General features: G+C 42.4%; 1 protein-coding gene across 2 annotated transcripts; it reads left to right on the plus strand.

The window, feature by feature from the left end:
* Window positions 1-1,224: 1,224 nt before the first annotated feature.
* TMEM161B (transmembrane protein 161B) lies at window positions 1,225-41,765 on the plus strand. Of its 2 annotated transcripts, none has more exons than XM_060235728.1 (12): window positions 1,225-1,445; window positions 11,905-12,008; window positions 13,833-13,916; window positions 15,835-15,932; window positions 16,605-16,761; window positions 25,350-25,501; window positions 25,978-26,038; window positions 29,877-30,017; window positions 32,162-32,275; window positions 33,669-33,843; window positions 34,765-34,861; window positions 40,576-41,765. In XM_060235728.1, the coding sequence occupies exons 1-12, from the start codon at window positions 1,443-1,445 to the stop codon at window positions 40,851-40,853; spliced, it is 1,464 nt and encodes a 487-aa protein (XP_060091711.1). In that variant the 5' UTR covers window positions 1,225-1,442; the 3' UTR covers window positions 40,854-41,765. The 2 variants fall into 2 exon arrangements, with proteins under 2 accessions (XP_060091711.1, XP_060091712.1); XM_060235729.1 differs by lacking the exon at window positions 1,225-1,445 and adding an exon at window positions 15,332-15,376 and having other exon boundaries at window positions 11,917-12,008.
* The last annotated feature ends 30,324 nt before the right edge of the window (window positions 41,766-72,089 follow it).

Genomic DNA, 72,089 nt, shown 5'->3' on the forward strand with positions numbered 1-72,089 from the left:
AAAACCAAAGTTTTTGGTCCCTGGCGCTGCCACGAAGCCGTGGAGCCATGATTTCTGTGGTGCAAACTCTGCCCATGGACATGATATAAGAAAAGATGGTGAGGCTGGGGGAATCCAAACCAAAAATAATGTGGATCCAAGAGGATTCGTGGTTCAAAACCAAGTTTTTGGTCCCTGGAGCTGTCATGAAGCTGTGGATCCATGATTTCTGTGGTGCAAACTCTGCCTATGGACATGATATGTGACTGGATGGAGGGCTTGGGGGGATCCAAAGCAAAAATCATGTGGATCCATGAGGATCTGTGGTCCAAAACCAAGTTTTTGGTCCCTGGCGCTGCCATGAAGTCGTGGAGCCATGATTTCTGTGGTGCAAAATCTGCCCATGCACATGATATGTGATTGGCTGGTGATCTTGTGTTGGCCCAAAGCAAAAAGCATGAGGATTCATGCGGATCTGTGGTTTGGAAACAATTTTTTTCAGTGATGTGGTGCCACAAAGTCATGGAGGCATGATTTTTCTGGTGCTGCCTATAGTCTAAGAGAGGATCTACAACATGATGTTGGTTTGATTTCATTTCACCATAAAAATCATATGAATTCATGAGGATCTGTGCTTTGGAACCCTCTTTTGCACTGCTGAGGCACCACGAATTCATGGAGGTATGATTTTTGTAGTCCTGCCTATACTCTAAGACAGGATCTACAGAATAATACTGGTTTTATTTCATTTCAATGTAAAAATCATATGAATTCATGAAGATCCGTGTAGATCCGACTTTTACCCAGACCCGATTTCTTCTTGTCCTGTTAACCTTTTTAGGTCATTTTGAGAGGCCTTCCGACTATTACACACTGTAAGGAACGTAACAGCTATATGTCCTTATCTCATCCCTGACACTTCGTGGAGGATCACAAGGACGACTATGAACTGACCTCCAGCATCACGTGACAACGTCCCCTCCATTGGTGCTGCCCGTGCGCGGAACTCCTCGAATTCCCGGCTGTTCAAATCGTGCCTGTTACGAGTGAGACCTAAAGAATGGCTTCTTGTGAGAAAAATCCTTTCCTTTTCCCGTCGGAAACTCCAAATGCCGAAGTACTAACTGCTCTGTCGTGGGAAGAGGATGGTTGTTCAATACGAGACGGAAATATAAGAATTTTATTTTTCAGGCACATGCCTCGGAACACTGCCGGGTCCTTGTCTCGTGGGGGTCCTGGTGTGACCTCTGCAGGCTCAGGAGGCGTGAGCCCGGGCAGTAGAAATTGGTGCTGTTTGGGGAGAGAAATTCTGAGCTTCCTGGAGTGGTTTTCCCCCTCTCACAAGCCCCTTGCCCCCCAAACTTCCTGTGCGGCTTGGCTCGCGCGGGAAAGATTTATGTGTTGGGTGTGGGGAGAGTCCGCGAGGAGGAGGCGGCGGTGGTGGAAGCGGCGGTTGGTGCAGTATGGTGAGTGCTGAAGTTTGCGAGATATGTATGCCGAAGGGTGTATTTGAAGTTCTGCTGGAACCGGTCCATCCCAACAGTGTGTGTGTGTGACGGCAGAGTCCTATGACTTTGAGAACTGAAGGGCTTGGGGAGGTAGTTAGAGAGGGTTCTTCTTAAACTTTGGATCTTGAAGGATCATCAGTATTTCTTTTCTTTGGTGTTATTTAGCTGATTGCTCAAAAAGGCTAGAATTGTTCACTGAGAAAGAAAACCTCTACTGGATTGAAGTGTCTATATGTGAGAAAGTCCTGTACAGCAGCAGTAGAAAGTTAGGCGCTGCTGGTTGTTTTAAACCCCTGCAATAAATATGAAAGAGCACTTCCATAATTGCTGTTCTCAAGGTTGTTTAAGATAAGTTATTAAGAAAACATTGAAAGACATCAAAATACTTAACAGTTTGCTAAATCTGTCTTCTGTCTCCCCAAAATAGTAGAGCTTGGAGGCATGCAGTGAAATGTGTAGTTTGCTGTCAGTGAACATAACAATGGCCATAGGCAGGGGATTAGATAGATTCATGTAGGTTAGGTGTATCAGTGGCTACTAGCCATGGTGACTAATTGAAACTGCACATTCTGAGGCAGTAAACTTCTGAATATTGGCACCAGGAGGCAACATCAGGAAAAAGCCTTGTCCTCTGTGCCCTGCTGTTGGTCCTCCATGGTAACTAACTGGCCACTACATTTGAGACCAGTAGAACTTTAGAGACCAACAGAATTGGGGGGGGGGGAGGGCAGTATAAGCTTTAGAGACTTAATGTCACTGTGTGAAACAGAATGCTGTACAAGATAGACCACTGGTCTAAGTTGCCAAGCAAGCAGGTCCAAACAAGGGGTCCCCTAGTTTTGGGGCTTCTCCCTGCTGCGGATCAGCTGGCTGGCAGAGCAAACACCACCCCTGAACAGGAATGCGCTGGGTTTTGGGCAAAACTCTATGGTTTAAGGGCAAGTTTACCATAGAGTTTCATTCAAGCCAGAGTGTCACCCCAAGTGTTGCTGATGCCATGATGTCACTTCCAGGTGATGGCAGTGTGTTGCATGACATCCCTGCCCACCCCCAGAATACCCCCCCCCCCGCCAAATCCCACCACCAGAGTGATGAGTGGCCTGGCAACCCTAGGTCTAATGCAGTTCTTCTTATGTCCTTGTGTTTTCATTATGGTGCCTCTGGCTTTTTGCTCATATCATGGATTTTGAGTACACACAAATGCCATTTTCAGAGTACAAGGTAGAAACTTACAACAACTGCAATTTGAAATAGCATTACACCCTTCTTAGCATATTAACTTGTTTATATGTTTGCTTTTTGACTTACATTCAGGACTTTGCTTTGTAAATAGAGAAAGAAATTTACTTGCTATTCCACTGGATTACAGGGGTCTCCCAACAATTACCTCAGATTTTTGGTAGGTTGTCAGTGTAATCCTAAACAAAGTTATGCACTTGAATTCAATGCACTTGGAGGGTTGTAACTGTTTAGTGTTACACACTGAGTATCTTCTGCTGTTTTTCTGGTGCATTTGTTAATAGGTTCTCTGTCTATGTGGTAAGCATGTTGATTGGCATAGGTGGTGCCAAGTTTCAGTCTTGCCCAACCACAGTGGGTGGAGTGAATATAACCTTGATACTTAATGTTAGTACTCTGCACCAGAGTACTGCAAGAGAAGATTGATCAGCTAAGCAGAATTGAATGCATAGTAAGGGCATGCTGAATAGAAAACAAAGTCTTTATTCTAATAATATATAATGACAATATAGTATTATGTAAAAGGCATATTTCTAATATTTAAAACTTGATGTACAATTGCTATCAGTGGTATTATTACAGATAGTACCCTGACCTGTACAGCCTAGGACAGCCTGATCTTGCTAGAACTTAGAAACTAAGCAGGGTTAGCCCCAGTCAGTATTTTGACAACCAAAGAATACCTGGGTTGCTACACAGGGACTGGCAATGCCAAACGACCTCTGAAAATCTCTTGCAATTGGCTACTGAGGGAGTACTCATCAATGTCAGACCTAGCAGCAATCACTGAATGACCTGATAGCATCTGACTTTTCCAACTCTACGATTCTATGACTACATAACTCACATTGGCCTGACTGCTTGCTGCTATTCAACAGTAGCCATCCTATTCAAGCCAGTGTGATGTAACAGATCTTCAAAACAGAGTCTAGGGGAAACAGGTTTAAATCACCACTCTGCCATGGAAGCTCACAAGATGATGTGTTTGTTATGTGCTTTCAGCCTAACCTACCTCATAGGGTTGTTGTGAGAATACAAAAAATAAGAGAAGAGAATGATGTAAGCAGCTTTGGTCTCCACTGTAGAGAAAGGCAGGGTATACATTAAGAAAATAAATAATCAGTGTAGTTGAAGATGGAAGGTATGTAAAAGACAAGTTGATGAATGGCTGAGAAGGAGCAAATGAGACAGGGAAAGGGAAGAGGATATGGGACGTGCCTGGAGAAGGGAAAGTGGAAATAATGTGGGGAGAGTAATACAGAACCAAGGTCCTTGAGGGTTTTTTACCATGGAAGTGGGGCCTGACCCAGTGGCTGGTACCACAAAATTGTGTCATAGTTTTTCAAGTTAGAGACTGTTGTGGGGGGGAGGGAGGTAAAGATAGAAGAACAAATAAAGGTAGATTTGCTGGCAGAAGGAAGCAGGAAAAGGGGAGAGACTATGTGGCTTTCAGAGAAAAGAAAGAGGAAATATTTGGGGAGGGGAAAATGAGATGCCTTCTGAAAGTCCTTGCAGATTCGTACTTGTTCTCTGTCTAATCACATATGTTAAGTGTGAATGCTAACCACATGAAACATATGTTTGGTATGTGTGTACAATTTTAATTGCACTGCCTTTCTACAAACATATTCAGGGTGCTTGTTGTTTGAAATAATTTATTTTAATTTCAAGCAGGTTAAATTCTGTTTATCTACCTAAATAGGATATTCACATTCAGATGTAATGTATCTTTTATTACTGAATGCTTTCTTGGAGAAACTCAAGTGTTTGCTTTTTTTCAAGAGGCATATGGCTTTCCACTTTTGGAAGGATAATACTAATTTAGATGTACTCTGGATCTGATTCAGGAAGGGTATTCTTTGTTTTGGGCATTAAATGTCTTTTCACAGCTCCAGAAATATTGCCTTGAAAATTAATGTGAACACGAGATCCTGAATATTACTAGTACTGTAATATAAACATGTTGGTGCTTAACCAAAACATTTAGTAGTAGTAATGTTGATAATTGTATCATTAAATGGCACAGAGTAATGGTAACATTTTAATGTTACCATTAATGTCAGAGTTCTGTTGTTGAAAAACAAACATCTAAAAAACAGCAGAGATCTGGGCACTCTGTTTTTATGTGCATATAATCATAACCTTATTTTTCCTGCTTCATGTTCTTCCTACTTACCTCTTATGTTTACACAGGAGCAATGCTAGTGTAAATTGTTCTCTAAAGATTTGTTCAATATGAGTCAATATTAGCTACAGGTTCTAAAATCCAAACTGATTGCTTTATTGGAAACCCTTGTAGGATCTCACCTTGCTACTGGCACAGATTTCTCTAGAAGATATCTGACCATGGTATTTTTAAGTATAGGAGTGTACATATTTGTACAATGTTAGTAGTCTTGGAAAAAATAAACTCACAACTTGCTGGTAAGCCTTGTTGCTTACCAGTGTTTTAGAAACATGAGTTGCATATAGCAACATGAATAGTACAGTTTTAAATTGTTTTAAAACCAGATTATATATTTTAGTTTTAGAAGGAAGTGAAATTATTACTAACCTCTTCCTTGTTGGTGGGCTGTGACCACATTGTTGTGGGGGATTGCTTTTTAGGGAACTTGAAATGTCTCAAGAATCCCTGTGGTCCTACTTTCTCCTTCTTTGTGTGTGTTTTGTGGGGGGGAGCCTCCCATAAGATGGGAGTTGGATTTGCACTTCCTTATTCACTCATTCCCATTAATCCCAAGATGGATCAGGTATAGTAATCACTTACCACTCCAGTCACAGGAGATGTTAAGGTGGAAGATCCCAGGATATCATAACACTACCATTTTTGTTCCTTTAGCAATGCCACAGCTATCATGAAGATAGTGTTCCCTAAATGAGCAGGCAGAGTTCTGAAGTTCATTGAACACATTTAATACAGAACAGAACTGTAAAAGATGGAGAGGCTGCTGATACCTTGCATAAAAGAGAATGCTGGAACAATGATCAGCAGCTTGCTTAAAAATCAGTGCAGATGCAGTAAGGTTAATTTGCTCAGCCAGAGTGGAGATGCAACAGTTTTCATGATGTGGTTCAGACAGCCCAGACTTGGCAAAAGGAAAGCAGTGAAGTTTAACAGAGTCAAATGGTTGAGAGAGGGCCAGGCAAGGCAAAACAGATTCTCTTATGAAGCTAAACTTAGTTTAGGCATGACATACCATAACACAGACAGTGGGCAACAAAAGTTGTAGGCTGTGCAGTTAAAGAATGGTGATACTTATAAAAACACTGCAACAGTTCACCAACCTAGCCTTTATAAAGTGACCTTATGCATTGTTCCATTATGCAGTAGTTCTTATCTTTTTTAAAAAATGCCATCTTGAATGTTTCTGGTTTGCATATTCTATGAAATTATAGAAGCATGAGGTTCTTCCTGATCTCCTTAGGCAGGTAATTCCATGAAGTAGGTGCCACCACAGAGAACACACATGAACTGGCAGTTGCTGGTCTTAATCATTTGTTTGGTGCACCTTCAAAAAATTTTGTTCAAATGAGCAAAGCTCAAGATAGGTAGCAGTATTAGTCTATCTGTAGCAAAAGAGTAAAAGAGTAGAAAAGAGTAAAAGTCCAGTAGCACCTTAAAGACAAACACAATTTGTGGTACAGTATGAGCATTTGTGAGTACTGTTCACTTCAGATACAGTAAACACTGTGGGGAAAGCTGTTGCAGTAGAACATAGCAGGTCCCCCAGGTATGTGGGCCAAGGCCATTAAATGCTTTGTAGGTGATAATCAGAATTGAACCCAGTAACTGATTGGTAGCCAATGAAGTATCTGCAGAATGGGTGTGACACACATGTTATGCCTAGTGCTGGTAGTTACTGAACTACAGGATTCTGTACCAACTTGATTTTCCTAGCTGTCTTTAAGGACAAACCCATGCAGAGTGTATAGCAGTACTCTAGCCTTGAGTTCACTATAGCATTGACCTATCAACCAAAGAACCTCATTTGGTGGACATACTAGAGAGAGGCTTTTCAATGGCAGCCCACAATTATGCAACAACCTCCCCAAAGAGGTGCACTTGGCCCCTCATTTTTTGCTCTTCAGGAGGCAGTTGAACATGATTTTATTTAGGGCAGCATTTGGTTAACTTTACTAACAAGTCTTGACTTGTGAATATAACTCTAGTTTTAAAAATGTTTTTAATGTATTTTATGTGCTTTATCTATGCTGTAAACCACCTTGAGTTCTTTAAGAAAGAAAAGAAGTAATAAATGGTTAAATAAATGCATAAATAAAATCTGCATGGCCAGATCAGCATATTCAAAGCAGTGGGCTGTCTTCTGGGCAAAATGAAGCTGGAAGAATGCCTTAGCCACATGGTCATTTGCTGTGTGATACAAAACAGGAGGCTTTAAAATCTAGGCAACTTTGTAAATGAATAATAGGACATAGCAAGCATGGAACACAATGGAAGATTGGAAAATCATAATGAATCTGTGGGACTCATGAAACCACAAGTTTCATCACACATCTGGTCATAGCTTACAGTACCAGCAACAGACATAGTAGCTATCTAACTGGTTGGCATTATTGAGGAATATTGTTGAGCCTTTAGGGTACTATGCCATACTTCAAGAAATTTTTAAAAAAGAATGTAAAGAATGATTAAATTATCCCAGTGAGAGGCTAGAAGTTGAGGGATAAGCTATATGAATTTCATATGCAGTTCTCTTTTATGGGCTTAAATTTCTGTAAGGCAAGAGAAAGCTGACTTGCATTTGTCATTTAGCTGCCTAGCACTTACAGCTCATCAGGATTTGATTAGCAACAACATGCATGGTTCTGGCCTTCCTTTGGCCTTAACAGTTTTTGTCTCCAAGATAAAACAGTGACTTAGTGGCTTTTCTAAGCTGAGAGTAGGAAAGCAGTGGTGATGTCAAGCAGAGAGGTAGTCCTTTATATTCCTTGGCTCAAATGCCACAACAGCAGCCATATTAATAAAGGTAAAGATAAAGGTAGTCCCCTGTGCAAGCACCAGTTGTTTTTGACTCTGTGGTGACGTTGCTTTCACAACATTTTCATGGCAGTGGTTTTTTTTACGGGGTGGTTTGCCATTGACTTCCCCAGTCATCTACACTCCCCCCCCCCCCCAGCAAGCTGGGTACTCATTTTACCAACCTCGGAAGGATGGAAGGCTGAGGCAACCTGAGCCGGCTACCTGAACCAGCTTCCGCTGGGATCAAACTCAAGTTGTGAGCAGAGGGCTCTGACTGCAGTACTGAAGCTTTACCACTCTGCGCCATATTAGTAGGGATTTGCAATATATTTAAATCAGTATTTTTCAGTTTAGGTCTGTTGGACCTGAAAATTTTTTAGGATTTCCAAAAGAAATATGAATCCCAATACTGGTACAGTTTGGTGTAGTGGTTAAGTGTGCGGACTCTTATCTGGGAGAACTGGGTTTGATTCCCCACTCCTCCACTTGCACCTGCTGGCATGGCCTTGGGTCAGCCATAGCTCTTGCAGAGGTTGTCCTTGAAAGGGCAGCTGCTGTGAGAGCCCTCTCAGCCCCACCCACCTCACAGGGTGTTTGTTGTGGGGGAGGAAGGTAAAGGAGATTGTGAGCCGCTCTGAGACTCTTTGGAGTGGAGGGCGGGATATAAATCCAATATCTTCTTCTTCATCTTCTTCTTCTTCTAAATCTGAGATTTTTAAAAGAAATCCTGAATTTTTAAAGTTCTAATAGATGTGAGAAGAAAAATACCATTTTTTTTTCAAGCCAGCCTGATTTGGGATTGGTTTGGCTTCTCCTGCAGCCCAGGTTAACCTGGGCTGCAGGAGAAGCCAGTGTAAAGCTAAGACAGTAGGGAACAATCTGCTTCCTATGGGCACAGCCAATCCTGGCTGGGCTGACTTCTCCTGCAGATGGGTTTAAACTGGGCTGCAGGAGAAGCCAGCCCTAGGAGCTGCTCCAGATGGCACAGCTAGCTTGGCCTCTCCTGCAGCCCAGTTTAAATCTTGCTTCTGGTGGCACAGCAGATCCTGGGACTGGCTTCTCCTGCAGCTTGATTTAATCTAGTCCTAGTGAGAAGCCAACACCAAGCAAAGCCCACAGGAACAGTTTGTTCTCCACTACCACAGCTTTAAAGGGGCTGTAGTAGAAACATGACAAACAGTTGAGAGGTGGAAGCAATTTGTTTTTGCCTGACTGCTGTTTTTGGATCTACTCAGTAATTCCCAAATATATTTGGGATTTTGGGGGGGATTTTTTTTTTGTTATCCTGAGAAAATCCAGATACTTTTGGGATATATATAGGTTGATTTTCAACTTGGATATATTCAAATGCACATCCTTACATATTAACACCATCTCTGTAGCTAAATAATAACGCAGGAAATGAGCTGTACAATCTATTTCTGGATTGCTTTGAAGGAATAAGTGTTCAAGTGTCTAGAAAGGCATTTCCTCAGAATGCACCTTTAAGAATGTCACATGTTTGAAAGAGATTTTTAATTAGGTCAAGGGAGAGACTTCCACTGACTCTGCATATGCATGTGTAGGAAAAGACTCCAGCCTAGCTTTCTTCCCAAACCATTTTGTCCAAATATTAATAAACTGTGGCATGTACTGTGAAGCCATTTCTAAAGTGTTTGAATTGGCTCCCAAGATGAATGTGCACTTCTCTTTGTCATTGTTCTGTGTTGCCGGCACATGCCACATGGTCAGTTGAGACTTCATTGAATATTCCTCTGTAATAGACTTAGATCAAACTGGAAAATAATGGAATTCTTTTTTTTTTTTTCCCTGATAGTATTAATGCCCAGTTTAGGAACAGGCTAGTATGAGTTTCTTTCTGCAGCAAGTTTTTTTTAAAATATAACTTGAAACACGGGGAGGGGGGTTGTGTGTTTGTATATGTTTTAAGTTGCTTTACTTTAACTGGTTAGTTTGTTTTCTAAATGTGCCTGGGCTGCAGACATACCTCAGCAGGTGTTCCACCCGGTATTGGAGATGTTGCTCTTCCTGGCATATTTCATGTATAGAAGTATCAGAGGAGTATCAGAGGAGACTGACTGCCTCATACAATATGAAGTTGCCCAGAGTAGGAACAATAGCTGTTCCATAAATACTGTGGCGTGTTTGTAATATTTCTTGTTCAAATATATTCTTAGTTGACTAAACTGGTGCTGCCCGGGCTAGTCCAATCTCATCAGGCCTTGAAAACTAAGCAGTGTCAACCTTGATTAATATTTGGATGGAAGACCACGAAGGAAGTCCAAGCTTGCAATATAGAGGCAAAAAATGGCAAATCAACTCAGAATGTCTCTTGCCTTGAAAACCCTATCAGGTGCTGTAAGTCAGCTAAGACTTGATGGCACTTTCCAGCACCAAGATTGTGCTAAAACCACTCCAGTTAAATCCAGTTAACATCTAAGCCCTTTATGTGAATTTCGACCAATAGTCAACTCTAGGCTAATACAGAAGTTCTAAAATGGCTTGACATTGTTATGTGTTATGAATCTCTTTGTGTGCATTTGAACCTGTGGCACAACGACATCGCAACAGTGAATGAATGTGGATGTTTACTGCATTGACAGGAAGTGATATCTGATACTTCCCAGACACCTTTGGTTAAGAGTTGTTGGTATACTTAAAAAATGGGGCTCCATTTTTTTTTTAAATCCTTCCCCAAATATGGAGTGGTTCAATGTCATTCTGTTTTCTGCATGCTTGGCAGTCTCTGGTGGCTACGTAGGACGTATGCATTGTCTTAGTGATGGCCAGTTGTGTGGTGTTAAGCTTCTGTTAAATGTGTTTGCTTCTGAGGTTGATCAGTTTTCAGATTCTTGTCATAGTCTTGACATTTGGCTTTTTGCCATTTTATTTTAATTTTATTATTCCATCTCTTAAATTCCTGCTGCTACCTGTTTGGGGCACTGTGCAATCTAGGCTGAAGCTTTTCAAAGCAATTACAAGATTGTGGGGTAAATTGAAGTATGTGGAGTACAATGGACAGCCCTCCTCGATAGATGGCTCTACTGAACAATCAAAAAGTGTTCATTCTTGAAGGAGTAGGTAGAAGCAATGGCTTGGATTCCACCAAAAATTTCCTTAGAAGGAAAGATTTCTTTCAATGGAGTGCAATCTTCTGATGTATTCCCTCCTACTGCTGTGCAAAATGCCTTATTTAGTGCTGATCCTGGTAGAATAGATGAAGACCCCAAAAACCACATTGGGGGGGGGGGGGAGGAGTTGGAGATCTGTAGCAAGTAGAAAGAACCAGTGAACATTTTCTTATCTCCTCCCAATTTTCTTTTAAATCCAAGATCTAGTCTAACAGTTATTCAACAATGTTAAAAACAGACATGGACATCCCTACTCCCTTAATATCTTATTCATACATTGCTATATCCTCAAGCAATGTTTTGAATCTTTAGTATGAGATGTTCTGTGTTGGAAATTGTTATGAATTATTGGTTGCTGCAAATGTTCTTATAAGTCTATTCTTGTTGTCCTTATCCCAGTTAAAATTATCATGGTTCCAAATGCTCACTCAGTGAAGCAAAGTAAAAAAGTATGGAGCTGCTTCATTTAACACCAGCAGCCTGACTATACTGGTATTTGCCATGGTAATAAGCATATAAAGCATGTCTCCCAACGCAATGGCCATCTTCTGTGGAGTTATGGTCAATCATTACTTCCCAGCACATGCTCTTTGAATATTTATTAGTATGTATTTCTGTGCCACACACAGAATTTGCTGGTTGGTATACCATTTTATATGAAGCAGCTCAAAGACACCTGTGGTGTGATTAAAAAAAAAGGGGGGGGATAGTTAGAACAAACCTAAGCACAGTTCTGAATGGCTAATTGAGTGAGTTATTGCTTTGGTAATCTTTGAACCACAGCTTTTCAGATAAAATTAAATGTTTTTCCCATTGTGGTACTCTGAATATCAAGTATATTAGATAACTGCAAAACTTACTTTTAGAATTGTGTTAAAGATAGAAGTGTAGTGTGCTTGTATTTCTAGAGAGCTGCATTTTTATGCAAGGATTGAGACTAATGGTTAAGTTCAAACAGGTGGTCAAAATAAAGTGTAGCACATACATCTTCATCTGTGAAAAGTGGGTTTCAAAATAGGAAAGTTTGCTCCTGAACGCTAATATGCACTGGCTTATTCTTCCACAGGGTGTGATAGGTGTGCAGCTGGTGGTTACCATGGTGATGGCTAGTATTATACAGAAGATCATACCTCACTACTCTCTTGCGCAGTGGCTTCTCTGTAGTGGCAGGTAAGATAAGGGAAGCTAATCATACCTCTGACAAAGTGGGCTCTAGCCCCTGAAAGCTTATGCCATTATAAATTTGATAGTCTGTAAGCTAACATACTACTCCTTGTTGTAATTGTCCTGTTGTTCAGTGGGTTTCATTTTCAAACAAAGTGTAGCAATGCACAGATTTAGAAAGTTTGATTCTCAGTAGAATACTTGCTTTCAGTTTTTTTAGTGTCTTGTCTAGAGATTACCACTGCATTGTAACTTTAGATTATATTGAGAAATACATGGCATGCTATTACACTTCCTGTTTATGGACTTACAATTTGACAGGTGCAGTGTTCTTTTTGAAGAAATGAACATGCTTGTTCATTATGTTTCTCTTTGTTGGAGAAAAATATTATAATGGTGTCTATAATTAAAAGGTGTACCTTCTCTAGATAAAAATCAGAATTGAAATTAAAGGAAGAAGAAATAGCTTATATAGAAAAACTACAGTTATTAATAACAACCATACTATTTGTGGCAAATCCTTAGATTTTTTACGATGGCAGTTATTTTTAACAGGCACGGTTGTGTGTCATGCTGTCCATAAAGAGGATTGTTATGCATTTCCATTTTGTTTTAGTGAGTATCTTGATCATATGCAATTCAGAAAGAGTGAAGTCCTAGCAGTATAACCTTCCAGTGTGGGAACTGTTCCGTTGATATCACTGCACTGAACCTCTACAGAGAGAGAATTAATATTTATGATTTTTTTCTGATTTGAAGTAGATTAAAGCTGCTCACTAAACAATTTGCACCTAGTTATGGCTGTGAAATACATTCAACTGAGGTATTCAGTTGATTAGTTTTGCTAACTAATGATTTTCCCATTCATCTTACAATATTTCTGTGCCAGTTAGGGGTCTAAATTGATGCGTGATTCTGAGACATCTGAGCTAGGTGGTAGGTTGGAATATACAAAGGTGGTTTCTGAATCTGGTACTCATCAACTGCTGCTTGTGAAAACAGACAGTTGTTGAAATACTTCACTGGAGATCACTGGTAGAAGCAGGATGTAGCATAAGAGATGCTGCTGCAATGGCCCTTGGTGTTTGTTAAAACAGCAGCATCCTTGTCTGTCCTTTATAGGCTCCTGAGGGATTTTAGAATTGTTCATGGGTATCCTAGGGGAACATTGTGGAAGTGCTCTTCCTAGTTTAGCTGCAGTAGTTGAAATCTCACACATTACCAGTGGCTGGGTGCCTTTGTGCCAAAAGTCCAGTTTTCCTTGCCAAAAATAAACTCTGCAAATAAACATGACATGTACATTTTGAGTATAGCACACTGGTCTTGCATTCTTTATTCTGAATGGCTTGGGTTACTGAGAATGTGACCTTTTTGCTGACAGCGGTAGCTTTGTGATAGAAGAGAAATGCAGCAAACTGTTCAGTAAACAAACAAGTCCATTGTCAATACTGTAACTGCATCTGAAAAGAAATCACTGGAGTATTTTGTAATCGCTATATATATTTGAAATTATTTTTAACCTTATTGGGTGAATCACATTCCCTTTTTAAGCTGCATGTTAGATGCTCCTTATGTGAAATACTTTTCATCAATATGTTACCACTTTTTTTAACATGCATGTATGAACATAATTCTGGTATTGATACTTATTTTTTACATGTTGGGCTGTGAACTAGATGGTAATTTCTGTATGAGGAAATGTATAACAGATGGTCCATCTGCTTGAAGTCAGACATTTGCTAAGGACCAGTAAAACAGATTCATTGGTATCCAGACTGATGAATAGCATGTATTTCTGCTGGTGCCTGTTTGTTCAACATCTTTTTCCAGTTTGCGATGGTATCAGCATCCCACGGAAGAAGAATTACGCATTCTTGCAGGGAAGCAACAAAAGGGCAAAGGCAAGAAAGACAGGTAAATGAAACAACTTTTTTGCTATTTTGCAGCCTCATTTTCCTTTGTATAAAATGGGGTTGATTGTTGACTCTCCTAATGATCTTTCAAAAGGAATAGAAGGAGCTGTGCCTGTTTTACAAATGGGAAGCTGTACCTGTATACTTATCTGCATCCCAGCATAGTCATGTATATGTGAATCCCAGTGGAATTTATGGGGAGTAAAAGACAGGGAAGGGGCATCTCTCCAAGTGCTTGCCTTGTTCCTTTCACTGCTCCTGTAATAAGAGAGAGCTACAAACATTGCTGTCCTAATTGGATGGAAGGAAGAGGAAGAACTACACAGTTTAAATTTGCTCTGCTGTTCTGTGCCCCAAGGAGCTGGCAGTCTGGGAGGAGTAGCTGTGTGTTCTCAGGGACTCACTGAAGCATGGTATCAGGAAGTGCTGAGAGATGGACTGGTAGCTGAAGTATTAACTCCCTTACTATTAGAGGATTCCTTGAATTTTTCTATTCAGTTCAGGCACTGGAAAACTGTTCTTAGGGGTCTTCTTCCCTGTGCTTTTGTATAACTATGACTCTGTAGATTTCTAAATTTCCTCTGCACCTAGAAGGCAAAAGGTAGTAAGTGCTGTATTCTGCGGCATGGATTCTTCAATAATTCAATGCTCTAATTCTTCCCACAGTGAGAAATTGCATTAATATCAGTAGTACAACTTAGCTGTCTTAAAAGCATTATTTATACTTCTTTTGCAAGTGTTCATTTGTGACTATTACAGAGCCTTGTTCTTTAAAACTTTGTTTTTAAGTCAACAATCCACTTGCACAGGGCAATATCCTTTTATTACTCAGCTAGCTTTCTAGTCAAAAAATGTTCAAAACAGTTAATATAAATTGTGCGGAAAGGAAAGGTCCTCTGTGCAAGCACCAGTCGTTTCTGTCTCTGGGATGACGCTGCTTTCACGTTTTCACGGCAGACTTTTTATGGGGTGGTTTGCCATTGCCTTCCTCAGTCATTTACACTTTCCCCCCAGCAATCTGGGTACTCATTTTACCGACCTTGGAAGGATGGAAGGCTGAGTCAACCTGAGCTTGCTACCTGAAACCAGCTTCCGCTGGGATCGAACATTAACATTACTGCAGCTTTAACAGTTAATATAAATTGTGTGACAGTGCCATAAATTAGTAGATGTGTTCTTCCATGACAGTCACATTGGAAGTGGAGCTCTGTGGGAAAAGGTAAAGGATTTCTTATTCCTTTGACCCTCCTCCATTCTATTTAAGCATTGTGTGGAGGGATTTGGACTCATTGAATATATTTCCTGCTCACTCTCACTTCACTCCTCAGGTGCTTATTCAGATAGATTTGAACTCAAGACAGCATGCCCTTTGAGCCCAATTCTTCCTTTTTTTCTCTCCACCCCCTTTCCCTTCAGGTAGGAGAGCTGTTCCCTCAGACACAGCATGCTAGGTGGTATACTGTGAGTAAGCCTGATTTTGCCCTTTACCTCTGCACCCTATTAATTCAAAGGAAAAAAGGACTTGTGCTACCCCAGATAAGGTGATTTTCGTGGCTTCTTATGTTTGATTCAGCAGCCTATACAATTAATCCTTCATCTCAATTTAGGGCTAGCACTTGCAAGTTGCATTCTGCTACTTTGAATGTTCCTTCATAGCAGAGAGAACAATTGCAGCTTTGGTTTTTAGTCTCTGCCTCCGCATTGTATTTCCCTGTGAGTGTTAAGAGTTACTGCCATTTCTGTCTTCTTCACAGCCCTCCTTCCCTTGTGTTCCCACTGATATTTCAAGCACAGTCCCTATTTTATTGCTCAGCCTCCTTGGAATGTGGGTTTAAAGGAAGTTGTTTTGATAGCTTTAATTGCTGATTACAAATGTGAGTGATAAGGCAATGCTGTTTTTGTTATGTGTACTTTTACAGGAAATATAATGGTCACATTGAAAACAAACCACTAACCATTCCTAAGGACATTGATCTTCATTTGAAAACCAAATCTGTTACTGAAATAGACACTTTAGGTAAGAGACTGTGACCACTTTAAGTGAGAGGTGGAGAGGAGAGATGGGGAACATGTGAAGGGGTGTTTGTTAAGGCTTTTTTTCACAGTTTGAGCTGGATCTTTGGGGCACAGATATAATATGGTGGTAGCAGGGCTGGTGCTGGAGCTTTTGCCACTCCCAGCAAGGTCCCACCCCCCACCCTCCAGTGGGGGAGGGCCACGAGCACCCACCCAGATGCTGTCCCCATTTGCACAATGGGCTTCTCTTGAGCCCACCATGCAAACGCCCCCCTGCTTGACTTTTCTGCATTGTGGGAACGCTGAGTGGGGCCTAATGGCCCTGTTTGCGCAACGGGCTCCTCTTGAGTAGCCCGTTGTGCAAACATCCTACCCTGATATTGAGTCATGAGTTCAGGGGTCTCACAGCCTCCTTGTCTCCTGAATGTGAGTCAGGGAAAGAAATCCATTTGATTTCCTTGAAAAGTTCTAATGTAATCTGGATAGTTTTAGATGATAGCCATGTTGGTCTGCAGTAGAACAGTTAGATTCAAGTCCAAAAGAATCTTGGAGACCAACAGCATTTTGGGGATATAATCTTCTGAGAGTCAAAGTATCTAAAATCTACTTCTGCCAATGCTTAAAAATGGCTTTATATTCATCTTTGATACTGGATGATCCTTTTACCTTTCAGCATTGCATTACTTTCCTGAATATCAGTGGTTGGTGGACTTCACAGTTGCAGCTACTATAGTGTATTTGGTAACTGAGGCCTACTACAGCTGGATGAAGCCCTTACAAGAAATGAATATTAGCACTGTCTGGTGCCTGCTTGTTCTGGCTTTCGCAATGTATCCTTTTATGGTTAGCTGTTCTGTTAAACACCATGTGAATTAATGTGTCATGAAATCCACAGGTAATTTGTTTTTCAGTTGAGAATAAGAAGTATTACAGAAGGGTTTATGTAAAACATGCTTCAACATTACAGTGTAATGTATTACCCCAAAGAGAGGAATGCTTTTGTAGAAGCATAGGTAACATCCACAGTACTGCAGAATAATACTGAACTGGCTATGCTTGCTGGAGTCAAGAACAGCACCAAAGAGGTAGCTTCGGAGCAATACCTCCCTCTGAGCTGTGGACTCTTCTGAGCACGATTCTACTTCATGAGCTATTGGCATTAAAGTTGCTAGCTACTGCCACTTTCCCTAAGCTTAGACAAAAATGTGTGAGCCGGAGGCTAAAAAACTGTGAGCTAGCTCACACTAACTCAGCTTAGAGGGAACGCTGTCAGAGTGCTGATCAGTTTTGCTCCTTGTGTGCTGCAAGCATTCAAGAAGTGATTTCTGGCATACTATAAGCCAATTCAAGGCTTACCCTGTGTTATTGCCTTGTAACGTGTGAGATCCTTGAGTGGAGCTTTTCACTTCCGCTGCAGGCCATTGAGCCCTCCAGAATTCTTTGGAGAGATCAGGAGACCTTCATAGACAGCATGAGGGCAAAATAGGTGTCTGACATGGGACTGTCAAAAATTCTTTTCCCCCTGCCTGACATTATTTTCTGAAACTGATGACAGGGTAAAAGCTACCTTCACCCCCCCAATTTTCATGTGGATCAATTTGTCTTTTAAAGTATCTCTCTATATTTTAGGGCTTTTCCTATATTTTAAAGCAGTATCCTTTATCAAACCAAATTCCGTAGTCTTCCTTTCTCATTACAGCAGTGCTTTGTAATGAGAAAATACCCTCATTTTTAATTTTTTTTTCTAGCTGACTTTCATAGTCATTGCTGCTGCCCTGAGCCTGCTTCGGCGGGGAGAGCGGGATATAAATAATATAAAGTAAAGTAAATGCTCCTTATAATAACAGGCACGCATTTAATTGTTTGAATAAAGTTGAATAAAAGATATTTGTAGTCTCACAAATCAATATCTTCCCAGAGTTTTGCAAGGTGCTGATGTTTGTTTTGAACCTCCTTTTTGTTAAAACAAGTTAAGCAAACAATGACAATATATTGTAAAGCTCTGCCTGCAATCACATAATATATTGTAAAGCTCAGCATCTGTCATGTACATGGTTTGAAAGTGTAGCCCTTTACCTTCTTTATTAGTTATTTGCATGATGAATATTATGAGATGCCAAATCGCAGCATGCTAGAACAGAGCTTTAAAGTAGCATTTTTAAAATTTTCATTAGAATCTAAATATGTGTGTACTAAATAACTGGGCTGCAGTGAAATTAGGGTTTCTGTCTAAAGTTGCAAGTATAGCACAGCATGCAGCAAAAGTCAGTTATGAATAGCATATACTGAAAGGAGCACTTGTGTGCAGACAGCCATTGTAGTAGACTACCACCAACAGCAATCTCTATATAAAGCTCTTTTCCTTTTCTCTGTAAAAAAGATCTCAGCATGTGCCAGCCTTTGCTCATCTGCCATCTTTGCTGTCAGAAGAGGCCCTGCAAAATCTTCCTGCAGAATATTGGCTAGAGGATGGGGGTGTGTGTGTCAAATTGCTGTTTGCTACCTCTATCAATTGTATAGCTAGTCCTAAAGTATTGTTTTGTGGAAGCTTTGGATATGGATGCGCTTAAAACAAGGTGTTTCCACTTAGAAACAAGGTAGGCTGGTACGGAAATACATATATATCCAATATTTTTCTAGTGGTTATCCTTTTTTTTGCAAGTCTTAAATGTTCTTTTCTACTCTGAATTGGAAACAAAGATGGGAAGACGGGATGAAGAATGGCCATCCAGGATGCCATTGTGATACTGTTAGAGGGGAAGGACCGAACTCAATATATGGTGGTAGCACAATCACATGCACTGCTACCCCTCCCCTTTAGTCCCATACACTGACAAATCAACACTTCAGTTCCTGCCCCTACTGTAAACTGATAACATTTTTAAAGAACAAACAAACAATGTCTAGGATCCACCACAAAGTTTTTCCAGTGGATGGGATTTCCCTTCATAGAAGGACCCTTCACAGTGAGTATTCATTAGTCCATTCTACCTCTGAGGCAAAGGGCATGTTGATGGGACCTCTCAAAGCAGTGTCCTCATTTTCTGGGTGAGTCGCTGTCTTTTGGGTCCAAGACGTGCTGTAACACTCTGCTTCCAAATGCTGTGTCAGCTGAATCAAATATGTTCATTTTGTAATGTCTTACATAGATTATTACTATTTATTGAACATACAGATCATCCATTCCCTGCTACTGCAGGGCTCTGGACAATGTACAATAATGATAAAAGAATCAAACATGAATTAAACATCTGAATAGCATTAATATTACAAATCTAAAGACACAGATGGTGAGTTTTAATAATTTCCAACTTCAGACCGCCAACCACTTTGCAGGTAGGGAGTAAAGAGGGGCAGGATGAGTGAAGAAAGCAAATGACCTTGCACACCTTTTCAACCATAGCACTTCTGGTGAAGACTGCATTAGAAGTGCAGCAACTAATTGAATGTACAGTAATACCAGGAGGTATGTCTAATTTGTGGACTTTGTAGTTTAAGAATACTGCTGATGGCTAATTTTGACATAAGAACATAAGAGAAGCCATGTTGGATCAGGCCAGTGGCCGATCCGGTCCAACACTCTGTCACACAGTGGCCAATATGTGTGTGTGTGTATACACACACACACATATATACATATACTGTGGTTAATAGCCACTGATGGACCTCTGCTCCATATTTTTATCCAATCCCCTGTTAAAGCTGGCTATGCTTGTAGCTGCCACCACCTCCTGTGGCAGTGAATTTCACATGTTAATCACCCTTTGGGTGAAGAAGTACTTCCTTTTATCCGTTTTAACCTGACTGCTCAGCAATTTCATTGAATGCCCACGAGTTCTTGTATTGTGAGAAGGGGAAAAAAGTACTTCTTTCTCTACTTTCTCCATCCCATGCATAATCTTGTAAACCTCTATCATGTCACCCCGCAGGCGACATTTCTCCAAGCTAAAAAGCCCCAAGCGTTTTAACCTTTCTTCATAGGGAAAGTGTTCCAAACCTTTAATCATTCTAGTTGCCCTTTTCTGCACTTTTTCCAATGCTATAATATCCTTTTTGAGGTGCGGTGACCAGAATTGTACACAGTATTTCAAATGGGACCACACCATCGATTTATACAGAAGCATTATGATACTGGCTGATGTGTTTTCAATTCCCTTCCTAATAATTCCCAGCATAGCATTGGCCTTCTTTATTGCAATCGCACACTGTCTTGACATTTTCAGTGAGTTATCTATCACGACCCCAACATCTCTCTCTTGTTCTGTCTCTGCCATCCTTATTCCCTTATTTGAAGGGAATAAAGAAAAAAATGAGTTTTTTTTCTGAAATCCTGTGTCCTAAAAATTGAAGTTTTAAGTGTACATCTCACATCTAAGGTGTGCCTTACTGTTTCCTTTAGATGGGTAGATTAGGACAGAATGACAGAAGGCAAATTTCCTGAAATCTGTGGATATTCAGGATTACCTTCAGTTTAAAAGTAGTGTCTGTCCTCATGACCACTTTGTTGTTGTGAAAGACACACAGTTCTGGCTTGATGCTCTCCTAGCTGATGCAATTGCTACAAAGAATAAGGTTTTTGTCCTTAGCCATTTAAGTGGAATTTCTGCTTTCTGATCCTTGATCTTTCTGTTTATTTTTGGGAGTATCGGAATGGGGAGGAAAGGCATATAGCAGGCAGCTTGGTCACTGGGATGTAAAATCTGTGGCTGCTTTTGCCCTTCAGTGAAAAAAATCTGGTGTAGAACCAGTTCACCTGATGATTGCTTGGTGAGGCAAACAGATCCACTAGAGGTAGACTGAAATGGATATGTTTATCTGGAATAGCTCTTTCTTCAGTGACCTTTCATCCTCCTGGATGTTCCACCTGCTGAGCCAATCTGCCTGAAGATTCATCAATCCCCTTTATATGTCCTGCCTTGATTGATGGTGCGTTCTTCTCAGGCCACACTAGTATCTTCATAGCTTCCTTGCAGAGCATTGGCGATCTTGAGCCTCCTTATTTGTTTAAGTAGATTTTGGCTGACATGTTGGTGGGGAGACTCTTCTTGTCATACCATCTGCCTTGTACAGGTGAGTCTTCTAAGACTGCTCCCCAGCCTGAAAGACTGGTGTCCATGAAAATCTGTTTCATGGCTGCAGTGTAGTAGATCTTCACCTTCAGAAGGTTGTGAGTCATCCACCAGAGCAGGTTGGATTTTACTGCCAGAGGAACTTGAATGGAAAGCCCTACCTTGGCCACGGTTTGAAGTTAAAAGGATCTAAGGAACTGCTGTAAGGGCCTTGTGTAATCAACCTCACTGGACACCATTCATGCTTGAAATCAGAAGTCCCATTAATTTTGAGAGAGTCATTAGGGATGAATACTGCTCTTGATGACCACTTACGACATCTCTTTCAGTTTCTTTGTGTTTGTTGTGGTTAGGAAGACATGGTTGCATGTCGTGTCCAATAGAAAACCGAGATGCTCCAATCTCTGTGTAGGGTGTAAGGAGCTTTTCTCCCTGTTGATTAGAAACCAGTAATTCTGTAGATACTGGATAGTCATGTCAATGTCTTGCAGCAACTGAGCCTTGGAACTTTATCTGATTAATAAGTTGTCTAGGTAGGGATGGATGTAAATCCCCATTTCTCTCAGTTTCACAGCTGAATTAAGATTTTTGTTAAGACGCTTGGTGCTGTTAAGAGACCAAATGGGAGGGCCTGGATTTGTAAATGGATCCCTCAACACAAAACTGAAATAATCTTCTGTGGCTTGACCTCTGTTAGGTCAATTGATGTGAGGAATTCTTCTGGTTGTAGAGACTATGATGGATTTCAGAGTCTCCATGCTGAACTGTCTCAGTTTGATGAATTTGTTGAATTATTTCAGGTCAAGTATCACCCTCCAATCTCTGTTCCTTTTTAGGCACAGTGAAGAATATGGAGTATACTTCCTGACCATCTTCTGTGTGGGGGATGTGCTCTATGATTTGAATGTCAAGGAGATGTTGAATAGCTGCATGGGTTCTGTGGAATTTTTTTGGATTCTTGTGTAGGGGAGAGTCCAGGAAGCATTCTGATGGGGTTCTGGTGAATTCTATGGAGTACCCTTTGGTCACAATCTCTGTGGCCCAATTGTCTGTCTAAGAGTTGATCCACATGTATTGAAAATGCAGAAGATGTCTCCCCCCCCCCCCATCAGAATCAATTTGTAGTCATGCCTTGGCCTGCTTGTTGTTTTATGACTAGGTGTCAGTTCTGTTTGAGAATGGTTTGTTGAAGCAGCTATCAAAGAAGCCTCTTCTGAATGTGTGTCTGGAACATTCCAAATTCATCCTTCTGTTTTCTCTATTGAATCTTGGAAGGACATGTGGGGAATGAAAGGAGTAAGACACGAAGGATCTCTTGTCACTGCAATGCAGTGTCTGAGGCATCACATTCTTGTTGTTTCTAGTTTCAACAAGAATTTTGTATATAGGGTCTCCAAATAGTCTACCCCCTTGAAAAGGGTAAGCTGTAGCTATTAACTTTGAGTGTAGGTTGGCCTGCCAGGCCCAAAGCCACATAATTCTTATGGTACCAATGGCTGATGTCATAACTCTGGAGGAAAAAAGGAGTCTAATGTTGCATCTGCTGTGAAGTGGATGGCTTTGAGGACTCTGTTAATTCCCTCCACTATATACGAGTTGCTGGTTGGGATGAGCTGTAAATGGTTCCTGGTCCATACAATAGCTGTTCTTGAAACTATCAGTTCAGTACGAAAAGGAAAGGAAAGGTCCCCTGTGCAAGCACCAGTCGTTTTCGACTCGGGGGTGATGTCGCATCACAGCGTTTTCACGGCAGACTTTTTACAGGGTGGTTTGCCATTGCCTTCCCCAGTCATCTACACTTTCCCCTCTGCAAGCTGGGTACTCATTTTACTGACCTCGATGCAGTAACAGAAGCCTTTATTGCTACTGTGATGGCTTCATGGACCTTTCTTAGGGCAAAGTCAGCTCACCTATCCATGCTGTCTCTAATTGTGCCCATACCATCTTCAGATAGCAGTCCAGATGATTGCTGGTGGTGAAAAAACTGGTTAGTAAAAGATGATAAGGTAGATAATTTTTAATAAAACTAGGAAAATGATGGTTGACTATGGGCTTCACCCAATCTGTCCTTTGCAGTTTCTCAAAGAATTCTGGGAAGGCGAACATGTGCTTCAAACAACTGAACCTAGGAAAGAATCCTTTATCTTCCTTGGGCCTGCCATTGCTTTCTGTTGTAGAAGGACTTGGGTCCTCTCCTGTAGTACTATTATTATTTATTAATAGCTTTATAGGTTTATTAGATTTATATCCTGCCTCATCCTGGCCAATGCTGGGCTCTAGGTGATGTACAATAAGAAATACACATAAAATTAATAAAACCAGTAATTTAAAATAATAACATAAGAGAAGCCATGTTAGATCAGGCCAGTGGCCCTTCCAGTCCAACACTCTGTTACACAGTGGCCAAAAAACCCAGGTGCCATCAGAAGGTTCACCAGTGGGGCCAGGACACTAAAGCCCTCCCACTGTGTCCAATAGTTGCAACCCAGTGTAGTCTCTTGCAGCTCTGCCATCGTCTTGGACAACAAGTAATGATAGTCCTCTGACTTAAAATCTCGATGATTGCTGAGGAACTTCTATCCCATCTTCTTCCTCATCTGAAATTCACCTTCCTCCTTTTTCTCCACTTCACTATCTGAGACTATGTCTGGTTCCCATTGGAGGTTGTGTCTCTCTCTCTCTTTTTCTACTGGAATTTTCCTTTCTAGCTGCCTTAGTGGGCAAGCTAGGACTTGAACATATATGAACATATGAAGCTGCCTTATACTGAATCAGATCCATCAAAGTCAGTATTGTCTTATCAGACTGGCAGCGGCTCTCCAGGGTCTCAAGCTGAGGCTTTTCACACCTATTTGCCTGGACCCTTTTTTGGAGATGCCAGGGATTGAACCTGGGACCTTCTGCTTCCCAAGCAGATGCTCTACCACTGAGCCACCATCCCTCCCCAGAGTTTCAGAGTCATAGTCAAAGTCCTTTGGTTTGCGGGGGGGGGGGGGGAGATGGAGGAGGAACTAGAGGGAGATCTATGCCTACTGGTCCTGCCCTGGCAGAAGTAGGCAGTACTCCAGGTGAGATCTTACCAGAGCAGAGTAAAGCAATACCATCACTTCACATGATCTGGACACTATATTTCTGTTGATACAGCCCAAAATTGCATTGCCTTTTTAGCCACCACATCACACTGTTGACTCATGTTCAGCATATGGTCCACTAAGACCCCTAAATCATTTTCGCACATACTACTGCTAAGACAAGCTTCCCCCATCCTATAGCTAATCCCTGTTTCCATAACTGCTGCCAGTTATAAAAATGTCCGGTGACACATTTTCAAGCAGGAAGAGGCTGTGATGATCCAGAGTTCAACCCAAGGAGTCTGGTAGTATCCCAGTGAAGGTCCAGATGAGATGCATTTCATTTACTCTATAAAGGGTCTGGTGCACTGGGGGAATAACTACATGTTAATTCAGACATCCTGAACTGACAATACAATGATTTGCGTGCAATTGTTAGATGTATTGGATGGAATTAAGAATTTGTATCAACACTCTCTGATAGCATTCTGTGGTATTGTGCTGATTCACCAAAAATAAAGCTAGAGGTTCCTATTAAATTGTCTTGGAACATTTGTGCTGGTGTCATAAGACAAGGAAAGTAGTCTGTATCGTCATGGCCTCAAATGACCTTTATGTACTCAGTCTCTGAAAATGAAACTGTTAAGCTCTTTAGGTTCTGATAAGAAATACTGAAGTCTTTAATTAGCTAATGGAATATCAAATGTGTCTAATTTCTTAACCAAGTGAATTTAATTAAAATGGCAGCTGTGGATATCTACAGTTTATCTGGCTCTAACTGAATTGCTTGTATTGCATATAAAAGTTTTATCTTTCTTAAAAATGAAAGAAAAGAAACATCTGTAGTGATCATCGATCCATGTTGTGCCCAGTCTCAAGCAAGTACTTGGCAATTGGAAGGTCTCTTTGAAATTAAACTGATTTCCAACTAATGACTGAAATCCAAACAGCAACTCATAGCTTGTGGCATTTTTTATATTCAGTGCTACAGTCTGTTTAAAAGTTTTCAGCTGCTTTAAGCTTGTCAGGCGGGACAGGCGGGAGGGAGGAGTGGCTGCTGTTTATGGAACCAGAACCCAATGTTCCCTTCAGTGCTTAAAATTTGTTATTTGACTCCAGGCCTTCAGGTTCCTTAGTACTTAATTAAATGAATTTGTTCACTTATGATTTCCTAAGTAATACACTTGACTCTCTGAATATGATTTCATGCAGTGCCAACATACTGAGGTAGATCTTAGGACTCTACAAAATGTGCTTTCCTTGACTCTTCTCATGTAGCAAAATATTGTTCTCATTGACCTCACACTACTTCAGAGTAGAAGATGCAGGAGAAAGATCACTCTGTGTAACATTCGGCTTCTTTTTCTTTGTTAAAGCAATGGCAATTTTAATAGTAACAGAAAACTATTTAGAATTTGGACTTGAATCAGGTAATATCTACTTTCTTATAGCAGTATTCTGGTTAACTTAACAGTGTGTGTGTATGAATTTCTTCATTTTTGATGCCTCTACTGTTATTGTATTTTACTATTACTGTTGCCTTCTTTCAGCTTCTAACTTGTTTTAATTTCTGAGCACTTTTTCAGTCATTGCAGTTGACTGAAGTACCTCTCTTAGAGATTGGTTATTCTCCAGTTCTGTTCCAGCACTATTTAAGACCAATGAGGATTTGTTCAGTGCACTCCCAATGGATATGTATTGCATCCTTTAAGAACTAACATAGGTGCTTCATTCTTGCAGACTATGTAAAGGAATATTGTCAGACTTGAACCTGTTAATAATTGCATTATGGCATTTTCATTACCAAATGGAAAAAGTCAAGCACCTGAAAATGACTCCTAAAATGTTCTGATTGCTGGCATTTTGAAAGTCTGCATTTACCATGTGCTAAATTTTTCCATTGTAGGCTTCTCAAATTTTTCAGAAAGTGCTGTGCAATTTTTTGAGAAACAAGGATTAGAATCAAGGTAAGTATAACCTACCAATTGCTAGACAAAAATGTGTGAGACTTAGTAGGAGATATTTTAAGACCACTGTTCTCTAGAATGTATTTTTAGTTCTTTTAAGGACTTTGGGCCCCTAATCTAAAGACACATGTACCAAGAGCTGCAACAGAGTTTTTCGTTTTTACTTATTTAAAATATATCCTTTTTGATGTAAAACTACCGTGAAGATTTCAGTATTTTTACTACAGTTATTCTAGCTACCAAACAGCTTCTGAAATTATTGGAAATGGCTTTTGGAAGTGACATGGGGTGGGGAATGAGGAACTGCTCTTCATGCCAACTGCAGAGACCTCAGCATGCATTCATGATGAACATTGTGCTGAGACCTTAGATTCCTGTGTGGGAACTTCCTGATGTACTACTAGCCACTACTCTCTATTTTGAATTGATAGCAAACACTCTTTTGTGAACATTCCTCGATTGAAGCTAAGCTACACATTTCTTTGTAGATAGGAAAAAATGACCAGATGTAAAATAAGATTGAGTTCCTGTATCTGTAATAGCTTTGCAAAATAGAATTTGAGCATGAGCAACTTATTTTGCAGTGCTTTCCTAGGTGTTCAACCGTTAAAAAGTACAGAAAGCCAGTTTTCCTCCTAAATCTTATTGCCCTGGTAGATAGGTCAAAGCAACTTGCAGCTTATGGTCCACAATCATAGCTGCTAGGTCAGGGTTTCCCAAACTTTTCTTTCCCATGGCCTGGTTATTTTTACACTTCTCCTTCGTGGCCCACTAAAATTTGGAAGTGGAGCCAGGAGACTTTGGGGGTGGAGCCGGGAGACAGGAACTATGACATTTCCTGTGGTGTCAAGGACCAAGTGATGTCACTTCCGGGGCACACTGAACCAAAACTCCACCTTTTCCTGTGATGTCACTTCCAGGGCATTCCCTCAAACCTGCCTCTTCTTTGGAAGTAAATTCATTTTCAGAAAAATTTCTCTGAAACTCATTCTGAGCCAAAATGGGGGTGAAAAGTGGGCAGTCCTCTCTTTTCACCCCCACACCTGCATGCACATATCTGTTTGTGTATTATTCTCCAGCTTGCAAGCCCATGTTCAATTGCCTGCACCACCTACACATCCCTTCCTCAACAGCACTGGCCAGTGTATGCAGTTGAGAGTGCTGTTGCCATTGCCATCAGGAATGCCAGCACTGTGTACCACCCACACTGGGCCTTGGTAGCTGCTCTACCTCAAAATATGCTGACACATTTAGTAGACTTTTCCTTCAGTTGCTACTACTGGAACCCTGCCTCAAGCTACAACCAAGCTTGCTTGGTTTCAAGAAAATTCTTTGACAGCTATTTTTCATACTTTTCTTTGGTTGAAACATTGGGAAATTGCTGTGAAAGGTAGTAGAGAATTGTACTGCAATTAATGAATTAATTTCAAATTATATGAAGTTCATACAAGTTTTTCTGCAGTTATCCCAAAAAGGATATTTATGAGGGGCTTGCAGCTTTTTACTGGCTGTGTTTCCCATGCCTTTAAAAGCAACCTGTTGTGCAGATACTTAGCCAGTGAATTACTTTCATCCTTTTTAATATCTGCAGGAGAAGTTTAATTTTGGTGTCAGACAGCTGTTAAAAGCCAGACCGGTAAAATGGTGCCAAGTTCATAGTACCATCTCTTCCAGTGCTGTTGAGATATACTGTAGTAATCGCCAATAATCTCTTTCTGCCCCACACCTCTTACTCTCACTCACTCACACAGCAATCTCATAGAAGGCCATCAGGCTGAAACTGGGGGTGCCAACTTTTTATTGACAGAGCTCCTATGTCTGCAACAACAGTATGATGAACAGAAAAGTTTCATCCAGTAAAAATGGAAGGAAAGAAAGAGAAAGGGAAAGAATGAAATGGAAGGAAAGGAAAAGAAAGACATCGAAAGAACATAAGAGGAGCCATGTTGGATCAGGCCAGTGGACTATCCAGTCCAAAATTCCCTCATACAATGCCCAAAAAGCACCAGAATGTCCACCAATGGGGCTAGGGCACTAGACGTCCTCCCACTGTTGCTCCCCACCCCCAGCACCAAGAATACAGACAGAGCATCACTTGCAGAGAGAGAGAGAAAAGAAAGAGGGCAAATAAAAAAAAGCCTTCCTCACCATCAGATGACCCCAGCCAGCAAAAATTCTGCCCAGGGGTTGTTTGGTAAAAAAAAAAAAAATACTGGAATGCCCACTCCCCGCCCCTCCCGGCTGAAAAAAACACACACACCCTTCTTTGCCGCCCAGGCCTCCCGAGGAAATCTACCCAAAAGAACATACTGCAAGACACATGAAAGCTCATACCTTGAAGAACACTTCATGGGTCTAAAGTGCCAGTGAATGCTAGCTTTTCTCTCAAACACTGGGAGTGTGGGAGAAGGAAGGAGAAGCAGCCCAGCTCCTCTCTGCACAACACAGAGATGGGGTGGAGCTGGCATTGCTGGGGGTAGGGCTAGCTTTGGCTTTTCTTGTGACCCAGTAATGAGGCTTCCGTGGCCCGGTACCGGGTCACGACCCTACAAATGGGAAACACTGTGCTAGGTAATAAGTGGTGACCACGAGTTTAATGAGCAGCTTAGGGAAAGAGTTGGGTGTCTGTCACAGTCACTCTGGGTTCTAATCTATGCTGTGATACATCTGAGGTACTGATGTAACAAGGGGGTTTACAGTATCCCCCCCATGCACACATACACACATTCTTGCCGCTGTCCACTGTTATTGCCTGTAGGATAGCTCAGCTTTGTGTCAAGCATGCGATTTTCAAAAGAACGAGTTCAGTAGATACAAAACTGCGTTTATTGCTAAATCGAGATGCTCTCTTAGTTCAGGTCCTTGAGAGTGATACTATAAATACATTGATACAATTCTTTTAAGACATACTTCAAAGGATCCTCAAAGGAGAGGGTAAGGAATGCCAGCCAACACATAAACTATCATAAATGTCTACGTTCCCTCAATGTTATCAGTGTCTTGTTCTTGCTTTCCCAGATGGCTTACACTCCCATGTAGGAATGTATGGGAAGGTGTTCATTCTTCTTCTCCCGCTGCTAGTTTCATTTCTCACTATTCTACTACACAAAGCAAGAAGGGGGGGGGGGGGGTGGAAAGAATAAGAGAGCCAAACTACACTGACCCTCCATGATGTTTCACAGACCAGGGCCCTAAAACCATAGATTTACCTTGAGCTTTTACCATGCTTGACACTTTGCCTCTGTTGGACAGGAAGCAAGAAAATCAAACTATTGGAAGTAGTGGTTGGCTGTCAGTTCCAGTCCAAATTTATGGACCCTGTAATTTGCTTGCTTGCTTGCTTGCTTATTTATTTATTTATTTATTTATTTTCTTTAGGATATTTTAATGCCCCCTTTGCACCCAGTCAGGTTCACTAGGTGATGAACATAAAAAAAACATTAAAACATGTAAACGATTAAAATACAGTTAAAATATAAAATTCAATTTTTAAAAAATAAGCAGTACTATAGGGGCCAATAATGGTCATTGAAGGTATGGCAGATGAAACAAAATAAAATTCCTTATTTTACATTAACTACCACTTGTTGCTTTGGGGTTGTTTTTTAATTTCATGAAGTAGGTTAAGTCTGGTTTGTTTGGCTAACCCCTACAAAGTTGTTTTCTTATATAATGTATTTTTATGGTTTCATATTTCTGATTTTCATGTATAATTCAGTAATAGGCTTATTTCTCAAGAGCTGAAGGGAAATGTGGCTTTGGTAGTTTCCTCTCCCATTACTGTGTGAATGGAAACGTGTACCATGTCTTTAACTAATTTACATGTGTTTCTTTCTAGGGGGCCTGTTTCTAAATTAACATTCAAGCTCTTCCTGGCTGTCCTTTGTTCTCTTATTGGTGCTTTTTTGACATTCCCTGGATTGCGACTGGCTCAGATGCATCTGGATGCCTTGAGTTTAGCATCAGAAAAAATCACTCAGTAAGCTGCACCGATCACAACCTGATCTTCCAATAGTAGCCTTTTTAAAATATAGAACTTCCTTTCTCAAACTGCTGTTAACTGTTTCAGTGCATGTTATGTAAAATGTAATACAATGGAAGTATAGTTGAACCATCATTTAAAATCATTGTTAAAAGCATTTTAAAAGAAGGAAATTTGGGTCGAGATGAGAGGGTAGAGAAACTGAAGAGCACAAGGAGGTTAAAATGGTCTTTGGACCCAGAGATATGTGAGGTATGAACAGAAATGAACATCTGCATCAAGTTTGACATTTGAGACACCTTTCTAAACTGGTAGGCAGTCTTGCTATTAGCTAGATTCTGAACAAGTGGTGCAATCACCAGAAACTATTGTGAAATATTTGGTGTTAACTCATAGTGTTTTGATTTAATGAAACTATTGTGAAATATTTGGTGTTAACTCATAATGTTTTGGTTTAATGAAGTCTTGATTGGTCAGTCAGACTGTTGAACTTTCATCAGCTTTTGTGTTTTAGTAGACTAAATTTTTGATCAACAGTTGACTTGTGCTATCTCTTCTGATAATTATGGAGCTTTTCCACCAGTGTAAGAGCCTCTTATGTCTACAGAAGGCTCCCCCCCTCTCCAGCTAGAAAAAAGCACTCCTGGAATGGATCCATGGGATCAAATAACTTGGCATTGTAGTTCCAAAGTCTGTACTTTTTAGCGCCTCGCATCTCATAGAATTGTACATCTCAGATGAAACACCTTATACTGTGGATTACAAACTCTTCTTACAGGGAAAGCTTTCCTCATCTGTGTTAACTGCTTAGCAACCCTGAATTTCAACACACACTGGCCACAGAACCTTTGCAGTGCTATGAAATGTTTTGGAGGACTTCCTAGATCATGAACTAGTTCAAGGAGGAATGTTGTAGAGCGGTGGTGTCAAACATGCAGCCCAGGGGCCAAATCAGTTCCCTGGAGGGCTCTCATCAGGCTTGCGAGCAAGTCTGCTTCCTTCTCCCTCTCTCTTGCTTCCTTCAGTTATCAGAGATTGTTAAATAAAATATTGCAAGAGTGCTAATCTTTGAAGCATGTTTTATTTAAAGCTTTTTTTTAAAAAAAATATTTAATTGTGTTTGTGTCCTTTATAAAAAGGACACCTGGCCTTACATTTTGTTTGTTTTTTTGGTTAAAACAATTTTATTTGGTAACATATGGTAACAAATTATATTTCTTGCATCATTAATAACTTCTTTTATCTATCCCATATATTACTTTCTACCCACCCCTCTCCCCGTTACTCGACTCCCGCCGGTATTATTTACTTAAAGTACTAATGTTTAAAGGTATCCTTAACTAATAAAAACAAAAATTAATATTCTTCTTTTTTCTAAGACTTAATCATTATCAAAAATTGTCCAATGTCCTTTTATTTTCCACTCTTTTTCTACATATCTTCTGAACTTTTTCCACTCCATCTTAAAAACTTCAAAATCATAGTCTCTTAAAATTCTTGTTAATTTGTCCATTTCACTCCATGTCATAACTTTTACAATCCAGTCCCATTTCTCTGGTATTTTTTCTTGCTTCCACAACTGCGCATATAATGTCCTAGCAGCTGAAAGCAAGTACCAAATTATAGTTCTATCTTCTTTTGCAAATTTTTCCATTTGTAATCCCAACAGAAAAGTCTCTGCAACTTTCTTAAATTCATATCCCAAGATCCTAGAAATTTCTTGTTGAATCATCTGCCTGGCCTTACATTTTATGACACACATAGCCTGGCCCAACAAGGTGTCATTTATGTCAGATCTGGCCCTCATAACAAATGAGTTCAACACCCCTGAAGCTTACTGAGCTCTCAAAGATTGAGCAGTAGGACTTTAAGATGTGTGCGTGTGTGTATGTGTTTGAAGCTCTCACTGAAGAACCACCCTTTCCTCCAAGTTTCATAGGGATCCGTGAGACAAAGTTTCCTTGAAGACCGTTTAAAATTGCTACCATGGCAATTTTTAGAATGCATTTTTATAATGTCTTAGAACAGTTACAAAGTAGTTTGTGCCTGCCTACTTTATTTTCAAAACATAGCTGTCCATGAACTTTGCTAATATGTTTTTTGTTAGAGCAACAGTTTTTTCTTTTGTTCTTAACTTTCAGAACTTTGCTGCACATAAACTTCTTATCGCCCCTGCTTATGATCTTATTGTGGGTTAAACCTATTACGAAGGACTATATAATGAATCCACCATTGGGAAAAGAAACTGTGCCTTTGTAAGATGCTTTTGAAAAATCTATCACGTAAACTTATTGTGTGTCAGTCTAAAAAATAGTCTTGGTAGCTGTGGTGATGATGAAATAAAGCAACCATACCCAAATTCATACTGACTGCTTTGGACAATCTGAGTCCTGCTCTCCTTTTAGATCCAGGGAGTGCCATTTCCATTATGGTTATTAATCTCATTTTCATAGTAGGACTACTGTCAGTAGTAACTTGTAGATGAGGTTGTATAATATTTTGTAGATGTTACTTGACGCATCCTAGAAAGTAGAAAGACACAGACATCATATGCCAGCTTATTACTTGGTTTTCTAGGCCTTGAGGAGCTTCAGAGGTCTAAACATACAGCACCATGTATATATGTGTGATTTATTTTAAATAGGAGTGAGGCTGCAGGCAGATATAGCTAGCCCTGGAAAACTATAATGAGATGTTTTTGTAAATGGCTGGAAGACCTTCAGGAACTGGGGTTGCCCCTAATTGGTTTCTTCAGCCTGTAATCTGTGTGCATGTACACATGAGTGCGTGCAAAGGGCATACAAATTAGGTTCCTACGTAATTGATAGTGAGGATCAATTAAATCGAATCTACCATAGTTTTCTGGTATTGGAAGATGACAGTCATCCATTTTCTGTGATGTGTGTTCTATGGGCACCTGCTATAGAGCTTAGTGTATTCCCCCCCTTACAAAAAAAGCTTCATTTTGCCATCCTAAAACTTCATATTTAATTTTAGAACCTTAAATCAGAGAGTGGGCCACTTGGGGGGGAAAATGAATAATAAGATCTGGACTTTCTTGTCAGGCCACTATAAGTTGTACAGTATCTGACCAGCTCTTTATAACTGTGAGAGGAGTATTAAATGAGATAATTTCAGAATGAGTACAGAATAGTTTGAAAGCTCTCTTGTAGTGGCTTGACATTTAATGGAGTTGGAATTGAACAGCAGTATAAAGCTTGAAGCAGTTAAGAGACCGTATGTCCTCTCTAGTACATTGTATCATTTAAAAATAGTATTGACACTCTCCTGTTCCATCCTATTACTTGCTATAATACACAGAGTGTATTTTTCTTGTTTTCTTTTCATCTGGGTAAGAAAATACTGAAGTGACTAGCTCTTTCTTTATTTACTTGGTGTTATATCGCACCCAATATCCTGGATGCCCAGGATGGTGGATCATTCACTAAATTAGGAAGGGAAGGAAATTTGCCACATCAGCATATTTCAACACATTTAAACTGAATGCATAGATTATATTGTTAACAGACACTCCTGTTACTCATATGCCATTTTACTACTTCCAGCAAGTTTATATAAAAACAAAATACTTGACGACTACAGCATAAATGATGTAGAAAATAATTGTATTCCTGTTTTAATCTGCAGAATGTCAGAAGCTACATTTGATACTCTAAGGCTGTGGATCATAATTCTCTTGTGTGCACTGCGGTTAGCCATGATGCGCAGTCATCTCCAAGCCTATCTTAATTTAGCACAGAAATGTGTGGATCAAATGAAAAAGGAAGTTGGCAGAATAAGTACAGTTGAGCTGCAGAAAATGGTAAGTATTTTAAAACAATAATTAATGTGATGTCAAAATATCACAGAGGCAGCTGGAATTCCTTTTACCACATTGTTTACGGCTCTTGCTCTGAAATAGTGAACACTTTGATCTATTCATAACCCTTTTGAACAATTGTACAATTGGTAGGGACACATCTCTATTTTAGTGAAAAAAACACCCTCTTTCAGTTCAGCTGTTATGCCTCCATTTGGATTTGCTCCTAAAACAACTAAGCAGCCAGTAGTTACAAATGTGATTAGGGATGACCAAACAGTACACCCGTGTGTGTGTTTGTGGTTGAACAATCTACAGTCATAGTCTCTGGTGAGAGCAGATGCATTACCTACTGCTGCCACATTTATCGCAGCAATTACCTGGCACTGCTTAAAGGTAGAGAAGACTGTGGCATGATGAGTGGGAAGCACTGCTTTAGCTGGCTTGGATAAAAGATCAGAAGACAGAAAAAGCTGCAAGCAGCGTCTCCATGGTTCTTCTGCCAGAAAACTTAATTTAGCATTATGGCAGCAGGAGAGTAGGTAAATGCCATTTGCCATTCACCTGCTTTCCAGGAAGTAATTGCTACTTGATTCAGGGAAATATATGTGCAAATATGTGCCCGATGCCAGGCTTTTAGTTGAGGCAGTGGATGTCACTTGTTATTGGCCTCCCCCCTTCATTCCATCCCAGTGCTATAAGACCTGCTGGACCTGGACAATAGGCCATGTCTGTGAGGCAGAATGAAACAGACTCAATGGCTTTTACAATTGCAACTTGATCTTGTGCCTGATTTCTATAGCATCAGGTATTCTAAACTACTTTGTTTTATCATCAACTGTGGTTCATTGCTGGCTGTGATAACTTCTGTGATGTCTGTATTGTTTTGTACACCAGTTCATCCAAGGTTATTGTTGCTTTTAGGTGGCTAGAGTGTTCTATTACCTTTGTGTCATCGCACTTCAGTATGTGGCCCCTTTGGTTATGCTGCTTCACATGACACTGCTGTTGAAAACTTTAGGTAAGAAATATCCATTATATGCAGGAAACCGTTCACTAATGATCTCTCTAAACATCATGAATGTCTGATCAGTATTCTGGTAAGAGATGGCAAACTTTGGAGACTCTGTCTACTATCTCTCTGCATAGGTATTTCCTTCTCTGTCCCAGATTCTGGAATAGCTGTGTAAGAAGATGAGCTTACATAACAGCCAGTAATTCAGTTAGTTGTTGCTCATTCCTGCATATAAGCAATGGAACAACTGAGTGTCTCAGTGGGCTTACATAAAACTGGGACTGATAATTGTGAGAAGATTGCAAATTTATCTGTGCTTTCTGTGCAGGAGGTCCTAAATCCATTTGTTAGGTTCAACTTTTTTCTCATTTTTTGCAAGTAACTGGAGAAAAGCACACTGTGTTGATTCCACAATTACTTCTTTTCCTAGGAATATACTAACTATCTTGGGGGGGGGAGGGGGGCCTCCCTCTTGGGTATCCTGCCCCCCCAGGGAAAGTGTATGCGCAATACATAGCCTCTCCTTCCCGATGTAGTGAACGCCGCGTGGCCACTGTCCGGCTATGCCTGGCAGATGGTCACTGCAATGGCCTCTCCTGCATTACTGCATCTGTGGCAACACCTTCCCGCTGGTCCCCCCCGTTTCCCACAGAGTTTGCCACGTCATGGTGCGACCGAATGTCCGGCGGTATAACCGGATGGGCAGGCTGGGCTCACCAACCTCGCCAGCCAAGAGAAGGAAAACTCTAACATCAAACCCGGGCAGATAGAGCTCGTTAATGTAACACCTACCACCTGGAGGACACGCTGCCGGCGTCCTAGCTTACTGGGCCATGGCAGATGACCCCAAGGTGAAAGGGTGGAGCCAGTACTGCGCACACTGTGCTTCACCTAAAAATTCCTCTGCGCAGGCCTGAAGGGCATATCCACATCCACAACCCACAACACACCAAGTCCTGCAGCGATGGGCAAGGGGCAAAACGGCAGGTGGAAGATGCCACTGGAAGCCGCAGTCCTGATCCTGCATGTAGGCGGTTCTGGGTATTGGTCGCCTGATGCTGACCCGGAGACGAAAGCATCTTTCGGCAGCACCCTGAATGACCAAGCAGCCTTATCTAGGGACAGCACTGCTTGCTCCACACGGAGAGGGGCCTAGAAAAGGTGGCCTAAACAAAGCTCGTCTCCCCCACCCCAGTTGGCTAGCCACGGTCAACGGGCATCCTTACTTGCGGTCAAAAAATAACAACAAAGAAAAGGCATGCACCTGCCTCACAAAGTGTGCAAAGACTTAAGCTTGTGTGTTGGAACATCAGAACCATGCTTGACACAGTAGACAGTGGTCACCCTGAACGACGCTCTGCTCTAGTTGCCCACAAACTTCTCAGGTTGAATATTGACATAGCAGCTCTCAGTGAGGTCCGTTTCCCTGAGGAAGGTAGTCTTCAAGAACATGGTGCTGGCTATACCCTCTACTGGTCGGGTAAGTCAAAGGCTGAGAGCCGCCTTTCTGGCGTTGGCTTCATGGTCAGGAACTCCATTGCCTCCAAACTCAAAAACCTGCCAACAGGTCACTCAGATCGCATCATGTCCATGCGCCTCCCACTTCAAAACAAGCAGCATGCAACACTCTTCAGTGTGTATGCCCCAACCCTTCAGGCAGATCCTGCAGAAAAGAACAAGTTCTATGCTGATCTACGCAACCTCGTACGGAAGACCCCTACAGAGGACAAGGTGATCATCCTTGGCAACTTCAGTGCCAGAGTAGGTAAAGACTCGGAAGCCTGGAAAGGAGTACTTGGCAAACACGGCATTGGCAACTGCAATGATAACGGGCGCCTCCTGCTAGAATTCTGCACGGAGCACCAGCTCACCATCACCAACACTATCTTTCAGCAGAAGAACAGCCTGAAGACAACCTGGATGCACCCACGGTCCAAGCACTGGCACCTTATCGACTACATTCTGGTGCGCCAGAGAGACCATCAAGATGTCTTACACACCCGAGTAATGCCCAGTGCGGAATGTCATACGGATCATCGTCTTGTACGCTGCAATCTCCGTCTTCACTTTAAACCCACACCCAGGAGAGGAGGTATCCCTCGGAGGAAGCTTCAGGTTGGCAGCCTTCAGTCAGCCGAAGTTAAAGCTGCCTTCCAGGCAAAACTCCAGTCAAGAATTGAGGACGCAGGTTGCCCCACAGACCCTTCTCCAGAAGCACTCTGGGAACACCTAAAAACTACCGTCCTGCAGATCTCTGAAGAAGTCCTCGGGTTCTCCACAAGGAAAAACAAGGACTGGTTTGACGAGAACAATCAAGAGATCCAAGAATTACTAGCGAAAAAGAGATCTGCCTACCAAGCACATCTTGCTCAGCCCTCCTGTCCCGGGAAAAAAGCAATCTTTCGTGCTGCATGTAGCAACCTCCAGCGCAAGCTTCGAGACATTCAGAATGAGTGGTGGACCAAGCTTGCAGAGAGAACCCAGCTGTGTGCAGACACTGGTGATTTAAGAGGGTTCTACGAAGCCCTAAAGGCAGTATATGGCCCATCATATCAGGCTCAGTGTCCCTTGCGTAGTGCAGACGGCCAAGTGCTCCTCACAGACAAGGCATCCATACTGAACCGGTGGTCGGAGTATTTTCAGGCTCTCTTCAGTGCCAACCACGTAGTTCAAGATTCAGCAATCCACCTCACCCCACTTCAACCAGTGAAAACAGAGTTGGATGAGATCCCCACCCTAGAAGAGACTGTTAAAGCCATCAAGCAACTGAAAAGTGGCAAGGCAGCGGGAGTTGATGGAATCCCACCAGAGATCTGGAAGTGTGGGGGCACAGTACTACATAGCACACTTCACAAAGTACTTGTCACCTGCTGGGAACAAGGCAAACTACCACAGGACTTTCACGATGCAATCATCATCACTCTACACAAGAACAAAGGGGAAAAGTCAGACTGCTCCAACTACCGGGGGATAACCCTGCTCTCCATCGCAGGCAAAATCCTTGCCAGAATACTCCTGAACAGACTGGTGCCCACCATTGCAGAAGAACTCCTCCCAGAGAGCCAGTGCAGCTTCAGAGCTAACAGGAGCACCACCGACATGGTATTTGTTCTCAGGCAGCTCCAAGAGAAATGCAGGGAACAGAACAAGGGTCTATATGTGACTTTTGTCGACCTTACCAAAGCTTTCGATACCGTTAGCAGGAAAGGCCTGTGGCAAATCTTGGAACGTTTAGGATGTCCCCCAAGGTTCCTCAGCATGATCATCCAGCTACATGAAGACCAGCGAGGCCAAGTCAGACACTGCAACGACCTCTCGGAGCCCTTCCCAATAGGCACAGGTGTAAAGCAAGGCTGTGTTCTTGCACCAACTCTCTTTATGATCTTCTTTAGCATGATGCTTCAAAGAGCCGCAGTAGATCTAGATGATGACGATGGTGTCTACATCCGCTATCGCACTGATGGCAGCCTGTTCAACCTGAGGCGACTAAAGGCTCACTCCAAGACAATGGAAAAACTCATCCGAGAGCTACTATTTGCTGATGATGCTGCACTCGTCTCCCACTCGGTATCAGCTCTGCAGCATATGACGTCCTGCTGCGCTGGGCAGGGCACATTTCTAGGATGGAAAACCACCGCCTTCCCAAGATTGCTCTGTATGGCGAACTTTCCACCGGCCATCGAAATAGAGGGGCACCAAAGAAGAAGTACAAGGACTCCTTGAAGAAATCCCTTGGCACCTGTCGCATCAACCATCACCAGTGGTCTGACCTAGCCTCAGATCGCAAAGCATGGAGGCACACCATCCACCAGGCTGTCTCTTCCTTTGAGAACGCACGCATAGCTGGTCTTGAGGACAAAAGGAGATTGAGGAAGAATCGTGCTGCTACAGAGATCAGACTTTTCCCTGCAGCCACTGTGGCCGGATCTGCCTGTCCCGCATTGGTCTTGTCAGCCACCAGCGAGCCTGCAGCGGACGTGGACTACTGCACCCTTCTTAAATCTTCGTTCGCGAAGTCAAGCCGAGAGAGAGACTAACTATCTGTTATGTCTAGAACTCTCCCCTGGAAAAGCACACAGTTTATTCAGTGCTCTTCAGTACCACGCAGGTACTGGAAAATGAAATTGACTTTTTTGTTGAAAAAACAAAAGGTGAAAAATGAGTTTAGGACATTGAGTGTTGCTCAACAAGCATAAGTAGAGGAAATGACAGTGAAGAAATCCTTTTATCTTTTACTTCCATGTTTTCCTCTACCCAAAAGAGAGCCAGTTTGGTGCAGTGGTTAAGTGCGTGGACTCTTATCTGGGAGAACCGGGTTTGATTCCCCGCTTCTCCATTTGCACCTGCTGGAATGGCCTTGGGTTAGCCATAGCTCTGGCAGAGGTTGTCCTTGAAACTGCAACTGCTGTGAGAGCCCTCTCAGCCCCACCCCACCCCACAGGGTGTCTGTTGTGGGGGGAGAAGATATAGGAGATTGTAAGCCGCTCTGAGTCTCTGATTCAGGGATAAGGGTGGGGTATCTGCAATTCTTCTTCTTCAAAAACATATATGCACATGCTTTCTTTCAGAACCAGTGCATTCTGCTTTTTTGTCTTTTATCTCTAAGCTGAGCCTTATACCAAACAATAGCACGAGAATGTAAGATGATTTGTGTACTTAGAGTTTGCATATTCTGCCATATGGGAAATGTACAACTTCTTTTTATTCTTTTTGCGTAAGTTGTTCATGGTTTCTGTGACCATAATTTGAGAAACTGTTCCGTGAGCCTCACCATGTAAGGTGGCTACTTGTTTTCCTGTTCTTAAAGTTGTTGTGATGGACTATCAAGGGTTAATAGCAAACAGAGTCTGAGAACTTCTGAGCGACAGGCTGTTAAAGCACAGTTCTGTGGGCAGCATCAGTTAAGAAATGACAGTTGGGAACTGACAGCTGATGACGAGACGGTTTAACACTGACTGTGGACTGGGAAAGAAGCTGAAGGAGTGAGTGGATCACAGTAGATGCCCATTCAATCCAAAAAGGGACAAAGTTTCTAGTCAAGAGAAGTTATCCCTGCCCTGTGAAAAGGGAGATAGCTCTTAAAAGAGGAATGAATCCCTGGTGTGTGTGGATATAGAGAACTTGGTTGTAAATATGTCTTGTAAATACGAAGTGACAGTGAAACTCAGAAACCTATGCTTGCGAGTTAGAGCAGAAAATGAATAGAAGGCCTCTCACCTCAGAGGTTCAAAGACCTTGTTGAAGAACAGAAACACTTGCTGGCAACACATTATCTAGATTTAATGTGATTACAAAGTTACCTCAGTTTTTATTATCTGTTCATACATCCTACCCCTGATTCCACCTGACCTTAAGTTAAATGAAACATTATTTTAAATGAAACATTAAATTAACATTCATTATTTATAATGTTACATTATTTTAAATGAAACATTAAATTAACATTAAGTTAAATGAAACATTTTTTTGAACTTTCAAATGTTACAGGAGTAGAATGTAAGAAGGTGTTTTTTCCTCTTCCCTGGGCTGAGCCAGTATTTTTATATATATATATATATAAGAAAAAAAAAAAGGGAAAATCCTGCGAGGGTGGGAAAGAAGGCAAGATCACCATAGCTATATTCCACTACCCATACAGTGAAAACTCAGCTTACAAGCATGTAAGTAGAAATGATCAAGGAAAGGGGCTAAATATTAACATTTTTTGTTTGTTTCTCTAGGAAACTATTCCTGGGGCATTTATCCAGATTCTAATTCAGATTCTCTAGTGGAGAACAGCCCACTGAGCAATTCAGTAAACTCTGAACCTTCATCTGATGATGGAAAGATGCAGCTAACTGTACTAGAACTAACAATGGCACTGGGTAACCTGAAGAACATTTTCACTCCACTCTTGTTCCGAGGACTCTTGTCCTTTCTTACCTGGTGGATTGCTGCTTGTCTCTTTTCTACAAGTCTTTTTGGGCTGTTCTATCATCAGTACCTGACAATGGCATGACCCAATGAAGGCTTAAAGACAGACATTTAGAAACCTGTGTGCCCCAAAGGGGGCAGAAGGAAATGAAAGGAAATACAGCAAAAGAAAACATATCAAAGTTTTTTCTTTAAATACTTCCTTGGAGTTCTCTGGCAAATGTTTGAAATCACAAAGGAGTTTTAGAACTGGTTACCTTAATTGGTGTTGGTGAGTTGTTTTGAAATACGTCCAAGGACTTTTTGTTTTCATTAGCTCCATGTTGCCCAAAAAACAATTGTGTACTGGCTGACCTTAGTGGTATTAAGGTACTAGGGTGGTAATAATGGCAACAGCTTAGAAAATGAACTTGCAACTGAGCCATACAAAGTACTGAGGAAAATCATCCTGTTGGAAGAAAAACTGTGGCTTACTGTTTTCCTTAAGAGCAAATGAATCCAACAGGACAACACAAATACTGTATATTACAGTAAAGAAAGCTGTGTGGAATAGAGATGTTTGTAAATTAAAATGCATGGACTCAGCAGGTATTCATGCCAAAGGACTTATTTACGTGTTACAGTTAAGGGTATCCAAGTGCAATATTGTGTCACTTGATATGGATGAACGTTCAGGGGTGCATAGTTACTGTAAATTAAGAACTCTCTCCCCATTTGAGCACACATACTTGAAACAAATCCTTCACATGTTAGGGTATCATAAAGTACTAAGGTCTGAAAATTTTATGATAATTTATTGGTGTACCACTCACTCCTGCGCATTCATACATTAAAGTATACAATATGCTGTGGCTTCCTTTTCCAGAGGCATTATATCCCTTAATGTAATGTGTCTGAAAGTCCTAAGAGAAGAATTTTCATATTGTAAGAATAATATTATAAAATCTATTGTTTCAGTCTTAACAGTCTTTTTAAAGATAATAAATGGCTATATGAATCTTTTGGATGTTTTGTATTGGTGCTAATATTTATTCACAAACTCCATTTGAGATTTCTTGTTCCAGTATCAGACAAATTATGTTGCCTTTCACCACAGTGATCTTATTGGCACTGATCAAAATCTTTTAAAACTGATTTTACTATATGTTTAAGTACAATCATATGATATAGGGGCTTGAAGAAGATGAAATTTCCATATGAGGCCTCTGAATATATGCTGCTCAGCAGCAGGACAGGCAAGCTTTGAATGAAGAATTATGAAAATGAATTGGGGATATCTGTCTTGATGCAAAGATACTTTAGTGCTCTAAACTTTAAGAGGCTTTTAATGACATAGGTACATTGGTACCTTATACTTCTCCAGTGTGTCATATGTCCTACCTGTTTCTTTGAGTCCTCATTATAAAGGACACTGGATATTGGGGGTTGGAATGCAGGTGGTATAAGATGTTTTGATGTCCGCCTCTTTGATACCATACATCCAGTAGCAGTGGTATATGCTGCTAGAGCAGTGCCAGTTCAGACAACTGTACAAGTACAATATGCAGACTCAGCTCACCGCAGACATTAGGCCCATCTTCTATTCTGGCAGCTTCTTTAGTACACTTCATGGAAATAGATCAAGATGGGTAACCATGTTAGTCTGTTTGTAGCATGAGAAAAGAGCAAGAGTCCAGTAGGACCTTAAAGACTATAATAAAATTTGTGGCAGGGTATGAGCTTCTGTGAGATGCCGCTCACTTCTGAAGTCACAGAAGCTCATACTCTGCTACAAATTTTGTTAGTCTTTAAGGTCCTACTGCACTCTTGCTCTTTTCTGCTTCTTCAGTACACTGTCCCTGTTTAACAGTTCCTAAGGTATTGGGATCAGTGTTCTCTCTAAGCTGAGTTAGTGTGAGCTAGCTCACAGATTTTTAGCCTCCAGCTCACACATTTTTGTCTTAGTTCAGGAAAAATGGCCCCAGAGCACAATTTATGCAGTAGCTCACAACTTTAATGCCAGTAGCTCACAACCTTAATAATAATATTTTATTTATATCCCGCCCTCCCCGCCGCAGCAGGCTCAGTAGCTCACCAAGTAGAATTTTGCTCACAAGACTCTGCAGTTTAGAGGGAACATTGATTGGCATTAGTGCTGTTTAGTTCATAGATGATTTGGAGTTGTCAAATCTGCAGATAATCTAATTCAGGATTGCAAAGAACCAAAGGATGGCCATTTGGGGGAAAAATTGGAGTTCTTTGAATTTGGATTTCAGGGGGTTTCCATATTGGTATTCAAGATTATTTGAGGCTCTAATATGAGTTCAGAATTCGGATTTGGATTTTCTTTTTTGAATTCTGAAATTTTAGGCCTTTTACTCTGTATGGGAGCCTCTTTTACGTGGGGCTGGTTTTTAGGCAAATGACACTAAAATTACAGGGAAATTTGTTCTGACTTTCCAGTGAAGATTCACTCTTCAATTTTCAAGCAAATTGGATCAAGGGGTCCAATTCTACTGACCCCCAGGTGCCCCCTGATTTCCTATGGGGAAAAACTGTGTTTGTCCAGGACAAAGAAGTCAGTACCCAAACACACATGAGCAACCACTGGCCCAAAGCCTCCAAATACAAACAATCATCAGTGCCAACATCAATATCATATCAGAGAATCAAAGCCAGATCAAGTAAATAATGGACATTGTTGCTAGCTCAACCAAACCTGTAAAATGGGGCGGGGGGACCATGTCTGGGAATATTTAAATGCTGACACTGAATGTTCTCAACTATTTCTGGAGTTTTTGAGACATGATTTTCAGTATTCTGAAAAAAATCTAAATATTTATCTGGATACCTGAAAATATCTGAAAATACCAATAAAATATTTTTGGATATACGTTTGGAAAATGCACAAGCCTATCAGAGACCTCCCAAAAGTAGCAGGGATTGGGCAGTTCATAAAATATATATAAATAAATAAAGCAAATTAGCTTGAGTATAACAAAAGGAAAACACAGTGTAAATAACTAAAGTAATGGAGGCTGGCCAGAAAGACCTGCTTTGTTCATTCACTGTGCTGGTTCTGACAAGTTTTTGGGCATCCCATTGGACAGTTTGGTGAAATTTAGATGTTTATATCCTACTTTTTCCCTAGATTGGGTAGAGGAGCAGCTTACAAAAGCATTCTTTACTACACTTTAGCTTCAGAACAATCCTATAAAATAGATTAAGCTGAGAGTGATTTCCCAAGGTCACTTAATGGCAGAGTCAGGATTTAGGCCTGGGCTTCCAAGAACCTAGCATAGGGGTGTCAAACGTGTGGCCCATGGGCCAGATCAGGCCCCCAGAGGGTTCCTATCAGGCCCGCGAACAAGTCTGCTTTCTTCCCTCTCTCTCTCTTGCTTTGACAGGCTTGCTTAACTACACAGGAGCTACAGAGCAAAGCCTCTGTTTTCTCCATTGGCTGAGGCTCCTCACTTGAGGAGGGAGAGCTTGCTTTGCCAGGTTGTCTCAATCACACAGCAGAGCTATTGAGCTGAGCCTTTTTTCCTTCTATTGGCTGAGGCTCTGCCCCCTCCTCTATCCCCTGGGGAGGAACAGAAAGAGCCAGAGCTTCCTTTGCCCAGTTTGCTTGATTGCACAAGAGAGATACAAAATCTTTAATTGTGTTTGTGTCCTTTATAAAGTTTATATCTCTGCTACCTAGCATTACATTTCATGACACACATGGCCCAGCCCAACAAGATCTCATTTATGTCAGATCTGGCCCTCATAACAAATAAGTTCAACACCCTGGCCTAGCATGATGCTAACACTGTATTTTAGTGGCTGGTGTAAAAAAGGTGAATTCAAATCTAGGGCTTACTGGGAGGGAGACTGATAATATTATTACTAACTTCATAAAACTGTTATGTGTATAGCACAGTTGCCTTTGGAATACTGCATATAGTTCTGCACCTTATCTCAGAAAGAATGTTAGAAAGCTGGAGAAGATGCAGAAATGGGCAACCAAAATCCTGTCTATGAGGAAATGCTTGTGTATGGCATAAAGAGAATGGCTAGAGAACTTCCTTTCTCTCCCATAATGCTCAGGATCACTCAGTGAAATTAGGCAGTAGGTTCAGGAAAACGTACTTCACATATTATATGGACTTACAGAAAAGTGAGCTTGGGTGGTTTTCATAGGACACCCATGGAAGATAGCATCATCAATTGCTTGTACAATTGCTGAAAGAATGCTTTCACCTTCATGCCTTGATGGTGGGCTTTGCAGCAGCATTGTGTTGGCCAGTGTGAAGAACAGGTTTCATGTCTAAACATTTGATTCAGCAGGACTTTTATGTTCTAGGATCTGAAGCCCCTTCCCCCTTTTTTTTAGTATATCAGCCTGGCTCCTTCATATGTGTAAACATGCAGCGCATTCAGGAACATAAATGGCCTGTGGAATGAAGACAAAGATCTCTCTCTATTCTAGGCTGACCTGATGTCTGGCAGTATACAGAAAAATGTCCCCAGGATACCTAGGGCCTTGACTAAATGGCTATTCTTGCATGTAAGTCAGAAAATCTGTGAGTATCTTAGAAGCTGATTACTTAAATCATAGAATCATAGAGTTGGAAGGGACTTCTAGGGTCATCTAGTCCAACCCCCTGCACAATGCAGGAAACTCACAAACACTTCCCCCTAAATTCACAGGATCTTCATTGCTGGTCATCTAGCCTCTGTTTAAAAACCTCCAAGGAAGGAGAGCCCACTACCTCCCGAGGAAGCCTATTCCACTGAGGAATGGCTCTAACGGTCAGGAAGTTCTTCCTAATGTTGAGCCGGAAACTCTTTTGATTTAATTTCAACCCACTGGTTCTGGTCCTAGCTTCTGGGGTCACAGAAAACAATTCCACACTATCCACTGTATGACAGCCCTTCAGATACTTGAAGATGGTGATCATATCACCTCTCAGCCGCCTCTCCAGGCTAAACATCTGTCGGAGCGGGAGTAGCAGAGTGAGGGAGATGACTTGCCCGACACAGGGCTTCAGGAAAGAAAATCAGGCAGACACGTGCAACTAGTGCCAAAAGGTGTATTAACATATATACACAACAAGTGCTCTCTTGTGCAGTCTATACAATATCACCTCCACGGACAAAGTGCTTCGCCTAACCACCATCTCACAGGGAGAGACCTGCGTGATGCACACACAGATCATATATAGTCCAAGCAGCCAATCCTGGCCGTGCTGACTCAGCAGCTTGCATCACTTGGCTTCTGCCGGCTCAAGCCGGTCTGCTGATCAGGTCACTGTGACCTAGCCTGGCAGCTAGATCACCAGCTGTCATACTGTAGCTGTCAGACTGGGTTTATGTAGATTCTTGCTCCAACACACCTCCTAATCTATTTAAACCCAGTACACCAAAACACTTTACACAGTTTACATACATGTCCACCAGCAACATTACAGTTCATATTTACGTAGCTCGGAACCCTTTCCGGAATTCGTTCAGGAACTCATCATGATTGTAAAACACATCATCGTGTTCCTGTTCAGCCAGCTCTTTCAGACGCTTGGCTTCAGCCTCCTTCTCCCTTGCCTCGCACTCTGCCACCCAGGCTTTCCATTTCTTAGCCTTTTCTTTTAACATTTCCTCAAATCCGGGTGGGTCTGGATTGACAGTCAGAGTGACATAGGGACACTTGTACCTAGCGGGGCGTTGGCCTTTGGTGGACCTGGCAGACACCCGTGGCCCTGTGCTTGGACCAGCTTTGTCTTCTTCGGGTTGCTCTGTTCCCACCTCCTGGGCTGGTTGCTCTGCCCCTGTAATTGGGTGTTGAACCTCCTGACTCTCACACTTTACCTCCAGTTCCTGCATTTGAGGCTCTGCCTCCTGACTCTGCTCGTCAGGCTCTGTGCCAGCATTCGGCTCACCTTCTCCAGCCCCACTGGGTGCCACCTCCTGGGCTGGAGTTCTGGGCTGCGCTCCAACATCGTTATCGCTACTTGGCAGCAGGACAAATTGTTTCTGCAAGGAGTGCAACCTTGGCCAGCTGCTTTCTTCATTGAACTGGGCACTCTTACTAGGTGTTATCTTGCTTTTGCTATTGCAGAAACGATAACACCTGGCCCTTGGCTTGTAGCCCAGAAAAATTAGGCTCTCTGCCCGGACATCCCCCTCCCCGCTACTCGTGGAGTGGATGCCAACCCGAGCCCGTGACCCAAAGACTTTTAAAGAACTCAAATCTGGGGTCTTGTTCAACAGTAACCTGTAAGGCACATTTTTCACAGTATTACACCAAACCCTATTTTGCAAAAAAACAGCTGCATGTATGGTTTCTGCCCAATAGGTCATTGGCAGTTGTGCATCCTCTAACATGCAATACATCACATTCTGCAATACAGCCCCATGCCCATTTTCTCGGGGCGTTGCCGGGTTCGTCAGACGGTGGGCGATGCCCTTGTTCTCCAGCCAACGTTTCATCTGGTTAGATAAGAATTCCCCCCCTCTGTCGGTTTGTACAGCCAGGAGATTAACCCCTAATTGTCTCTCCACTGCTTTGACCCACTTGGTGAATGTCTTATACACCTCAGACTTATGCACCATGGTGAAAACCCACGCGTACCTCGTGTGGTCGTCGGTGGCCACCAAGCAGTATCTCCTCCCCGACAGACTCTTTGGCAATGGGCCAATAACGTCTAAATGGACTAGTTCCAGGGCTTGTGTGCTTTCCCTTGAGCTTTCTTTAGCAACAGCACACGCCTTGCTTTTGGTCTTCTTGCAGACCTGGCAATCCAAGTAACATTTGCAAGGATTTACTTTCAAACTAGGCACAAGCTCCAGGGTTTTCTTTAACGCCCTAAATCCGCAGTGCCCAAGTCTCCTATGGAGCAAATGTATACAATTATTGTGCACAGGCTCATTCGACACCTGAGCCACCTGGGCACAATCACTCTGGACCACATACAGTTTACCTTCCCTCTTTCCTGTCACAAGCAACTTTCCCCCACCTCCCAGGATTTTGCAGCAGGTTTTCTCAAATCTCACCTGGTATCCCTGGTCAAACAGTGTGCTAACACTCAACAGGTTAGACTGCAGTGAGGGTACATACAACACATTTTGCAACATACATTTCAGTGCAGGAAATTCCACATTGCCTGAGCAAACAGAATTGGCAGTGGTCCCATCAGCCAATCTCACATACTTATGCTCAGGACTGTCAATGTTTTTCAACAACTCCTTCTCGCAGCAGAGATGGCTCGTTGCCCCGGAGTCTAAAATCCAAGCAGACCCTGTGCTCTCTACTGCAGACGTGACCAGCCGGGTTGCTTCCTCACACGGGCTGGCGGTCCTCCGCTCTCGCCGCACACGCCCCCGCCTCTTCTCCCTCTCAGGGCAAGCTCGGAGCAGGTGCTGCGACGACCCGCATCCATAGCAGCGACGGACTGCAAACGCAGTCGGCTCCACTTCCTCCACCTTCGGACGCCTGCCAGCAGCAAAAGCTGGCTCATTCTTGGCTGTCTTCCCGGACACACCGATAACAGCACGCTGCCCGGCCGACACCCCCGGACAGCTCACGGCCGCAATTCTCTCTTGGAAGTCAAGCAGGTGGGCACAGACGTATTCCATGGTCAGGGTCGCTACGTCCACCGTCTCCAGAGAAGTTATCAGGGGAGTGTACTCAGGTGGCAACGACGACAGCAAAATGTACACTCTGTCGTCTGGAGCTACAGTCTTGCCTCTTGCCTCCAGCTCAACGAAACAGTCCGTTAGCCGTTTGATGTGATCTTTCACACACCCTCCAGCCGGCATGACGGTGCGGAACATCCTCCTTGTCAAGGCCATGAGGGAACCAGCAGTGGTGCTAACATGCACCGCACTCAACGCGTCCCAGGCAGCCTTGGGAGTGTCCTTCCCTCGCACATAAACCAGCTGGTCATCTCCTATAGATAGCACTATGTTGGCCAGTGCCTTATCCGATAACACAGTCTCGGCAGGAGATAAGTCAGCAGGGGGGTTACTCACGAACAGCCATTGCCCTTCACGCTTGAGGTAGTGTTGCATTCTCAGGCTCCACACCGCGTAGTTGGCTGAGGTGAGCTTCTCAACGGCTACTCCAAGCTGTTGCTGAGCCATCGTGCCGACTCCTCCTCACAGCTGGCTGCCGACGTCCCTCTGGCTCTCAAACAGAGAACGGTGGTGCTTCTGTGTCCTTCACCGGCGTCCCTCGCCTCCGGCTCTTTCCAAACTCACAGTCAGCTCAACTCTCAACTCTCTCCTCCGCGCAGCGGAACCGCCCTGGGCCCATAACCCTGTCGGAGCGGGAGTAGCAGAGTGAGGGAGATGACTTGCCCGACACAGGGCTTCAGGAAAGAAAATCAGGCAGACACGTGCAACTAGTGCCAAAAGGTGTATTAACATATATACACAACAAGTGCTCTCTTGTGCAGTCTATACAATATCACCTCCACGGACAAAGTGCTTCGCCTAACCACCATCTCACAGGGAGAGACCTGCGTGATGCACACACAGATCATATATAGTCCAAGCAGCCAATCCTGGCCGTGCTGACTCAGCAGCTTGCATCACTTGGCTTCTGCCGGCTCAAGCCGGTCTGCTGATCAGGTCACTGTGACCTAGCCTGGCAGCTAGATCACCAGCTGTCATACTGTAGCTGTCAGACTGGGTTTATGTAGATTCTTGCTCCAACAACATCCCCAACACACACTTGGACAGGTGTGTTGTTCTGCTCAGGAAGTAGCTGAAATCATTGGTTGTCAGCTGATGGGTCATACACAACTGGATGTTTTGTTGTAAAATGGGTCATGGACATGATGTTATCACCATTTGTTTTCAAAAGAAAGCTACATTCTAAGATAAGAGAGAAGATGGTGAACAAGAACAAAAGATTAAGGTACAGCCAAATACTAGAATCAGGTCCCTTTGTAGGATGAAATTGGAAGTAAGGGTTGAAAAGACCGTGGTTCCTACCATTATAATTCTGTAACTCTTGTTTTAAGTCACATCATTACTGAACAGATTATACTTAATGTATTATCCAAAGTGTATTAAATTCATATAAGTGCCTGATTTGTTTCAGCATTCCTTGACAGACTCGCTCCTTATGTGTTCCATGTGAAAAGCAATATGTTTGCCCTTGAAGTTATTCTTTGTACAGTGTAAAAGCTTCCCCTGTATTCTGAGTGACAATAATGATATTGTTTCTGCAACTGAAGTCCAGAACCCAGAGATTAAATTATTCTGAAGTCCAGTCTAAAATTGAAACCTAAAACACAGGTGGATTAATTGCAGGTAGCTTTAACTGTATCTGAGGTTCATGGAATTCTTTTGAGTTCAGTGTATATCTCATACTTGATCTCGGAGCTTAGGCTTCCTGTGAATTCTTCCTAGCAAAGACTATTCTTTTGTGAAAAAATATCCAATTTGCTTTGGTGATGATTTGACAAAGAAGAAAACAAAAACAATACCAATTATGAATATTTGCAGGGATTGTGCTATAACCTAGAGGTTTTTTTCACGTTAGAACTCTCCTCCACAGGATTTTCGGAGGTGGGGAGAACTGCATGTGTGAAGGAATGTGTGCATGTGCATTTCCATAGTGAATGTGAAAACCTGCTTGCATAGGATTTTCACATATTGGCTTGAATATATTGGGGGCTCTGAATACTCCTTTCTGCCTTTTTTCCATGCTATATAAATTCTCCACTGCTATAAAATTGTAGGTCAAGCAGTGGTTGCAATTTGAAAGAAGTATATATAAACAGAACAAAAAGTGAGAATGCTAGAAGATATGTTGAATAGTTTGAAATCTTGAAACTACCAGGTACACCATGTGCAGGTTTATGGAATGCTATGCATTGTGTAGGCTTTCCTTAATTACATCTAAATTCTCTTTGAAGTGATGTAGGCAACTTTACCTGTGTGAAAAACAGAATATGCAATTGTTTGTCTCTATTCTGAGGAAAGCATCATTTCCTGAATTGTTGCTTATTTACTAAAGACAAGGAACTCTGCCAAGGAGAAAACAAGTTAGTAAACTACAGAATTAATCTCATGTTTTAGCACATAACATTTGGCTTTGGACATAACCAAACATGCAAAGCCAAATTATGTGTGTTTTCATAAAACAAATTTTAGAGAAAATAGCTTTTATAAGTAGAAATCAGTGTCTCAAAAAGCACTGCAATTTTTCTCAAAATCTGCAGAAAATGGTTTAAAGCATTGTGCATCCTTGACTTCTTATGATATTGAGATGGGGGTAATCCCAAGAACTTTTAAGTGTGAACATTGTTTCAATGAATTTTTAAAGTAGACAATGTAGATATTTTGATTTGTACAATCTTAATTTTACTGTGTAAAAGCAGATGAAGTTAAAGGAACCTTTCAAGAGTGTTGTTTCTTCACTGCTGTGGAGGAGGCACACAATGGATAATGTTTTCATGTTAAATGAAGGAAAGTTGTATTGAATCTCATGACTGTGCATGAAAATAATCTCATGGTCATTTGTGAGAATCTTGGTGTATATACAATCATTCAACACAAATATGCAAACACAACTTTAATTGAATGGTATCATGGAGTTGGATCCAAAGCAGGGTCTTTCTTCCCTCCTCTCTTTTTACTGTAGGTTCTTGTGTGTCCCCCGCCCCCCACAAAAATTCTGTATCATCAGGGGATTCTTAAGAACTGTGTGAGGCATAGTCCAGACTACCAGTTGTAGAAAGAAGGGTGGGGGCTTGGACTGAAAAGGATCTCCTCTTTGAGTCAAAGGCACTTGTATGTCAGACTAAATTGATCATCCAATAATGAAATGTGGAATCCATATTGACATTCCTAAATTTTTGTATATATTAATGTGCTAGGGTCTCTCTCTCTCTCTCTCTCTCTCTCTCTCTCGGCTTGGCTTCGCGAACGAAGATTTAAGAAGGGTGCAATAGTCCACGTCTGCTGCAGGCTCGCTGGTGGCTGACAAGACCAATGCGGGACAGGCAGGTCCGGCCACAGTGGCTGCAGGAAAAAGTCTGATTTAGGGTTGGTGCTGTAGCAGTGCGATTCTTCCTCAATCTCCTTTTGGGTGAATCAGTTCTGAAGACAGTCCAGCAGTTCAGCTACTTGGGGTGCATCATCTCCTCAGATGCCAAGATCGACAAGGAGATTGACAACAGGCTGACAAAGGCAAACCGTGCATTTGTGCTAGGGTAATAGTGGTTAAATTAATGTTTTATTTCAATACAACAATTGAAAATATCTGATGAAAGCAAGGTAGGTCAACTAAAGAACAAAGAAATGCTAATGTCAAATCAAAATACCAGCCCAGGTTAGATAACTGGGGGTTAAGCAAGTCATGAGCCTTGTTAACTACAGACTTACTCATTTATAAACTTATTCCATATAGAGATACCCCATTCCGGCATATTTCTGATATGGTGACTGATGAAAGAATTCTGATTGTATTTGCAGGATGCATTAGGCCTGTCAGGAATCTCAACATGTATAGAACCTGTTGTAATTTATATTGTAGCGGCCACTGAACATGCCAGTGCCTCTTGGTGCCTCTGTTTATATACAGGTTGATAACTAGATGCCACTTCCAGCATTCCTGCATGCTCTTGAATGCTGGTTAGATCACCTGATCCCATGTAGTGAGTTTGCATAGATTTGGTGATCCCATCAAAAGAGAGGGATCACAGAAAACACATAGCTGTCCTAAATTTGGAAAGTGCTCACATTGACTGACTCCAATACAGCTATGCTTATTCAAATGTTCCTTTTTAAATGCAGGGCAACATTTGACATATATGCTATATACTGATATATAGCATGTGTGTGTATGCTTTTTGCCACAAATGCTATTTTTGGTAGTGGCAAGGTGAGGCCAAATGGGTTTATATGGTGAGTTTCCACAAAGCTTACCACAAAGAACAGCCTCTTCTGCGTATGAATTCAAATGGCTGTCATGTGTCTGTTCCTGCAGGTAGATTGGTCCTTATTATTTGAAATGGGGAAAAGTATATCCAAGGCAAACAGGCAACTGCCACGCAGGTGTCTTTTTATTTCTGATGCTTACAGTTGATGAGTGGACGTTGCTTCCTAATACATCCGTTGGCAGCAGTCACTTTCATATGAGACAGGGCATGAGTTTTCCAGCATAAATATAAGCTTAATTTCAAATAATAATGAGGGAGTCAGGTTTTTTAAAAAAAATGTCATGGGTCACGAACTGGCTTACATGTTGGTCTCCCACTTTGACTGCAGCCTAAAATCCTCAATTCAAGTACTTGAAGCCAGAGTCAAGTTGTTGTGACTTAGGACTGGGGGACCTTTGAGGCTAGTGATTTTTAAACCTTGAGCTGGAGACTTTCAATCAAAAATGGATCCAAGCACAAATGTCTGTTTAGGAGTTTTGGTTTCAAAATCAAAGCTTGCAAACAGAACTTCCCATTAAATTAAGGGTTTTATTAAAAGAAGCACTCCTTCAAGGTGCTGTTAATCATTTGTATTCTGGAATCTGCCCATGTTCTGCTTCTAACTCATTGCCTTATGCAATCTGTATAATAATATGGTGTAACAAATCACAAATCGGTCTTTTGAGTCCTTGAAATAGGGTAGACTATACATCCAAACCACTACTACTCAAATAGGTATTTGTAAAGTGGCTGCAGTGTGAGAGACCCTTTTCTATAACCTACAAATTTTTACACCACGTGTAAAAGAACCATATTGCTTATTGCTATATTTTTGTGCTGGCAAATAAAAGCAATATATTAATCTACTTTATATTTTTGCATGTCAGGCAGCACTTTAGTAATAATGGTGGGAAAGGATAAGAGGTAGTTGTAGCAAGTCTTGTAAACTGCTCTGTGCTCAGCAACTGCTATAGAAATTATAATATCCCATTCAGTGTACTGATGCCGTTAGAAATCCTGTGACTCAAGATCTGCTTTTTATATAATTTTTGGAAGATGCCAGATTCTTCAGTCTTTATTTAAAATGGCTTACTAGCTAAGTAGTAACCATATTGGCTTTGTATAATGGTAATTCCTGCTGTGTATAGTAATAATCACATCAACAAGTTGGCCTCTCTTCAAAGCTTCTGTTCAGAGAGCTGGAAGCAATAGCAATGGTGTTAGAAATTGCCCTACAACAGGAAATGCTCAATGTTTGTAACTTCATGTACACTGTAACCCGTCAATTTAACCTGTTTGTTAGCTCACTATACACCAAATTGTTTCACTGTTCTTTGTCATTTGGTTGCATTGATAAGAAGTAAGGCAGTTTTATTCAAACCAAAGATCAGTAAATATGTTGTGGTTATTTGTGTGTACTCACAGACATATTAATTTGACAAGTATGTTAAAAATGTGTGTTTTTCCTTCATTTTCCTCTTGAGAGTTACAGCACCTCTTTTTCCAGAGAAAAGCCCTATCTACTAGTAATGCAACAGTCCTCAAAATAGCAGGCTCATAGTACAAATTTTTGCTGCATATAATATATTTGGGTTTCCCTTTTCAGTATTTTGAGTTGATGTCCTGCTTTTGCACAGCCAGTGTTAACATTTGTCAGGTCAGGTAGCCAGCAGCTGTTGTTGCTGCCACTTGCTTAGTTGATTGCCTTCCTTTGGAACTTTCCTTCCTGATAGCTGAAACTGGTTTAAAGCCTTTTAAAATGGGACTTCTAATTTCATACAACATTGGGCTAGCTCTGGCTATAGTCCTGCAATCCATCATCTTTGTGGCAGGCTGGGAAAGCCATGTATACTGCAAAGAACAGGGCATACCTCATGTAAATGTGACCTTTATAAAAACAAATACACAAGCAGAGGGAGGGTGGAGGAGGTCTCTGGTATGGCGGGTTGGGAAAATTCTCTCCAAACAACAAGCTGACCATATTTTCAGCAGCAGTCAATCAGAGGTAAAGATTGTATGTATGATGTATACAGAGGGGGAAATAAATGTTTTGCAATTGCTTAGACAGTATATTGTGGACAGCTTAGCCTTGCTCTGCACTTCTCAGGAGGTACTGCAAGAACATACATGCACCAAGATGTAAGAAGTCAATGCAACAACTCTAGGGGTTGGGGACAACTTGCTTTTTATTAATTCACAGATGAAGCTCATAATGGCAAAACAATTAACCAAGGGGTAGCAGGGGGGTGGACATATACCTAGTGCTCATTGGTAATGAATATTGTGCCAGGGCAAAAGAAGGGTGGGAGTGCTTATGTGTAAATAGCTGTTATAGATGTACACTTCATGTATCATATGAAATGAGCTGACTCACAAAAAGTTTGTTTTTGTTGAAATAATGTTTTGATAGTCCTTAAGATGTCATCAGTCTTCTGTTTTAATTTTGTTTGAACTGACTAATCCCTCTGGAATGATGACTATTAACATTTTTTGCCTTAAAGGCAGTGGAGTCCTTTAAGATACAAGACTATAGAATGTAGAGTTTCCACATTGTTCTCTGAGACACAGTTATTAGGAAGGAATAGTACTGTTCATCTAATTTCATGTTCCTGTCTTTTTCCCATGGCCACTGCAAAGTCCAATGTCAGTGATATGGGGTAAAACATAATATTCCAGTATAATGAGGCATTACCTTTCACATATTAAGGAACATGTGTAGTATCCAGTGGTGATGACTCTGGGAACCATTCACAGGGAGTTGGGTGTTTCATCACTTTCAAAAGCTTTGTCTGCAATGCCCCCCCATATAAACTCTTGATAAGATATTCAGGATTTTTATTGTATGGCCAAGTATTTTTTAAAAATTCAAAATTATTACTTAAGCAAGCAAGCGGTTTGAAGGCATGGATGCAGAGGAAGAATTTTTTTCAAGGCAAAGATTTCATTAGCCTCAATAATCAGGAAAGGGGAAACTTTAAGTGATTGCAATTTAAGTGATGGGTCTCAATTTGGTTATTTAAAAAAAGGAGGGGGGAAGTTAAGCACATTTAAAAATTGATTAGTACTGCATGAAGCTGTTCCCCAGAGGTTTGAACTCTTCTGCTTATGCCTTCCAAGCTATCTTACTGTTTGCTGCCTTGCCCATTTAGCTGACTCACCTTGTTCAGTTCTGCTAACCTAGTTTATCTGCTGATTTGCCCCGGCTAAGGGAATGAGAAGGCATGCATGCATTCTGGAAAGAGGGAGACATTTGCACACTTCTGGCTTCCAGTTCAACTATTTTGCTAAGAACCTTCCTTGGTATTCTGGAGCACCTCTGAGGCAGAAATTTCATAGAGCATGGGACTGGACTGAAGTTTTGTACCACCGAAAGAGAGCCTCTGTCTTAATCACATCTCTCCATAGGTCAAAAGAAGCAACCTGACAGAACCCTGCAATGAATGATGTGTGGGTTGGGGATACCCCCCCCCCCCCCGGTTTGTAATTATCTGTGACCTTCCGATTGCTGACTTAACTTACTAGGCCTTGTGGGGTTAGTTTGCACTGTCCTGATAGAATATTGAAGAAAACTCTTTGAAAGCAACTTCACATAATGTTGCAGAAAGCTATCGTTTCAGGGCAGTTTTCAAGAATGAAGATCTTCCAACTGCCTTAAGAACATGTACCAAGCTTTAGGTCACATTGGCATTTGTCCGATACTACTTTTGCAGGATGGCTCCATAAATAACAGCAGTTTGCTTGCAAAAATTGTTTCCATGGGAATTGACAGAAGCCATAGGACAACCAGAGCCATGTAATTTGACCCCTTACCTGGCTTTTTATTAATGTAAAACATTTCTGTGGCTCCTTGACCCTGCTCAGCACTAGACGGGGCAAGATGGTCTTGCACCCACCCCCTATACAAGATTGGAGGCACCAGACATGGGGAGTGGGAGAAAAGGAGGGGCTGCCTTGTGCAGTGCAGCCAATGAGGGGACTGAGAACAGAAGTCTACTTGGAGGTCTTTCCTGGCCATTTATCCTGCTTTTTTTTGTTTGGTTTTTATTTTGTTTGTTTTTTGCTGCAGAGCTCCCTACATTGATCTCCTTATGGAATTAGCCAGTTGTTTTGGTGCTAAGCATGTTCATATGTTGTTGTGGATTTGTACTACACAAATAGACTTGTTACAAGATTACATGGTTTATGTAATATAGACTAAAATAAAAGCAAGGGGGGGAAACCCTCAGAGTCATGGGTGGCTTTCTTGTGGGTGATACAAGGGAGAACTTTGTTCCATGAGGTGATCCAGAAGAGCATTGGGCTTGAGGGGAATTATTTTGAGAATCAGTTTAGAGTGTAAATCCCCCTCCCAGTCTGAGGCTAGACTAAACCCACCATTCTCCTTTACTGAAGTGGGGTGAAAGGTATCTACACACAAAAGTGAAATGTCCACATCCTTATCTTGCACATTATAGTATATGGATGACTTGTGCAGGAGCAGTCTTGGTGATTCTGCAACCATGGGCAAAAGTCTAGGATGAGCCTCAGAATCACTACTGTTGTGCAAATCTGCAAATCTGAATGTCCTTGGCCAATGGAAGACATACAGCCAAAATCCAGGTGAAGGAGGAAGAAAAAAAAATGTTTATTGTGATAACTGGAGAATGGAGCCAAGCCAAAGCCTGCATACTAAGCCTCTCTAACTTCTTTCAAAATGGTTACAATCTTCTATACCCTTGATGATACATTGGCACATGTTAGCATATACATATATTAAGTGGCTGCTATATCCAGCATAATTTCATTGTGAGAGCCAGATACACACTATTGATACACTTTGCCAGGTTAGAACCCATTCATTGGCTACAAACTGTGACGCAGCAAAAATTCAATATGCATGCATCTGTCTTGACCTGTTAAACCCCCTACTTCTGTTGCTTAGAAACACGGTAGAAATGCAGTAAGGCATAATGCAAGGTTATAAACAAGACTGGTATGTCAACCATTCTTCTGTCTTTTTACCCTTCTCAGTCGTAGGCATGTGTTAACCCTTAAGGATGTTACTTAAGCATGCTTATGGCCTTTCCAACTAAAGCTCTGTCTCAAACTTGTAAGCCAAAATGCCCTCAAAACGAGGTTGGGGAATTGTCAGGTGGGCACCTGGCTTAATCAGGATCTTTTACCTGTGTATACAGGATTCCATGTCCAGAAATTAATGCTTAAAAATATTAGGGACTCTAATTAAGTAAAACAATTAAAATTTATTCCTGAAAAATATAGGCTTACATACAAGATAAAATACTCATAAAATCATACACACAGTCCTAAGAAAAATAGATAGCAATATAGAGGAAGGCTCCAATGGCGACAAGCGAGGAAATGGGAGAGGGGGCCCAAAATTTGGCCTTAGAATCAGGGATGGATCTAGACAGTGGAATTAGGATACTGCTAGAAGCACACCTGTGGGTAGCTAGTCCACAGGTTATAAGGACTATCTTGAGCCCTTAGGGGATGGGAGGTATGAGGGAGGAGGAAGGTGGTCAGCTGGTGCATGACCTCACAAAAAAGGGAGGCTTCGCAGTGACCATAAGGGCTGGACTACTGCGAGAGCCAATAGAAAGTTCATTGGTGGCACCTAATTGGGTGCCCATACCTGACCAATGAACTGGCTTGAATCCTGGATACCTGAGTAAACTTTCAGGCTGAAATGGACCAGGGTGGGGATGCTCCAAGGGGATAGTCTATAGAAGAATGGGGAGAAATCACTGGGTGGAGGTGTGCTTGAGTTTATCACACTTATCTAAAAAAGTGACAATAGAGGGCCAAATTGTTATCTAAGGTAACACCCGGTTTACACAAAGGAACTTGGCTCTGGCTGAAGATGGTCTTCCTCTTCTTCTATCTTCTTCTTGGTGCCAGTCTTTGTCTGGAGTTCCGCTGGACAAAGACAGTGGTGGTTGGGCAATTAACCACACCTGGGGTGGGTTGACTGCCTACAATCACAGGTGACATCTGACGAGTACGTGAGCCGTTCGCTTTGCTGGAATGGAGTCTGGCCTGGTAGGAAAATGGCTGCGTGTGGTGTTAACCCTCCGCGGTGGATTCCATGGTCAGTGCTTCAAAATTGTTCGCCTGGATAGCTCCTGGCGGCGTAGTCTCCTCCACTTCACGGCCGAGATGGACATCATACAGAGCGGCGGAAGGCCCTCTGTTCTCCTGGCAGGCACTCTTGTACCGGTCTTGGGTGCCTTTGTAGCGTTGTGGCTGCTAGTACTGCATAAGTCCCTTTTGTCCCTGGATAGGTTTACTCACACTCTCTGGCCAGACGTGTGTGAGCTACTTCTCCAGGTGATCTGGCAACCAAGTTGGTGATTACAATGTCCTGCAAGGGGTTTTTCCTCACAAACTACCACCCCTTGCTACTCCCTGCTGGAGCCAAACTGGGGTGACTTTTGCCCTGTGGGAGGTGAGAGAGAGAGCAGCTGCTGCCTCCAAAAGCCAGCCACCCAAGCAACAGACAGGTCATGTGCAAGCACTGGCAGGAGCTGCTGTTTTTTCCACCCTTCTTTTCATGGCCTGTGTGGTTAGTCAGGAGGATCCAAGGCAGCAGCTTCTCCTGTTGCCCATTGGTTAAGACTACCCCTGGTCTAGTGCTTTTGCTTTCCTTGTTTCTCCTTAATGTGTAAACTCTTCTAAAGTTCTAGTCCATGTCATTCAGGAGAGAGGGTGATAAGAGTATGCATGGCATATATAAATAGATGTCAGTGATGGCCACTTGATCATCTATAATCAGGGCCGGCCTGCCCACTAGACAAACTAGGCAATTGCCTAGGGTGCTGGCATGGTGGTGTGCTGAATTTGGCCTTCCCTCACCCCACCCCCAGCCTTCTCCTCCCTCACAATTTAATGTCTGGGAACTGGCGGTGAAGTGCCGCGCTCCCTGGGCTCTTTAAAGGCTGCCCTCTCATTGATCAGCTGATCAGTGAGTAAAACCATGCCAGAGGCTGGTGGCTCATGCCCTCCCTCTGGCGCATTCACAATCAGCTGATCAGTGGAGGGGTGCAGCCTTTAAAGAGCCCGGGGAGCACAGCGCTTCACCACCCATTCCTGGGCATTAAATTTGTGAGGAAGGGGAGGAGGAGGAGGTGCCATGGAGGGGGTGGTGTCACCAGGCCAGGGAGCAGAGGGGGGAGCTGCTGCAGAGGGGGGCGGTGAGGCTGCCTGGGGCACTATGCGCCCTAGGGGCTGGCCCTGCCTATAATACCATATTTTTTCCATATTTGTAGTATTATGTAGCATTATAGCACATCTATAAGATCATGCCTAAGGCTTTACTTAAACCCATTTTTAAATTTTTGTTCATACACTTATTTAGCCACTCATGGGGTGAAATAAGACCAGAAACTGGGAATTCTGTGTCTTTTGAGAACTTACTAAGGATATAAATATGAAGGAGAGGCACACTGTGTTCTTATGGCACTTTTTGTTCTTTGAACAATAGCCAGGTGTGTGTTGGTGTATGAGGGAATACAGAACGATTTCATGCCTGAAATGGAGGGAGTTGATTACTGTCATTTCTGATGATGTGCTTTTTATATACATTTGTGATGGTATATATAAAGACAATGGTTTGGAGCAAGAAGTGCTTTAGAGTGCTTTAAGATTATTGAAGAGATACACATTCTGCAAAGTGCTCCATTTCATTACTGAATTGAGTAGCACTGAAGCAGATACCAGGCTGTTATACATACAGAATCAAAAAACAACCCACCACTACCACCCCCAAAAAAGCTGCCCTTGCCAGGACAAGAAATCACAGGAATAAATTTCCAGGTATTGTCAACTAATCAATTGGAAACTGGGTACCTGGTGTATTTTGAGGTGGTGCTTTTCCTCAGGAGCAAAAAGGATGGAAAAACTTTAACCCCAAACCCTATAAGCAAGTTTAAATGGTCTTTCTCATTCTAGCCAATAGAGTTCCTTTTCACAGAGTTTAATCTTACAACAACCCTGTGAGGTACGTCACTGAAAAGTTAGTGACTTCACCAAGACCATTGGTTGATCAGAGATTATGAATCTTTATTATAGTCTACCTTTTTCACTGAGACTCAAAGCAGTGTAAAATAATAAAATAGAGACTTGCAAAGGGCACATCTAACAGTGAAGCGATTTTATTTTCTTTTTAAAAGATACAGTGGATATATGTACTGAATTCAACTGTGCAGAAGTGTCTTTTGTGCCTATCGGATTAAAGTTTCCTTGGGATGTGATTGCTGAAAATTACTATAGTTTAAACAAATACTAATTGGTCATTTGCTGTATAGGAGGAAGATATTCTGAATCCAGAGGTACTTTACTTTTGCTTTAAATCTTTCCAAAGCAATTACTCTGGACAATGTTTATACTTCAAAAATAAACTGGCACATTTGAAAGTATTTCCATCTCTTCAGTCAATGCCTGTTGTCTTTGCAGCCAGCTGTACTGCAGATATATAATATCCCTTTTCACTTAATCTGGTATGCAAGAACTCAGTACCGTATGTATAAAGTGGTCTTGTTTGCTAAAGGGTGCTTAAAATAGGCAATCTTCTCTCTATATCACTTGACTATTAAGTTATTTTTTTTAAGTGTGCATCTTAATTTAGTTCAGGGATCCCCAGTGTGGTGCCTGTGGGTGCCATGGTGCCCGATGACACCTTTCCTGGCACCCACCAAATGTTTTTAGAAAATGGTTGGGGCCAGATGGAGGGTTTCTGATTGGCCATTGGAGATCTGATCGACTGTGCTGATTTAAAAAAATTTTGCTTTGATAACAGCTGCCACCACAGCATAAGGATATTTACTGTGAGACTGAAGATAAACTGTGTGTATGCAAGAAAACAATTCAAAATAGCATGTTCATTTTAAAAAGGCACCTTGTAAACAGAATTTCTCCCTAAAATGTTGAAGAGTTACCACTGGAGTTATGCATGACCTCACTCTTTGACATTTTGTGGTTGGCTCGGCCTCCCATGGCAGACAGTTTGTGGTTCTGCCCACCACCCTTTGTCAAAATTCCAAAGTGGCCCACAGGTTCAAAAAGGTTTGGGACTCCTGATAGTTGGTAGTTTATATTCTGGTTTTTCTACAATACCTTTTGAGATGGGGAGTAAACAGTATAAGTATAGTTTTTAAAGCCTCTCAAACAGATATCTAACAAGCAAGCAGTGGAAATCAAGCCTTTTAAAGCAGATGGTATACAGAGTTCATATTGGAGGCTCTGCAACTTCGTTTTAGAATGTCTGTGGTATGCAGAAGGTCTCAGGATCATTTCTAGCATTCTAAATTAAAAGAATCTGGCCATAGGTGATATGAAATACCTCTGCCTGAAACCCTGAAGAACAGCTGCCAGTCAAAGTAGATATTACTGACATCTATATACTAGTGGTCTGATGGTATAATGCAGCTTCATGTTTTGGAAATAACAATGTGTGGAGATTTGTTCAAATAAGTGACCACAATCAAAGGAATATTAAGAAATATATTTAATCTTTCCCCCCTTTCCCTAGCTGTAACCTTAGTTCAAGATCATATATTACTAATAATACAATTTGCATTCCACAAGCATAGATTCTCCAGTTGGCAAGTACAGATTATCAGCTGAGCCTGTTGCAGGTGTTAGAAGAGGGAGAGGTCTTCCACTGCTCAGCACCTCAGCATTTGGCTTCTTCTTTACTGAGGCACAGACTTGCTGTTAGTTCTTTTATTCTCTTTTTATTATTAGTTGGTTCTAAGACTATCTGTACTATTGGTATATAATTATATCGGGACAGTCCAGATTTACACTATTCTAAATGTTATGGCTTCCTTCAAAACAATCATGAGACTTGCAGGCTGTTGAAATGCTGAGAATCCCTTAAGTTTCCTAGTATCCCTTTACAGAACTACAATTCCCAAAGTGCTCTGAAAACAGGAAATGGTTGTTGAGCCAACTGACCTCTGTAATGTAAATTTGTAATCTGCCTGAAGTGTCTAATCTCTGTTACTTATTTCACATATGAAAACTGCATGTTAAACTACCTGAGGGTTTGGAATGTGCCTTAAGAATGATTGCTTATTTTTTACAAGGGACAAGGTACTCTGTGGTGAATCTGTCTCCTTTTCTGTTATCTTCATTGCTGATCCATGCAACAGTCACCTCCAGATTGGACTACTGCAGTTTGCTCCCTCTGAAAATGCTTTGGAAACTGCAGGTGGTCCAGAATGCATCTGCCAGGGTGCTGACTGGAACAAACTCGAGAGGCCCACGAACTCGAAAGGCCCACGTACTCAACAGATGTCATCTATGCATAAGAGCCATCAAGCTTATCTTAGGCGTGGACCCTGTCAGACTGCCTAAGCCTTTGTCCAAAGTAACCCAAGACAAAGACTGGGTTTGAAGAGGATCTTCTTCTATGTACCTATTTGGTATGTGCATGTCCTGGTAAAGGGTGAGATAAAGCGCGCCTGGCGGCAGTCATTAGTCTTCCCACCCCTTTTATGGAGAATGCCTGGGTTGAAGCCAAACTCTCCGCAGAGCATGCTCAATGCGGGGTTCTCCGATGTTTCCCGAGTCAGATCGGGTTTCTCCGCCTCCCTCAGTCCTGGGCCCACATGGCATCATCCAGACCCAATTATGAGGAGGCTTCTATATACAGTCACACAAAGGCTTCTGGGGGAGATGTTTGCACCCTTATTGCATTTGACACATAAGTAAACAATTCATATAAAATCAAATACAATAGGTATCTCATTGTCCAGACCCTGAGGTTCCATTTTCACAGTAAGTAAACTGGGCACACTATGTTCTCAAGGCTTGTCAGTTGGCATGCCCTGAGCACTAGTTGCTATGGATGGTCATGTGTCCTGGGAGCAAAAGGCTGCTGGGCTGGCACTCCGAACCGGGGAGTCTGTACCTGTATGGTGCTCCTCCTCTTGCAATGGGTTCAGAGAAGCCAACTCCACTTGCCATCTCTCTTTTTAATCTAGAGTCTTTGTGGCTCTGAGGGGTCCGGTGTCAGCCTCACCCCTTTTTAGGGTCAGCTTGGAGTCCTTCACCGGTTGGAGGACTCCCCCTTTACAACATAAAAGATAGAACAGTCCATAATCAACTCAGCCTGTCACTCACTCTGAGGTCTGTCCCTCAATAAGCTTTTTGCTCGCTTGAAGGGGGAGGGACCATCGCAGTCTTGTGCCATACAATTCATTGTACATGTCAGATATCCCTCGAGTCTGCTCGGGCATATCTGGAACATGGACTGATTTATGCAAATAGTCACCAATGCATGATGGTACACATGTTTACAAACAATATTTCTCATAACATAATCATAAACGTTGAAGACTCAGTTCTAATGAGTATTAGTTTCCAGTAGACCCCAGGTGCTCAAGTGTTGGTCATTCACTCCCGTGTCCCTATGGGCACCCAGACCTGACAACATATCAGACTGGAAGGGCTACTGGCATGGTGGAAGGGAATGCTCAAACGTGGAGGTGGTTTTCTCTGACCCTGTAGGCAAGAGCAGGGGCTCACCCCCTCGTTTCTTCCTTTGATGGCCTTGTGCTGGGATCCTTCGAGGTCCTAATACAGGTCCAGACTACCCAGCTGATAAACTATCTCAAATCCAGCCCTTTTCAGGGCTGACTCCCTACTCTTGTGAAAAATAGACTGGAAAATATATATACATATCCACATTCAGTTGAAAACACAATTTTAGTGACATCTCCCGCCCAGGAGATGACAACTGTCAACTGGATACGTCACACATTTTATCAAGTGTGGCCTTCTGCTGGCGGCTGAGGCGACTTGCAAGGAACAGAGGGGGGAATGTAAGCATGGGTTTGGCTAGGAGGAGCTATGTTAATTACCCTTAATGGAACAGGAATTCCAGACCTTTGAATGATGTTATTCCATAAACACATAATATATTGACAATGGCAAAACACAATATACAATAATATTTTGATAATGGGCTGTAAAACATATAGTTGAATTCCATTACTGTAACTAACAAGCATTTCCCACTGCGTGTCTCGGCCTGGCCGAGGTGGACCCAACCATTCCTTTTCCCACTGGGGCTCGCGTGGCCTGATCCAAACTCCAGATGCTCTTAGTTTGAAATCTGGAGAGGATCTGTTCTGGCCCTTTGAGACCCTGGACAGGAGAAGTTTTTAATTGGAGTCCCCGTGCTCTGGAGGGCAAGTGTCACAGCCTGTCCTCTTTTAACCCTCTGGGCCGTTGGTACGGCCCTACCTTTTTTGGTAAAAGATAGATTCAAATGAAAAACTCCTACTTACAAGCTTTGGGAAAAGAACTCATTTTCCCACCTTCCCTTGCTCCCGTGCTTCGGGTTGGAGCATGTGCAGAGTGTATAAATGCAAATGATCCAAAACCGAGGCTGGCTGGGGGCAACGGGTAGGCGGTAGATCAATCAAAAATAAACCTACTGCCAGGTGGAAAACCACAAGAAAGATTTCTAAACCTTTGACAAGAATCACAAAAACCATTCGCGTGAAGGAGCCGTACCTATATGACCCTAGCTGTGACCAGAAGGCTAGTTGGCAAGAATGGACTGTCCCGAGAAAGTGGCCAATTTCAGTTCCCTGGTTCGGCTCTTTGCACCCAATCTGGTTCCCTTTTGCAGTGATGCAGTCAAGGGCTGCACATCCAGATGTCTCTGCGGGTCAGAACAGGTTCTGCCCAGGTGTCAAACTCGGGTGCCGTTGGGCAAAATCCTCCTTCTCTCCAGACTCCGTTTGCACTAAAGGCACATGGAGGTCTAGAGGGAACCCACGGTGTACAACAGCTTGTTGTGCAGTGACTGCCTGACCTCTGGGCGGCTCAGAGGATCAGGACAGTTCAGCCCAAGTGCTACCCTGGAGCCCAGTAGTGAATGACTGTCTATTGTGCGTCGGAGCTTTGACTCTGCCATCGGAGTCCCAACAAACAATACTTTCAAAGCCACCATGGTATCCGGAGTTTGGGAATAGCAGTCCTAGGGTACTCTCCAGTTCGGACCCCCACATATCTAGGGCTTTGCAGCCCTCCCTTCACATTGTAAAAGACAGACTAAATTAAAAAAAAAAAACTTAGCTGCCAGGGTCTTTTGGCTTAAGACCCAGGGCAAATGAGACAGGGCAAAAATGCAAGAGAAGTTCTGGGGAGAAAGGGCAAGGTCAAGGCTCAACCATTGCTATTTTTCCTGGGGCAAGGGGCAATATTTCATCATGTTCTGAAACACTTCCACTTTCCTAATCTGTTTTCTCATCTGGCACCCGAGTCCAATTAGGGCTGCACAGAGAACTATTTGGAAGGCCAAAATTATGACAATGGGATGCAATAGCACATTCAAAACTGCACTTGAGGTCGGGCTGCAGCCCAAAATTGAGTCAAGGAACGAACGTTTCCCAGTGTCCTAAATTTTTGTAAAAATCTTGGAGATCTCTTCACCATTGTACTTTACCACCATGGAAGCGGTATCTTCAGCTCTTTTAATCTCCTGCAAGCTTTGCCTCAGGCGAGGGTGGGTTAATAGTGATCTAATTGCTTCTAGACTCATCCCTAGAAAAACTGGCTTAATGGATTTAAACAGAGCAGGGGCTATTACAATTTCCTCTCTAGTCCAGATGGGAACCGTGAACTTCAGGTCGCATCCCAGAATAGAGGACAAATTGCAAAAGCACTGGTTTACTCCTGGAAGCATGGGTTGAATTTGGAAGGTGTTGATGATTACATAATCACAAAAAGTCCTCACACATGCACACCCATTTCCCAAATACACAAATGCGGAAAAATTCTCATGTGTCATGGAGTAGTGACATTCCTGTGGGGAGTCCCTTAAAGGAGTCATGCAGGGGTGGTGTGTCTTGAGGGTTTGCTCTTCACAAATGAAACCCAAATTGTCTTTGTGCACACATGCTTGCAAGCTTACTGCTTTCCATCCACTTCCATTAGTTCTAGCCCATTTATCTGAGTCTAGAGAGTACAGAACCTCATTCGGTCCTGTTTGCAAACCTAGTGGAATAATGGGGTGCACATAGAAAAATCTTTTTGCATGAGGCATCAGGAGCAGCAGTCTTAATTCCTGAGTCTCTGCAAGGAAAGAAGTGTTTACCAGTGTCCACCACAGTTCTAGTTCTAATTCTAGATCCAAAATTTTGGGTCTGATTAGCTGCTTAATCTCTAAAGGAATATGCCCTTCTGTGGCCTGCCTGATGATACCCATAGCCATGGCTAAATTCATAGACTGGGCATGGGTACATGCTAGTGCCATTGACATATTGCCTTGTAGAGATTGAGTGCCTTTCAGCAAGAGAGCAAAATCTCTTTCAATTTGTCTTTCCCAATTGACCAAAATTGAACTGATGGAATGCTGGACATCTTATATCATATGGAATGAATCATTAATGGACTTGCCCAACTGAGACATGTATGAGGTGGCATAAGCAAATTTGTTGGCTAGAATCTCAATGTTCATGGAATCTAGCACAGCCACTCCCCCAGCGACTGGCGCAAGCCAGTCTCCTACAGACCGCTTGGATCTGCGGTGGGTTGTTCCTGCCCACAGCTGGAGCCATGCTTTCCAACCTTTACTGCTGGGTTCCAAATAGGGAGTGCATTGAGGGAGCCGCTTCGTAGTGTTCAGCCCGGTAAGGCTGACATGTATTTTTTTAGCAGCATTTGAGGTTGAATTAAAACCTGTTCCCTTATGTCTCTTTTCACTACGTGTGAGCCAATTACATGAGAGCTGGTTTCAAGGAGAGTCTCATTGCTGGCTATCAATGAGTTAAATTGTAGCTGCGTGAGATTGGAGGTTCCAATGGTCAAAGTGTAATCTCCTTCCTCGAAAAGGAGTTCTGTGCTGAGAGTTCCCAGCCTGGCAAACTTCATGGCTGCCACACGTTTCCCATTGCACAGATTGTTTAACTTCACAAATCAATCTGGAGGGCCCTTCTCCTTAATTTCATCCTTGGTAATCATCCAATTCTGATCTTTCCACATGGTCACATTAAATTGGTATGCCCTTCCTTTGGGCGAGCTTATGGCAAGGGCTACCTTTTGGGTCTTCCTAGAACCAATTGTAAATATTAGTTTAAAGGGATCCCCTGCTTTCCATACTGCGGTCAACACAATAGCTACATCGCAGTATGGCCCCATGTTCTCTAAAAAGTTGCCAGAGGCTGGAGTGACGCTTGGGATTGCCTTTAAATCCTTTGGTGGCAATTTGTGTGGGCCTTCTGGGACATACGTGCATGTAATGGCACCAAAGGTCTTCCAGTATCAGCATGAGAAAAACAATACAATTCCTGCACATCTGCTCTTGTTCCTACACACAGTAAAACAAGATCTGGGGGTCTAATCCATTCTTCATCACAACTCCAGAAGTCATGACTACTTTTAGGAAGCAAAACATAATTCTCGTTGTAATTGGACTTAACAACTTTACATAACATCACTTCCTTATGGTTTAAACTGTTTTTACATCTCCAATGAGAGAAGGGGATCACAGTTTTGTCTGTTAAACTATTTTGTGGACTGGTGACCAAAAACATAAAATACAATGATCAGCATACCAATCTCACCTTTCCTGTCTCAATCTCTTTATTTACATAACTCTCCATAGTGTGTACCTAGGGATAAAATGACAAAAACGACGCTGTTGACCACCCTTTAGTCATTATAGTCTAGAGATAGTAGAGGAAGAAAGAAGACAGAGATGGGTAAAAATAAAAATAAAAATTGAGTGTAAGTTCTAGGGTAGTGTTTTTCTGCTTTTCTCTATCACACCCTCCCTAGATTTCTGTGTACATGTCCATGTGCTATCAGAAATCTCTTACTACTAAATTCCTCAGGTTGCAACTAGGGACATGAATGTTTCTCCCACTGAGAAATCCATTAGATTTGGGCAAGGCATAACTGAGATTTGTTGGATCTCTATCCTCCCAGGAGGTGGCATAGTTGCTGGCTGCTGAAGCTGGGCTGTATTGTTGGGCGTTTTTCCTTTCCATTCCTTCAGCTGTGAGCAAAGGAAATATTTGTACCAAGTCTCTCCGTTCCTCTTGGTAATCACCACTTGGTATACAGCAGGGCTAATCCTTTGCGTTATTGGGACTGGACCTTGCCACTTAGCCTCCAGGGAATGCTCGTCCTGAGAGAATTTCCTGTACAGTACTAGTTGCCCGGTATCCCAGATGCGAGGGTTTTTAACCCAACCCAACCTCTGGTCCATGCTAAGCTGTGCTTTTCCTAGCTGTTTTGCTACCTCCATGTGGATGTTATGGATTTCCGTAATTAAGGATTGCACCCATGCATCGTTCACTACCACTGGCACCAGATCAGAAGGAAGTTGTGTTTTAAGCCAGAATGCTTCAGGCAACACCATTTTCCTTCCTGTCATAACCATGTGTGGTGTGTGGCCATGAATGGCAGTAGTTCCCCTGATGGCTGTAAGGATGATTGGGAGCTTCTCATCCGAATCCCTGCCTGAGGATTTAACTACTTTGTGTAGAGCTTCCTTGATGGTCCTATTAGTCCGTTCAATGGCACCGGATGCTTGTGGGTGCCCAGCAATATGAAATCGCTGCTCTACTCCTAGGGCTTTACAGAGTTCCTTGGTTACTTCCCCAATGAAACGTGAGCCCAAATCGGAGTCCATGACTCTAGGGATCCCCCACCGAGTCCATAGATGATTGAACAGAAACTTAGCCGTGGTCACTGCTGTGTTGTATTTGCATGGGAATGCCTCGACCCATTTGCTGAACGGGTCAATTACGGTGAGGAACTACCGATTTCCTCGAGCTGTACGAGGGAGGTGCCCTTCTATTCTCTGGTGCTGGATGGGAGCTTTGGGGCCAGTGGAATCAGCATTTACCATGGCGCATGCTAGGCAATTATTAACCCATTGTGCAATCTCTTGGTACATGCCTGGCCACCACCCTGTTTCTCTCACCTGTTCCAGAGTTAGATCTTTTCCTCTGTGCCTTTGCTCGTGTACAAATTTAATTAGATCACCCCGGACTTGAATTGGTACAATCCAATGTTTTCCCCCTTTGCTGTCAACTGCCTAGTAAATCCCGTCCTGTTGCTCAATCCTATATCTGCCTGTGCTGTCCTTTTGAGCTTGGGCTAACTGGATTACTTCAGGGTTATCTTTCTGGAGCTCTGCCAGGTCCATTAGGATCTCCTGCTTTTTACTCTGCATTCTAGTTGTAACAGGGTGCAGAGGAAAAACCAGAGGGGAGCGGAGAGGGTTGGTGTCTGCAAAAGTGGCTTCTTTTGCAATAGCGTCTACCCGATTGTTCCAAATGCTGACTTCAGATATGTGAGAACTTGTATAGCCGATGGCGGCATGGTGAGGTGCCTGAGCACTGAGGCTCCGAGGAAAAAACAACAAGAGGAATAAAACCACCACCAAACACCGAAACCACACAAACGTATGATTTGCTGAACTTACTGATTAAGCGAGAGACGGGTCTGGACGAACATTGACGACAGAGTCGCTGAGTGAGGCATGTTGGAAGTGTCGGAGGCCGAGGCTGCCGCAACAGCGGTCTGCGCTAAACAGTTAGCCGGGTGACTGGGACGGAGAGCCGGGAAGAGTGGCCTGTGTGGAGTGGAGGCCGCAGGTAGGCGGCGCAGAGCGGAGGCCACTGGTGGGCGGCGAAGCAAACGGAGTCGGCAGGAGAGGGGGCCGGCTGGGTGGAGCGTGCGGTGAAAGACGCTGCTTTGTCTTTGAGGGGAGGATTGCTGAAGGCTGTGACCGCTATAGCCGCAGACTGAGGTGAGCAGCTTGGCCGGGCAGCCGAGACGGAGAGTGCGGAGGCGCGGAGGGAGTCGTGCAGAGAGCTGCCATGGCTGGAGCTCGAGCGGGACTGACATTGTGCTCGGGACTCGAGCCGGGGGAGAGAGAACGAGGAGAGTGCGAAGGGGCAGAGGACCGAGGATTAGGCTTGGAACAGTGAGCTGGTGGATTCAGTACCTGCCTATCTACGGGACCGCCTTCCCCCATATATCCCCCAGAGAGCACTGCGATCAGGGACAAAAAATCTGTTGTCTGCCCCTGGCCCAAAAGAAGCCAGGCTATGTATAACTAGATCCAGGGCTTTTTCGGTGGCAGCACCAGAACTTTGGAACACCCTCCCAGAAGCTATAAGGGCCCTGCGGGATTTGTCTGCATTCCGCAGGGCCTGTAAGACCAAATTGTTCAAACAGGCTTTTGTGGTTTGATTGAAAAAAGGCTGCCACCGGACATCCTACAGAATGCTAGCGATCTTGGTCGAGAAGTCAATACCGCCTATACTGGACTGAAATAGCGCTATAGAATGGTTTTTAAGTTAATATATGTAAATTATGGTTTTATATGTTTTATTGGGTTGATTGTTGTTATAATGTTGTAAGCCACCCTGAGTCCACTTGCGGAGAGGGCGGGATATAAATGGGAAGTAATAAATAAATAAATAAATAATAAATTCCTCTGATGTCCTTTTACATGTGTAACATGAGTAGGGCTTGTCCTAGCTTCCACCTTGTCCGCTACCTGGATCCATTTTTCAAGATGTGCTACTGGTTTCCCCTCACTATTTTCCCACTCTTGTTGTTTCCATATGGGAAGCCAAACTGTTACTGCTTGCACCACCCAGTGCGAATCAGTAAAGATTGCCAATGGAACATCAAGAGGTTCAAAATTGAGGTTGGCTAGCACAGCTTCCACTTCCATGGCTCGACTAGAGTGAGGGCGGACTGTCCCTTTAAGGATGAAAGAGTCCTGTACTCGGATGGCTCCATAGCCAGTTTGAGCAGAGTCGTCAACGTGGAAGGAAGACCCATCACAGAACCAACGCACAAATCCCTTTTGTTTGGCTTCTGCTAAGGTCGTTCCTCCTGTTGCTGGCCAGGGTGCATGCTACACAACGGGCAATGGGCACTCATGCTTTTCCCCAGTTACTATGAGACCATATGGGGAGGGAGGCTCTTTTTGCTCCTTTTGAAAGTCTACCCCTCTGTTAGTCAAGGTTAGTGTCTACTGAGCAATGCGCTGGTTGGAAACCTGCCCATCTTTCACTTTCCCTGACAGAATGTATTTAAGAAAAGAATGCGTGGTCTGCACAACTACTCTAGCTCCCCCTATGATGAATTCCCAGTGAGTAAGGCTCCAGACAAGCTCCAGACAGACTTTCTCACACGGGGAAAACTTTTCTTCCACAGCAGAGAGGTTCCATGAAGCATAAGCTATCACTCGCTGGGTCCCTGTCTGCTGTTGGATTAGGGTGGCACCTAAGCTGTGTTCAGAGAAGGCCAATTGAATATAGAAGGGCTGTGTCACATCAGGGTGCATGGGAGCAGGGGCTTTTGCTAGGCTCATCTTAAGCTCTACAAATGCTTTCTGCTGCTCAGGCCCCCAGCGCCAAGCTGCATCCTTTTTCAAGAACTCATAA

The sequence above is a fragment of the Heteronotia binoei genome, chromosome 4, assembly GCF_032191835.1.
Source record: "Heteronotia binoei isolate CCM8104 ecotype False Entrance Well chromosome 4, APGP_CSIRO_Hbin_v1, whole genome shotgun sequence".
Taxonomy (NCBI): Eukaryota; Metazoa; Chordata; class Lepidosauria; order Squamata; family Gekkonidae; genus Heteronotia; species Heteronotia binoei.

Excerpts from the sequence above, each read along its gene's own strand:
- TMEM161B (XM_060235728.1), top strand. Across the intron at positions 15,933-16,604 it reads TACTGAAATAGACACTTTAG|CATTGCATTACTTTCCTGAA; the intron begins GTAAGAGACTGT and ends TTTACCTTTCAG. Across the intron at positions 33,844-34,764 it reads CAGTTGAGCTGCAGAAAATG|GTGGCTAGAGTGTTCTATTA; the intron begins GTAAGTATTTTA and ends TGTTGCTTTTAG.